At 41.4% G+C, this 72,089-nt stretch overlaps 2 protein-coding genes across 5 annotated transcripts in view; one reads left to right on the forward strand and one right to left on the reverse strand.

Moving 5' to 3' along the window:
• The window catches only part of cnstb (consortin, connexin sorting protein b), a 30,879-nt gene extending 21,210 nt beyond the window's left edge, over positions 1 to 9,669 (forward strand). For 2 of the 3 annotated variants that reach the window (XM_017409273.3, XM_037981603.1), the window contains exons 5-11: positions 1 to 37; positions 167 to 278; positions 777 to 798; positions 880 to 952; positions 2,370 to 2,629; positions 6,864 to 7,008; positions 7,112 to 9,669. The exon at positions 1 to 37 is cut by the window's left edge and continues 50 nt beyond it. In XM_017409273.3, coding sequence (XP_017264762.1) covers positions 1 to 37; positions 167 to 278; positions 777 to 798; positions 880 to 952; positions 2,370 to 2,629; positions 6,864 to 7,008; positions 7,112 to 7,320 — 858 coding nt within the window. In that variant the 3' untranslated portion in view covers positions 7,321 to 9,669. The remainder of the gene's footprint in view (positions 38 to 166; positions 279 to 776; positions 799 to 879; positions 953 to 2,369; positions 2,630 to 6,863; positions 7,009 to 7,111) is intronic. The other variant, XM_017409274.3, reaches the window with a different exon arrangement.
• A 19,794-nt stretch (positions 9,670 to 29,463) lies between these two features.
• snap25a (synaptosome associated protein 25a) lies at positions 29,464 to 56,771 on the reverse strand. Of its 2 annotated transcripts, none has more exons than XM_017409127.3 (7): positions 56,606 to 56,771; positions 54,102 to 54,143; positions 48,236 to 48,284; positions 43,029 to 43,146; positions 36,595 to 36,714; positions 33,107 to 33,251; positions 29,464 to 31,152 (listed from the first exon to the last, which is right to left on the reverse strand). In XM_017409127.3, the coding sequence occupies exons 1-7, from the start codon at positions 56,675 to 56,677 to the stop codon at positions 31,084 to 31,086; spliced, it is 615 nt and encodes a 204-aa protein (XP_017264616.1). In that variant the 5' UTR covers positions 56,678 to 56,771; the 3' UTR covers positions 29,464 to 31,083. The 2 variants fall into 2 exon arrangements, with proteins under 2 accessions (XP_017264616.1, XP_017264615.1); XM_017409126.3 differs by lacking the exon at positions 43,029 to 43,146 and adding an exon at positions 42,687 to 42,804 and having other exon boundaries at positions 56,606 to 56,769.
• Between the last annotated feature and the right edge of the window lie 15,318 nt (positions 56,772 to 72,089).

Consider the following 72,089-nt stretch of genomic DNA (forward strand, 5'->3'; position numbering starts at 1 on the left):
CTGCTCTCCAATCTCGCCGCCCTGCAGGAGAACTGGGGTACTGCATGCATCTGCTTTTTCCCTACACTTCAGCCTTTTATGAAAAACTTGAGCACAGTGTAATTTTGTGCCAAACTCACATAAAGGGAAGGGAGTGGATTCGTTTTATGTGCATCTGTGCCTCCAGAGAGCCAGTTAGGAGAGAAGGAGGACACTGAGAGCTGCTCGCCCGCGGAGACAGACGGAATCAGTCAGAAGCACATCGAGACGCTGAGCCACATCTGCAGAACGCATCGCAGGTAAGACTCACACTGCAACATTTTGTCTTTTTTATACCTAATCTCTGTGTGCAGAAACTAAAATCTCTCAAGGACGTTCTTAAGATTCCATCTACGTGTCAGACAGAAGCCTTTTAGGATCAATTCTTTGATATAATCAGCTGCTATCTGCCTCTCATGAACACAACAAGGAGTCACTCACAGGACTCTGATGTTGTACAAGGGTAAACTAAAGACTCATATTGTCGTAAATATGACTCTACTATTCCAATAGGGCAGAGAATAAACCCACAGCATATTAATTTCCGCTCGACTCAGGGACTGAGTCTAGTTCAGCATGCTGTCGCCACTCAGCTATGTTCTCCTGCAGCCACACATATTTCATGCAGGTGGATTGGATTTAGCGAAGGAGCAGATGTGCCCTTCTTTTGCACAGATATTCGATAACTTCAGTTAATTTACTCTGACCTCTCCGACTCTCTTTTGTCTCCACCTCTATTTCTCTGCGGCGTCTCTCAGGCCATCCGTCAGCGTGGATCGGGTAAGACCTGCACACCTTTCCGCTCCTTGTTGGTGTCAAACTATTTCTGTGGGATAAATTTGTTGATTGTGTTTCGTTCAGCAGGACAAACTGACTGCAGCTCTGAAAGACAATCAGACCAAGATCGAGAATCTGCAAGCCTCACATGATAACGGTAAAAGCACAGCTAGAAACCAAAGTAGCGCTGCTGGAACAGATTACAGATGCTCTTCCTCGTTAGTATTTACCCAAATTGGAAGAACTAATGAAACTAGAACATTTCTGAAGAAATACTGAAAGGTGCCAACGCATCTACGGCCATAATTTTATCAACTTTCTTCTCTGAAGCCTAACAGTGACTCGAGATGCAGTTTTAGAATATTCTAAGGAGAGCAGAAAGTAAGCCTCAGACAATCAGTCGATGTTAGAAAACTATGAGTTGTATCGAAAAACTCCTGGACTGTTGGTGGCAGAAGCATCTGGATGTCATAGGTGACCATATGTGTCTACAGTGTTCTGTGTAGGAGATATGATGTGATAAAAAGTCCCCTCACTTCTAGTTTTAAAGAGAAACTGCTGAGATAAGATACAATGGAAGTCAATGAGAGTTTGGATGGGAACTCTCTACACTCTGAGGTGATTTTAGAGACATCAGTAAGTCCTATAGCGGGTGGAAAAAGATTAACTGCCCACATTTTGATGTATAAACTGCATCAGAAGTATAAAGACTGTAAGGAGTTTGCAAAAGTTTTGACAGCTCAAAAGTTAGAGTACAATATCATTCCACTTTAGGTTGAACAATCTATGGTAAAATCTCCAAAAAACATCAAACTTAAACTAAGATTGTGTAAAAATATCAAAATGCCAGGTCAGTCGTGAAGTCCAACTGTCTGTTTGACAGCTGAGCTGTAGAGCTCTGAAGATGACTAGGTTTTCTCATGTGTTTTGTCCAAATTACACATTTTAAAGTATTTTTGTTTAGGTTTTTCTAAGCTACGGGAAGAGTACGGATGCCTCAAATTTATTTAGAATCCAACTTATCTGTGGAAACATTTTATATTTTTATTTTTTTATTTTGCTAAGAAATTGTTTATTTTTACAATCTTTGCACTTCTTACAGTTTAGTCATTAAAACGTTGGCAATTTGTCAGCTCATATTCTTGAAAAAAGGAAGTCTCAAATTATTATTGGGCTTTATTGAAGAAAGTTTATGAATGTTAGAATTTTAATCACTCTACTTTTAATCCTGCAGATTATCGAGGCAGCCACAAGCAGTCATGTATATGTAACACAATCATTTTTTTAGCTTGAAACTGTTAATGGAAGCATGATATTCATTTGTTCGTTTATTTTTATGAAAGACACATGTAGGTCCACTGTGACAAGAAAAACAAAAGAAAATACAGAAAAGAAAAGCCACAATATCACCAATTTACATAAGATACATGTATTTCGGCTCATTATTTAAACTATGATAAAATGGATTATTTGTGAAACAGTCTTTTATCAGCCCCTTTAAGTATCACAGATGTTACAGCTTCAGTGAAACAAATAAATGACATTTTTGTTTTTGTTTCCTTCACATTTTACAGCCAGCCAGCCCGAGGCGACACGCAGCGATGAAGAGGAAGGACAGAACCCGATCTCTGACTCTGGGTTTTCCTCCCAACGGACGAGCCACGAGGAGGAGCGGGAGGGACGAGAAGAGGCCTTCGAGGAAGGACAGGAAGTAGAGGAGGAGGAGGAGCATTGTGAGGAGACACCAGAGGACGAGGAGGTGAAGGTGGAGTGGCCAACAGGAGTACCGCAGGCCTCGGACAAAGATCTGGCCAAGCTGTCCCACGCAGAGGGGGTGAGAATACGCCGACAGCTGCTGAGTCATGCTGAAGAGGGCGAAGGGAAAGCCGCTGTCAGGGCTGTGGGCTGCCAAATTACACCTAAACAGAGTGATAGAAACGTCCTGCTCTGCAACCCCACAAAGCTTTACAATCTTATAAATCTCTCCTTCCTGGCTTTTCTTTTCTGCTTTCCTTCCATCCATCATTCTCCGCGTGGATGTCCAACACTTCCTTCCTCTCTCTAGTCTCTGCTTTAAAGAGGAAAAAAACTCAGATCAGTCCTACACCATGAACAGCCCTTTTCTTTGCACACGCCCATCGATCATCGTCTCCTTTCAACCATGTTCCACGGGTGTGGCCTCACCCTGCAGCGCTCCACCCTGCTAAATGTGCTGATTATTGAGCCTGGGCCAACATATGAAGTCTTGTGTGGGATGGGGGGTGGGGGCATTCCTGCACAGAGGAGAAATCAGAGCTATACCAAATAAATGACACAGGCTGAGGGCGTCACAATGACGGATTCAAGATCAGGACTATTAAGTAACTTGGTGGAAATCATGAAACACTGAGCTTACTAACAGCAGCCTAGCACTAAGACACGATTTGTTCCCATTTCTTTAGTAGCATTTATGAAATATATCAAAAATAACCCAGTTTGAGAGACAAAAAAAGTGGATTTTAGGTCCAACCTGGTGATTCCCAAAGAATAGATGACCAGCTAAAGGATATATCTCTCAGGGTCTCTATAAAAATAATCTTGACTGGATATATTCCTGTTTCTTAATCTTACTATTCATGAGCTGTAGGTAGTTTTTTAGGCCTGATTTCTGTTTCAATAGATTTTTCTTAAAGGACCCTATGCCAAGTAAGGATGGTCAGGACAGAAAAGGAATGACAGACCTTCCGAAAGCCTGGAGATCTGTTGATAAAGACCACTTTAAAGATTCTATATCTGGCTTTTTTTCCTCAGTAAAATGTACAGATCTGTAGAAATTAAAAGTTAACACGTAAAGCTGAATTTGGGTTTTGACTCATTTTGGCTTGGCAAAAATAGCTAAATCAAGGAAAAACTAAAAGGTCTAGCATTTCATGTAAAGCAGTGGTCTCCAATCCTGGTCCTCTGCCCTGCATGTTTTACTTGTTTCCCTCGAGGACCAGGATTGGAGACCCCTCATGTAAAGGAATGCATATCACCCTCCGCCTCATGTGCCAGAGTTTTACACTGAGATCACCTTTTTTATGAGAAAGAATGGAGTTTGAGGCATTTTGGTCAAACCTTCAAAATAAGGCCATATGCAATCTCACACATTATTTCAAGACTTTAGATGACTCTCAGCTACTACCACACCAAATTATAGCTCAGTGTCTGTGCAGTTGGCTGAGTTATGTCCATGTTTGTGTCCGTTAGGTTTGATTAGCTGTCGTTGCCATCTTGAATTGTTCATCATCACCTTTATTTGACCAGATAAAAACCCACTGAGGTCATGATCTCTTTTCCAAGGGTGACCTGACCCAGATCAAAACCATAAATCAAAACAATTAAAAATATAGGACAATGGGTAAAACAGGGAGAGATAAAAACATGCATGGTTAAAAACATAGGCTTCGTTTAAAGGTCTTACTAACACCATCTTTCAGGATTGAGCTAAAGGCTGTAAAAGAGATGAGGCCTGGCAGTTTTAGATCCGTCTGTAGGGTGCTCCACGCCGAGGGGCCAGAAACCGCTCTGAGCAAAAGCTACGCACTCATCCAGTGTGTAAGTCTGCGTGCGGTAAGAGAAGACCAGACATATTTAATGTGCAGCTCACAGTGATGAGTGAGGCGAACCTCAGCGCACTGTGGTAAACCGTGTCTAAGGACTGGAGCACTCATGAACAGCACAACCAGAGTCTAGTAAGGGCATAAAAGTAGCAGATACTAAGGTCTGCCTAACTCTGAGTGAAAAACAGGGTTTATTTCTACAATAAAAACCCAGCTTCAGCTTGAGTGGAAGTTATAGATGTTGTCTTTCTGAGATATTTTGCTAACAGACAGACAGGCACAGTCAGAAACATTATCAGCCACCTTTTACCTTTTGGTGGCAGCGATAAGAAAAACCTCCAAAAGATCTAAGGAAGCTGTTTGGTGGAGCTGTTGATGAGTTATTAGCTCGTGGGGATGATGAAAGCTGGTTCTAAGCTGAGCCACTGAGTCTGTTGCACATCTGTTAGGTTTATAAAAAGAAAGGGAGGACTGAACCAGAAAATGTCAAGCTACGCTGTTCCAGCTGTTTACGAGAGGCCTTTCAGCGCAGCAGCTCACTTGTCATTCAGCTGTCAGCCGAGCAATGCAGCGACCTCCAGGAAAAACCTGAGCGTCAAGACGCCGGCGTTAGTTTACGGCTTTTTATATTTGATTACTGTTGATGCTCAAAGGAACAGTGTGTGTTTTCAGAAGCTACGAGCTCTGACAGCCCACGAAGGTGTCGGGAATACAGACGAGTTCTTTTGCTGCAGAAGATTTTTTGTAGCTTCGTGCTTTTATATTTTATGATCCTCAGGAAAGCTGCTACCAGCGTTGGACCTGTTTTATTTATTGAAACACGTCTGCAGATTACTCATACCACGTCCTTTAATACAAACACAGAACAGCACAAGTTTCCTAAAAGCTTTAATTTGAGACAATATAAACCTAAATACAGGAGCTAATAATCACTTGGTATGTGAAGAAAAAAAGGAAAACGTGTCTTGTCTTTGAGGATTATGGTATGAACACAATAAATAAGATGTCTTGTCTTCTGCACAGCTCTAGTTTTAAAGCCACGTCACATTTTAGTGTCAGTACTTGTAGTGTTTTTCTTCTAAGTTCTTAAAATTTCTTTAACCTCCCACACATATTTCCAGTCCTAAAGTGTCTGCTTCCTATGAGATAAGGGGATTAACAATTTAAAAGGCTGCACCTAAAGTTTCACTCTCAGTTTTGACTGAGTCGCTGCAGCTCATAACAGTTTCCTCGGTCATATTTAATTCAATTCAATTCAGTTTTTTTATATAGCACCAAGTCACAACAAAAGTCGTCTCAGGGCACTGTACAAAAGCGTTCACATACATTATAAAAGCCAATTAATAAAAGTTATCTATCTAAGGAGGCCAGCAGATTGTGTTGAATCTTCCCAACCTGACAGCACGAAGGCGACAGTGGAAAGGGAAAAACTCCTTTTTAAGAGGAAGAAACCTCCAGCAGAACCAGAACCAGAACCAGGCTCAGGGCGAGCGGCCATCTGCTTGGACTGGCTGAGGTTTGAGAGGACGGGAAAGAGACACAACCAAACACAGAATGACTGGTCCAGGTGGAGTTTCTATAGGAAGAAAGACAAAGAAAATCATGTTAATGATAGAAATATTTACAAATACAAACACGGAGATTAGAGCAAGTAGAGACAGCAGCAGAGTGAGGAAATGTGGTCAGTTTGTCCTCCAGCAGTCTAAGCCTAAAGCAGCAGAACTAAGGGAGAGCTCAGGAAACCCAAGCCAACCCTAACTATAGGATTGATCAAACAGGAAAGTCTTAAGCCTCGTATTAAAGCAGACAGGGTGTCAGCCTCACAGTTAGAAACTGGAAGTTGCTTCCACCAGAACTGAAAGCTCTGCCTCCTGTTCTACTTTTAGAAACTCTAGGAACCACAAGTAAACCTGCAATCTGAGAGGGAAGTGCTCTGTTAGGAAAATATGGAACAAGAAGATCTTTAATATAAAATCTTATATAAAATCTTTAATTTTTCTGCATCATTTTGAGACAAGATGTTTCTAACTTTAGTGATATTACGTAAGTGGAGGAGAGAGGTCCTGGTAACATTTTTAATGTGGGGGTTAAAAGACATATCCTGATCAAAAATAACAGCAAGGTTCTTTACATTAGAACCGGAGGCCAAATTAATGCCATCCAAAGGAAATGAAAGGCTGCAGAGTTTGTTCCTAAGAGGCTCAGGTCCAAAAACCACAACCTCATTTAACCCTTCAATCCCCTAAAGGTTTCTCATTGTTTTGTTCTGGCGCTGCAGGGAGCAATAAACAAAGATCATCTGCAAATCGAGTTTGTAAAGATTTAATTGAATGGTGCTGCTCACCCACTGACCTCAGAGAGACTTTGAAATTTCCCTGAGAAACACACAACTGTAGACTTTAAACGGTAAAAATGGTTTTAACTTGGGTGGATTTAAGCTCTAAAAAAGCATTTTTTGCAGACTTTTCTCATCTCTGTCTCCTGTAGAACTCCTCCCCGGACGGTCTGGTGTCCATTCTGAAGAGGAGGCGAGCGTCTCTGGATGGACTGCCTCCCCCCAGCAGCATCTCCGACAAACAGATCTCTAAACGTAAAGTGCGCTTCAGTGAGCCCGAGGACGGCATAGAGCAAGGTGCCGAGCGACGAGAACCGATGATGGGACGTTTTTTAATGGGATCAAAGTGTTTTTGACTCTGCCGTGATGCTCCTAACGTTTGTCCATGTCCTCCCTGTAGACGAAGTGGGAGGAGACTCGTGTCTCATCCTGCTGCTGCTGTGCCTGGTGACCGTGGTGATCAGCGTCGGCGGGACCGCGCTCTACTGCACCCTGGTGGGGACCTACTCCAACATCTGCACCGACTTCTCTCACAACGTCGACTTCTACGTCTCAAACCTACGGGGGTTCTTCGAGGGGCTCGGGCAGTGGCTGCCTCTCCGGACATAGACCCTCCATCTGTGGACAGGGACAGAGACGTCGGTTACGGGTCAACGGGACGTAGATGGGACCTTCAGTCCTCAGAGTTTAGAGCTCTGCTTGACTTGTACAAAAACAAAAGAGTCTCTTTAAGACTTGGGCTGGACTCAGTGTGTAACTGAAGACGTGCTCAAAGAAACACCTAACAGTGAACGCTGCCACAATTTACGTCTTCATGTAAAGATATACACGTGTTGTAAAAATCCTGTAAAAAAATAACAGACCAAAAGCTTCTTTACAGCTGTCTCTGGTTCAGATACCACACATGACGGCTAATAACTCTCAGATACTGTATGTAGAATAAAGCAGAAGTAGTCCATCAGTCCTTGTTCCCAACAGACTTGTATTGTTCGTAAATGTTGATACGTTTGTGAGGTTTGTGGTAAAAGTTGTCTTTACAAACAATAAGGCTCATATTTGAGATTATTTTTTTAAAACATCAATTGACTCCAAGAACGATGTGATATATTCCTCTGTAAGCTTGAACCTTTCATTTCGTTTTGCTCAGTTTGAGTCTACCCATGCTTTTTCTGACCTGTGGTCGGGTTACAGAAGCGACAGGCCCTGGAGGGAAACCCAGAACATCCCTCTCTCCTGTGACACTCTCCAGCTCCTCCTGGAGGATCGTAAGGTGTTTTCATAACCAGAGAGGATAAATAATCCCTCCAGAAAGGTCTGGGTCTCCCCAAGGATGTTCTACTAATGGGACGTGCCCAGAAAGCCACTTGTATCCAGGATCTTGTTTATTAGTCATGATCTCATGACCACAGATTAGGGTTGAAATGTAGAGAGGTCAGTAAATCGAGAGCTTTGCTTTTAAGCTCAGCTCCTTCCACTCCACAACAGGCTGGAGGAACATCTTCATTACTAGAGACAAAGCCCTAATCTGTGGATCCATCTCCTGCTCCATCCTACCGTCACTCATGAACAAAACTCCCAGGGACCTGAAAGAGACTCATCCCCGACCCGAAGGGAAGCATTCCACCTTTGCCGGTTAAGAACCACGGCCTCGGACTTATAGGAGCTGACCCTCAACCCAACTGCTTCACACTCAGCTGCGAACCTCTAAAGGTCATGGCCCGAAGACGCCACCAGAACCACATCATCTGCAAAAAGCAGAGACCCTTAGATTCCCAAACCAAACATCCTTCTCTCCTCTCTACAACTGTGCCTCAAGATCCTGTCCATGGACAAGTTTAAGTCTCTGTCTGTAAAACAGAAGTTCGATGTTTCACATTTTTAAAAAACAAGAAGTCACCAAAACCTGAGTCCTTTGGATAAACTGACTCCAGCGGATCCTTATTCTGAAAGGGACAGTTTCAGACCTTTATGTTAACTCCTCTACAGATGGTCAGAATCTACATTACTCTCAAAATCTTAAAGTCAGTATCATTCGACTACGACTGTTGGAGATGCAAATTTTGCGAGAAACACACAGGCTTTTACTTGGAATGACACCGAATGACACGTTAGTGCAAACTTCTGGGGAAATTTGGGCCATTGTTAGCCTGGAGCTAGCATTAGGCATTGACAAAACAGTACAGCTCTAGGGCTTTAGAATTACAGAAACCAAACTGAGACGTGTTCCAGATTCCCACGACGACTCCATTGAGCGAAAACATGTCTCACAGATTTTCCCTACATGTTCAAAACTACAGTGACAAGAGAGCGAGGCCCCCCGACTCACGTGAGGAAACTGAAAAGCCCCGTGAACATTTTAAGACGTTATTAAAAATCCCTCAACCAGTGCAGTCCAGTGAGATACGGGCTTAACATGGGCAGTTCGGACAGAAGCGTCATGCTGCGAGTTGGCCCTAATGAAACCTGGCACCTCTTTTATGGTTTGCATGAATCCAGTTGTTGGTAGGAAATGACGCAGTCTCGGTGCGTCCATCATTATTATCAGTTTGAAGTAAAATGATCTGACATCGTCCACATACTCACTCTATGTTTACTCAATGTCACGTTCATTCCTCTGACAACCCAAAATGACCGTTCAGGATTTATGAGTAAATCATATTCCCCCCTTCGTTCACACAGTTATACTAAAAGAGAGAAGATGTGCTTCAGATCAGATTACAGAGTGTATTTTTCAGCCGACAACGATCAAAATGAATTATGACTCCACCCTCCATTAACTGTTTCTGCTTTTTTGTTTTCTGCTTGTGGAATCTAGACGTGTGCACAGTGACAGAGTCTTACCTTTGTGTCATCACCATGGCTGCTGTTTGTCCACAGGTTTTGTAAAATGCAGCCCACTTGTTTCAGTATTTATGTTTAAGTGTGTTTATCAGGACGAAAATAATTAAAAAATTGAAAAAGGAAGAAATTTATTGGGATTGGTCTGATTTCTTTTCGTTATTAATCAAGATGTGTTTACATCAGTCTGGTTTTTCTTTCTTTTTTGTTATTTATTTTGAGGTTGGGATTTAAATTTGACACGCATAAATATATATTTTTTTAAAAAGACAATAGAAACATATTTTCTTTAGTGTAATTCACAAGTTTGACTACAAGATGGCAGTGTAGACAAAATATTTAAAGTGTATTTCTGCTGTTTGGGGGTAGTCAGAGACTTAGTCATGTTGGAGAACTTTATAAAATGGTTCAATATCTCATAAACAGTTGCACAAAGAAGCAACAACATTTACATGTAACCTTTAAGATATTTTAGACACATTCCCAACATAATGTTTTTGAGCTTTAGTGAGGCTTCTTTGCTCCAGTTCCAACGGAAACTTTAGTGATCACAGTTTAATCACGACAGGTTCAGAATCAGAATGAAAGCTGCTGGTCGGACCAGTTAATTCTAACACAACCAAGAGTTTCCTTATCTTCCATAGATTCATTATCATTTTTTAACCACACAGTTTACCGCTTTGCTGTGAAGGGAGAGACAGAAAGTCCCAAACTGAGACTAGAAGCGCTCAGAGCGCAGACCTCCACAAAGGTGACAGGCTGATTAAAAAATAGTATGATCCAGATAAATAAATGACCTTGCTAGTTGTGTTTACCTTTCAGTAGGCCACTGAAACGTCTCTGAACTGGTTGTATTCTCTGATCTGTTTGGTGTAAAGACTGGATCCACTGATGACATTAAGTCATTTACCATATCAGTGTCTGAAATATTTGGTAAACAGTCAAAATTTGGACAAATTAAATAAATTTGTTATTTATTAAATGTTTTGACATGTAATTTGGTCCATCAATAAATTTTGAATATTATTTATAACAACCTGTCTTTATCCTATAACTACTTTGGAAATTAGCTATTTTTGTTGTTTCGTTTTTTATTCCTGGCATGTTACCTTTACTTTAAGTTGTTTGTTCTCTAAAATGGCAGGGCATATTTTCTAATGACATCACTAAAAACACACTTTATATAGTACGCTTGCCATAACAGACAGATAGGGACCATGGTCCGTGTTGTTGCTGGTTTGCGTCTGTTTTTCCTGACTCATCCACTCTACCTGAATTAAGGACAAACATTGAGGGTCAAGTGTTGCAGATGTAGCTCTTGATAAAACCCAATATATGGCAGGAAGCAGTGATGCTTCCCAACTGTGTGGGTGCCTTCCTAAAAGGGTTTCTTTTTCCTCCAGGCAACTGGACCTCTTTTTTTGCTTTTTGAAGACAAAAGTGCAAAACCTCTCAGCTGTAGGGAGCCACGTTATTTAGGCAAGCTGAACTCACAGGCAAATCGTTCTCCCTCTCGAGGGTGCTTGTTGGGCTGGTCTGTGTGAGAGACGTTTTGGTCACATATATGAAGCACAAATTGGTGTGAAACTTTCAAAACTGCATAGTATGCTCTGAACAGCTGAGACAGGAGACTCCCTCGCTAACAGATCACCTGAGGTCTGTGTTTAAAACGACTGGATGAAATGTAATAAAATCTTCAGGAAATAATTACTGGATGTCTCTCTACCACCGACTGACCTTTGGAGCCAATCCATTTCAAGCTAATCAACTTCAGCCAACAAAACAGTGGCTGTTTGGTGTGGTAGTAGCTGAGAGTCATTCCCAACACATACTCTAAGCGTTATATATTACAAAGTTGCATGAGATATTTTTAAGGTTTTACCAAAACGGCTCAAATGCTGTCAGTTCTCCACATCAGATGATCTTAGTCTGAAACTGATGAAAGGCGGTGGGTGATATGCATTCTTTCAAGGAATGGTGGAACTTTAATTCTTAGCCAGCTTCTGTCTGAGAGTCCAAAAGTAAAAATATAAGTGAGTATTAGCATATAAGTATAATTGAGCAGCACATATTTATGTGAAGAACAGTGCCATTAAACAAGTTGCTCAAGGTGAATTATGCCCATAATATCCTCTCCATTTACATCATCTACACATTTAAATGAAAATGAATGAAATTTACTTGAAAAATAAGGTTTTTTTTTATATGAAGTGCTGAAAAATAAGCTGAACTAAATCTATTTAAACAGTTTTTTAAATTCTTTTTCCATGTTTATGTTCATATTTACTTTGAGTCAGGGTTACCAAATGATGAAGAGTATGATTTTGTTAAATTAAGACAAATAACTTGGTGGTTTATCAGGTTTTAACAGGGAAAAAACAGGAATGACAGGGTGTCACGTGTGAAGAAAACCACACCAACAAAGTGTCCTGAAAAATAACAAGAAAGGAAGTACGGCCACCTTTAAAAGAAATAAATAAAAAAAAATAAAAACAGCTCTGAGCTTCACCATGTCCTGCGTTGGTCCTGCATGACTGAGATTATGCACCAACATACAAGTATCGATATCAAAGTTTTATCAAGTCATAAAACACGTTGGCTTTAAGGTGGAAGCTAAGACAGATGCTGATCTAAAATGTAAACGTGGCTGCTGTTGGAGAAACTAAATGTCAGGCAGAGAATTCCCGTTCCAAACCCATCAGATCCCAACATTAGCTGAGGAAGTCTGGCCAGGAGCCACTGCCTGTCGCTGGAGCCAAAGCCAGAAGGAGGTGAAGCTATTACTGAGGAATTACTGTCTAGCTAAAACCCTTAAGTTTGAGTTGTAGCTTTTTTATCGGACTGTAGGACTTGGCAGCCAAAAGACAAGAAAAAGGTAGGCATGGAGGGGATTTCTCAGCAAAATTCCACTACTTTTCACTGATGTGACGCCAAATATGGACAAGTATTTTAACAAAAGCAGTAGTTATAAAAATAAATGCAATGAACAGCGATGCAAAGGGCTCAAGGACAAACCAACTAACTGGTCAAACTGTTCTTCCAGAACATCAAGTCAGGAGCGTTAATTGATCGTCCAATAAATGTGAGTGTCTGTGGGGCAGCAGTGATTTGCCGGCTGCAGAGGGACTTATATCCTGTGTAATGTGATTTTAGTGGAGCTCAGAGCCTGACAGGCAGACCGAGACAGATTTAGAAGTCTGTCTGTGGACGAGACGAGCCTGAGTGCTGCAGTGCTGAGGCTGCAAACACAACTAGATGATTTCCCTTAGACTGATTTGTGGGTTGAATTTGTGTGTGTGTCCACTGTTCTTGGATGGAGCTGTATGTTGTCCCACCTGTGAACTCTGAACGTTAAAGCCAGCATCTCACTGGGCTGTGACAGCTGCTGACTAGTTGGGGAGCGGACTTGCAGAGGAGTCTCCGAAATGTCTCCAAACCATTGGGGATTTGGGTCTCAGTTTACCTGAAGTTCTTGCTGCTTGAATGCCGAACATGTTCACAAAATATGCAACTATTTCTCTCAGTAGGTTAAATCATAAAGATGGGGCGACTGCCAAAGGTGAGCACAGTGTGAGCAGAGTTGGACACTGAAATAATGAAATAATGTGCACATCTTAGAATACATTTTTGCAGGCCGTGTGCACAAAAATAGTGATTTTAAAAACTGGCCATGCAAAATGTGGCTGCACGGCCACACGTGTATTTGCAATTTCGAGTCACCAACTCATCTCTAAGAGTCGCAGCCCAGTGAGTTTCTGCATCGATCATCAGTTGGATAATAACAAAACAGATACAGTTATTCATTATTTACTGAAGTCAGATGATACTTGCTTCTGATCTGCAGATCTTCTAAAAGAGACATATTCACAATCTGATATATTTTCTAGGGTCGTAGTAAAACGTTTAACAAGCTTCAGTCGAAATTGAACAGGATTACTGAACTAACAGTGGCTGCTAGCTTCTCTCAGAATTAAACTCCATGTTTTTTTTTAACAAAAAATAAAACAGGTAGGGTCTTAATAGCTCAAAACCTCTCCCCAGAACTGATGTATTTTTAAAGCCAATATGGGCTTTTCAACCCTGATGTCTAAGTTCACTGGAGGGCGAAAAGCAGTTGAGTTTCTCATAAAGTGTGTTCAGCATCCAGGAGAAAACAAATCAGTTTCTCTGCTCTACCTGCTGAACTGGGTCAACTGTTTCAGCATCTGGGCCTGTTTTGATCAGAGCCTTAATCAGACTATCTCATCGTGTTGTTTAGATCGGTTTCCAGTTGCAGAGCGGAAATATGATGAGTCATGTGTAGTGATTTATCACGACTCCGTGCTCATTACTTATTTTGACATCTCATCTTCTCTTTGCCCTGCTTCACTGTCTTTTCTTTCCCCTTCAGTCTGCCCCTGACTGTTTCCTCTGTCCTCCTTTTTCTTTTCACTTCACTTCTATTTTCTTACCCCCCCTTTACGCCTCCACATCTTCTTTTATTCAGCTTTTATCCACTTCGTCTTTCATTCCTCCTCACTTGCTCCAGTAATCTTCTTCTTTTTATTTATTTCCCCAACATCTTTACTTTCCCTTTCTGCCATCTACGCACTTCCTCGCTCCCTCCCCCAGTTTTAGCACAGTGCCTCTTGTCAAAGTCAACGGGACTTTCTCAGTTTTTACCTTTTCTGTGAGCTTCTTGTCAATTTTATTGTCAAATTGAGTTAAACCACATCACAATCAAACAACCTGAAGGCCAGTTTTCTGTCTGCTACTAAACCTGAGTCCTAATCTGAAGCAGCAAAAACTTTAAGGTGGAAGGCAATGCAAAGCTTCACGTCTTATATAGAAGCAGAGAAATATATTGAATGTTTTATACACTTCATTGGACTGTATTTTAAACAGAAGCAAAGATGTTGCAAAGAATTGTTGCAGAAAATAAATTGATAATAATAAATGACACAATTCTTTCCAAAATTATTTCTATTTAAACATGTTTTACTTTAATGTACAACTAATATGTTCTGCCTATTCCACCAAAATAATGTTTTTACCCATTTATTTTTACTCATTATTTAATTTATTAGTTTTACAACCATTGAAACTTTTCAAAAAGCGCCATACTTTAAATTACAAGGGACAACCAGAACTAAGTTTCTCAAATATTCACTTCAAAAACCAAAACCCTCGACTGAAAGCCTTCGATCTGAACCTAAACATGATGTTGACAGTGGTCGTGTGAAACACAGAGGCTGAATCCACACAGCAGCTGTTTTATCACTGTGAAATTATTCTGAATTTATGGAGAAATACGCACAGATGGTTACCCTTTAAAGCCATAAATCTCTTTTCTGTTAACAATGTCAAATTTTGTGTGTTTTTGAAGGACAAACAAATTGAGTTTATTATTAACATCATTATAATCATGACTGTTGTTTTTATTTATTTATTTTTTATATACACAAATGCTGTAACACCAAGACCCCCCTACCTGGAACACACTCAGCAGTAAGCCCTTTGCTGTTCAATGATTAAATACAAGAATAAATACTGACGGCGCTGAGAAACCTTTTACCCATATGTTGTACTGTGAGTTAGTTCAGCCCCTGCATTTTTGTTAACAGGTTCGTATAGTTGTATGTATGTACACATCTAAGTTCTCCTGTTCTTTATTTATTTTAGTATGGAAGTAAATATGTGAAAAAGTTTTCTGTTACATTCTATCAAATTTTGTCAAATAACCGGAAAACATAAAGTGTGATCGTAGTAAGCCAGACTGAACCAGAAACTGTACACAATATATTTATGGACTGTGAGGCATGATGTTGTGGTGATTGTTTGTCAAACCAAACATCCTATTTTTCCTTGAAACTCAATCCACGAGCCACTGCTGCACTGTGGTGATGTTTTGTACGCAAGCAAAAGAAGTCCAACATCCAAAACTTGAAGGTTGCATTTTTTATGGTTTATTTTCTCCAGTTTGGCAAACACTTAACAAAGATCAGTCTTTTCAACTGTTTCCTGCTGCTTCTCCTGCTCTGGTAAAAAACCATAAGCCCCACCCTGTTGCATGCTGGTCCCACACCAGTCCCTATTCTTAAAGAACATGGCCTCATGGTTCTTCCTATCTAACTTACAAAACAAACAAAGTTAAGCAATTATTAACCTACCTGTGAATAAACCTAATAAACAATATAAATGTAAAAAAATATATAAAGTACACCAAAAACAAAAATTCTAACAAAATTCAAAGTAATAAAGATAAAAAATAAATAGCGCCAACAGAGATGAACAAAAAAACTTAGGAGCTGCGAATCAGCCACAATGTTAGCCACACAATAAAATATTTACCTGTGCAGGCAATTTTTAACATTAAAGACAAAATTACTACTTTTCTTTTTTTTCTTACACAAACTGTATAAATATATGCATGTAAATTTCTTTTTTCACACCCCAGTCCAGTAGGGGGCGCTGAAGCACCTTCCAGTTGGTTTTGTTCCCGCCATTAAACAATTAACAAATTAATAATAAGAAGAACGACGACGACCCACCACCACCTGAAGGAGCCCAGCCGAGCGCAGGTGGCACATTTTACCTGAAAACAAATAAATACATCTCAGAAGAGAAGAAGAATGGATCCCACTGAGTACGAACAACTAGTCGAGTATAAAGTCAGAGGAGAGTATCCACCAAACTTCAACAGGAGGCAGAAACAACTTCTTCGCAGAAAAGCTGCTCTGTATGAGGTTGAAGGTAAGAAAAGCATCATTTCAACTATTTCTTCTGTGTTTCTGTTCACCCTGACCCTGATAAAACCCTAAAAGCGGCTGCTTTTTATATAAATATATATACAGGGGGTTAGACAATGAAACTGAAACACCTGTCATTTTAGTGTGGGAGGTTTCAGGGCTAAATTGGACCAGCCTAGTGGACAATCTTCATTAATTGTACCAGTAGGAGCAGAGTGTGAAGGTTCAATTAGCAGGGAAAGAGCACAGTTTGGCTCAAAATATTGCAATGCACACAACATTATGGACAAATTGTAGGACAAATTGTTGGTGCACGTCTTGCTGGCGCATCTGTGACCAAGACAGCAAGTCTTTGTGACGTATCAAGAGCCACAGTGTCCAGGGTAATGTCAGCATAGCACCAAGAAGGACGAACCACATCCAACAGGATTAACTGTGGACGCAAGAGGAAGCTGTCTGACAGGGACGTTCCAGGTGTTTCAGTTTCATTGTCTAACCCCTGTATTTGTTCATTCTGGGGTGTTTTTATTCTGCAGGAGAGGAGCTGTTTTATTGGAGGTACAAAGACACGCCTCAAACCCATAAAACCAAAGTGATCAAGGGGGCTGAGGAGGCCAGAGCAACATTCACCGACCTGCACGCTGACCACACGGAGGCACACTGTGGCCAGAAGAAAACAAGAGAGGAGCTCTCCAAAACCTTTTACTGGCCAGCGATGTCAGAGGACATCAAGCAGTGGGTGTGTGAAAGGAACAGTTTAACATCTTTACCAGCTGACCGTATGGCTCAAATATGAGCTCTTAAAATGTACGATAATGTGTGTCTTCATCGCCAATTCGTGTTCGCAGGTCTCCCAGTGCTCGGGCTGTCAGGCCAGGAAACAGCAGGCAGAATACACATCTGTACAGGTAAGGTCAGGGTCCCACACTTTTTATTATGGGGTGCCAACGTCACCAGCACATTTTCATGAATTAGCTCGTTTTCAGTGTCAAATCCTGGTGAAGAATTTTCCACTTACTGTTTTGTTATTTAGCTCACTTTTCTTACATTTTGCACATTGATTTTTTGCTAAATGTTAAATATAGTTCTAAAAGTTTTATTTTCGATTTTAAACATTTAGGAATGTGTTGTCATCATTCTGTGACAGTTAAAATGAAGCGAAGAGTACTTTGCTTCCAATAAACTACCGTATTTTCCAGACTATAAGGCACACCTAAAAGCCTTCAATTTTCTTAAAAAACCACAGTGCGCCTTATAATCCGGAGTGCCTTATATATGTAAGAAATCGTAATGTTTTAGTACGACTTTGGTAAACTACAAAGCCACACCACTTGCAGCATTAAGGCTCAGTTATAGTCGTGCAGGGCTCCGTGCACGGATCTGAGCGAGCGGTGACAGGGGGCTGTTTTGTTTGGCTTAATGCGCCTTATAGTCCGGTGCGCCTTTATATATGACAAAAGTTCGAAAATGGACCATTCATTGACAGAGCGTCTTATAATCCAGTGCGCCTTATAGTGCAGAAAATACTGTGGCCTACTATTGCAACTACATTTAAAAGGCACTTTAAAAACAAACACAGCTGCAGCAAAGTACTGTACATGTCAAATTAAGGAACACTGAAAGAATACAATAGAGGATAAAAACACTTAAAACAACAAAATCAGAAAAAAAACACAATAAAACGAGAGCAAGTCTCAGGCTGTGCCAAAATCCAAGGAATAAAAAAAAAAAGTATTTGGATGAGTTTTAAACGTGGGCAGTGAAGGGGCTCGTCTGATCTGAAACAAAAGCTTGTTCTAACAAAAAGAAACACAAAGAGCTCTGAGCTTCTGTTTAGACCTCAGTGAAGGATAGGGCAAGACCATTTAAACTTTTAAAAACCAATAAAAGAATCTTAAAATGCACAGGCAGCCAGAGGAGGAGTGATGTGCTCCTTCCATTTTGGCTTCGGTCGCTGGTCCTGCACGCTCCCGGCATTCTGATGTTAACAGGAAGTGACGTGTTATCTTGTATTCCACACTACACAAACCCACAAAGAAGACACTCGACCGCAGAAACGGTGGGGAATCACTTTAGAAACAATAGATATTGGGTTAAAGTTGCGGTGTTTTGGACAAAGTTGCAAAAAGTTCCGATTTGCTTGATTTTGTGTTAATAGTTGCGATCGCAACATCACGAAATCCTGGAGGGTCTGATTTACCAAGACATGGAAAATAACAAAAACAAATTCCATCCCTTCCTTTTTTTGTTTGTTTGTTTGTTTTTTTTTGGGGGGGGAGAAACTATTGTAAATTAATCAGTGCTTGCAGAAACTAGCCAAAATGGTTTTTGTTTGAATAAATACTACATATAAATAATTAGTTGCTGCTGTTTCAGGTGTCCCGTCCTTTTGAGCTGGTGGGAATGGACCTGATCGAGAATTTACCCCAGACTGCAAAGGGACATCAGTACATTTGTGTGATCATGGATTATTTAACCAGGTGGGCTGAGGCGTACCCACTGAAGACCAATTCGGAGCAGGAAGTGGTTCAGTGCCTCATCAAATTTGTCTATCGGTTTTCAGCCCCAGAAATGGTTGCGACCAGCCAGAGGAGAGAGCTTGTCAACTCAGTAAGTAACGGAAAACTATTTTATTTCAAGTCTTTTTGGAGTAACAGCATTCTTATTTGTTTTTTTTTATTGGATTTTGAATGCAGATCAACAAAGAAGTCTGCAAAGCATTGAACATTGAAAGGAGCCTCTCCTTTTCCTCCCAACCTCAGATAAAAGGATTGGTGAACAAAATGAAAAGAACCATTCAGAGGTGACCACGTTGCAGTTTTCATATGTTTACATTTATTTTCACAGGGCCTTGGAAAACAGTGTTAATACCTTCATAAAGTTTTTCACATTTTGTCATGTTACAGCCACAAAATCCAAAGTATTTCACCGGGATGTCATGTGATGGACTGACACAAAGCAGTGCATAATTGTGAGGTGGAAAGAAAAAAATATGTGGTCAAATAAATGAGTCAGTACTTAGTAGAACCAGCTTTTACTACAGTCCTACCAGCTTTGCACATCTAGAGACTGAAATTTTTGCCCATTCTGCTTTGAAAAACAACTCGGCATTGATTGGAGAGAGCGTCTCTGAACGGCGGTTTCATCTGTCAGGATAAGTAGATGAAGTCAAGTGAAATTCATTTATATAGCACTTTTCTGCAACATGGCGATTCAAAGTGCTTTACAACACAGAAACAACCATCAGGTACAGAATCAAATACATTAATTCAAACATCATAAAAACATCATAATCAAATATAAAGATACAGAAGTAAAAACATAAATCATGTATAATCTAAATGAAATATAAGATAATCTAAATAAAATCATGATGAAGTTAAAGCTGAACTAAACAATTAGGAATCTAACAATATCTAAAATATGAGCTAAGATAAACTAAACTAAATTAAATTTACAGGAAGGCTAAATAAACTAACATAAACTGAAACATGGCTAACTAATAGTCTCAAAGGTGGGGGGTGGGGGGGGATTTGGACCCAAATGCAGGCAGACACAGAGGAGCTTTAAAAGTAAACCAATTTATTTTTAAGAAGAACAAAAACAAAAGGGCTGACGTGGCGGCAAAAACCTACAGACTGCAGGGGACAAGAGAAAGGCGACGCATGCAACAATGGGCCAGTGAGTGTGAGAAGTTGAGAACAGGGTTTTTTTAAGGACGGGGGGCTGATGAGGAAGTGGACACAGGTGAGGGTGGCTGAGGCAGACTGACATAAACACAAGGAGCAGACTACACAACACAAACAAATCACAAGAATTACAATAAATAAGAAAATAAAACCCAATACATAAGAACTTTATATAAACAAAACACATGGTTAACAAGAAATAAAACAACATACTGAAACGTGAAATAACAATAAGCCTAATACAAAAGGACTCAAACAAACAACAACTCAGAAATACTCGAATCCTAACATCACCACAGATTCTCAGTTGGATTTAGGTCTGGACAGCCTCCAACTGGTTTTCTTCCAGGATTGTTCTGTGTCTTCCCATCAACTCCGAGCAGCTTCCCTGTCCCTGCTGAAGGAAATAATCCCCGCAGCCTGATGTTGCCACCACCATGTTTCACAGTGGGGATGGTGTGTTCCGTGTTAGTTTCCCACCACAGGTAGCCTTTCACATGTAGGTCAGATGGTTCAGTTTTGATCTAATCTGAGCCGAGCAGCTTCTTCCACATGTTTGCTCTGTTCCTACATGGCTTGTGGCAAACTGCTGCCAGGACTTCTTCCCCTATTCCATAAAGGACAGATTAATGGAGGTCGACTAATAGTTGTCCTGTGGACAGATTGTCCCACCTGAGCTGTGGATCTCTGCAGCTCCTCCAGAGTTAACATGGGCTGCGTCTCAGATTAATGCTCTCCTTGCCCGTCCAGTTTAGGACGGTCACGTCTCAGTAGGTCTACAGTTGTGTCGCCCTCTTTCCATTTTCAGATGATGGATTAAACAAAGATCTAAGAGATGTTCAAAGTTTGACATATTCTTTTATAACATAACCTTCTCAGCAACTTTATTACTGATCTATTTGGTGTGTTCCTTGGTCTTCATGATGCTGTTTGTTTACTTGTTCTGTAACAAACCTCTGAGAACATTTATACTGAAAATAAATTACTTAGAGGTGGACTCTGTTTACTCATCAGGTGACTTCTGAAGGTTTCAGAGTAAAGGGGGCTGACTGCAAATGCACGCCACATTTTTCTGATTTTTATTTGTAAACAAATGTGGAAAACCACGGCTCATTTTCCTACCTTCCACTTCACGATTATGCACTACTTTTAATACAATAAAATACTTTGAAGTTTGAGGTCGTAACGTTACAAAATGTGGACATATTCAAGGGGCGTGGGTACATCGTCATGGCACTGAGTATTTAAAAACACGGAAATAGGAATTTAGTCGTGAATCTGATTCCCTTTTGTCGATCCTAACCCTCAGAGCACTGAGTAAAGTTGTGGGAAGCCGTCCTGACACCTGGGACGAGCACCTGGATGCCGTCATGTTTGGTCTGCGGACGAAAAAGCAAGCGAGCACCCAGTACTCGCCCTTCTACCTGATGTTTGGGAGAGAGGCTCTGCACCCTGAGGAGGTCCCAGAACACTACCCGGTTGGTCCAGATCTGTTCTGTCAGCTGATTGGTTTTCTACAGTATTTAGGGTCGTTCTTTGCCTGGAGAAGGCTGCTGTTCGTTGTTCCGGAAGCATCGTGTGTGTCGAGTTCCTGAAAACAAAACTTCAAAACAAAGAAGCTCATTCTGGTTTCTTATTTAAAGATAAACGCCACCGTGGAGGAAGTGATGGGACGGGACATGTCGGATTACGTCCTGCGAAGAGTAAAAGAAATGGAGACGCTGAGGGAGAGTGTTTCCAAAAAAACAAGAAAGATTAAAGTCCAGAAGAAAATAAAATGACAACGTGGTGCTGTAACCCTAACCGTGCAGCAGATGGGACATGGTCAGGGTGAAGTCACCGCAAAAGAAAAGGTTTGCAGAAGTTTTGTTCGGGAATAATCTGATTTTAGTTGGATTTGAATCTGGATCAAATCTGGATTGCATCTTAGTTCTGTTTTAGACGTGTTATGTTGTTGTAGAGTGGCCTGAGACGGCATGTTGTGAATAAAGTTTACCAAATTCAAAAAAAAAAAAAGTTAAAATTCTTCACATTATTTCTACAGATCAGTCAGAATGTAACAGGCTGACAACCTGAGTTTGTTGGAGACTAACTGTAGGCTCTGCTTTCTTCAATAAATACATTTTTCCACCTTCAGAGAAAGAGTAAGACTTATTATTTTAGAGTTCATAGTTAACCCTTTTCATTAAACTGCTGAAAGATTTAATTCTAACACTTCATCCTGAAAAAAAAATCCTGATTTATAAGCATTTCCAATCTAAAGAACTTCACATTTTACTTCCTTACCTGCTTTTCGTCAGATGTTGCTTTATTTATTTTTATATAAACACTAATTAATCTCACTCAAGATTATGAGCACCGGTTAGAAATCTAGAGGTGACGTATTTACAGTGAAGGAGGTACAGAGGCAGCGTCTCCTTAAAACTATTAAAAGAAAAGAAAACAGAAGGAAAATTCTGGACATATTACTGGAGCGCCGGAGTATCTGGGGGGATGTTTCCAGGTGGATGATATCGGTTGTTGGGATAATGTTACAAATCCTTAATGTTCCATTTATAGGATTGTTGGGAAAAATGAATGTAAATAACTTCTCTTTATTACAGGTGATTGTGGAGCTGTTTTAATCAGCCAAAACATGGATACGTTCAAAAAAGGTGAGACTGTTCAAACAAAACGTTAATTGGGAAGGAGAGCGAACCCTCTGCAGACGTTAGGAAGTATTTCTGCTCTGTCAGTCGGATTAATTAGACATGAATTCATGTCGGGCAGCTTGTAAACCTGCCGGAGGCCGGGTTTGATTTCATGAAGCCTGTCACCACGGTGACCAAACTGGTTTTTAACTGGCTCCAGCACCAGCCCTGATCAACCTCTTCAGGACCGATCCTGGTCCTGGAGGACCTCTATCCTGCAGGTTTTAGTTGTTTCTCTGCTGTGACACACCTGATTTGAATGACTGAGTGATTCGCAGGCTTCTGCAGAACTTACAGAGCACGTCAAAGAGCGGGGAGACAGGATAGTGGCCCTCTGGGACCAGGACTGGACACCACTGTGTTAGCTGTCTCTGTTCCTCCTCTCAGCCACCAGGTGTCAGCGTCTCCCCGACCAGACGGTTTATTACGTGTCGGTTCAGCCGCACATGACAGCAGAGGTCATTTCATGCCTTTGAGGATGCACAAACGGAGCCTGGCCTCAGAGAACACTGTAGCTGCATCAACGGAACCAGAGGAAACGGGCAGCGTGACGTGTCAGGGCAGCAGATGCCGCCGAAGTATAAATAGGAGGCGACGGTTGCAAAGAGCTGTGAGGCTGTCCTCGCTGAGGAGTTGTCCTCAGCTCCACCCGTCACTGTGATCAAGGCGATTCATCCTGCATGTGCTCACACAGACAAACAGGAAGCTGCTTTCAGCTCCAGTACAACCGGCTCCTTGTTTGCGGCGCGGTGATGCTGGGTGGGGATTGTGCGTTCCTACCTTTCTGTTCAAGAATGATACAGCAGGGGTGGGTGGATGGATGGGTGTGTGTGTGTGTGTGTGTGTGTGGTGGTGGGGGGGTGGGGGGGGGAAATGCAGTGGTTTCCCCTTGCGTAACGGCGAGCAGCCCCACCCCTCTGGACCGCCCCTGCACGACTGCAATCCGCCATCGTGATCTGAGAGGAGAAGTCCTCGTGCACATTTTAAATGGATCCTAAAGACAAGTTAGGTAGGGTTCATTCTGACAATCAGATGTTCAAAATAATTTCTTTTCTTTTTACAATCATGCGGCGACCCTCTTATAGGTTTAGGAAACGTGGGAGCGTCGAAAAAAGGAACATCCCAAACAGAATTAGAAAATAATGAATGTGAAAATATAGACAAATAAAATATGCAAGTCCCACTGATATCTACAGACAGGACCAGAACCTAGAAGTTGAAGCCACTAAGAATGAGAGCCCCCCTCTAGTGGCTGGCTGCAGTACTACATCTAAGCCCTGCCCCCTCTATGTAAAGGAATGGGTCATTTTCCCGACTGAACAAAAAGATTACACTTAAAATAGTCAGTTCAGGTGTTGATTTTTGTTGATTTGTGTAGTTCTTACCTCGCTCTTGTTTGTTCCAATATGCATTTTCTTTTAAAAATCTTGACTTTTAGGAAGTTATTTGAGGCTTACAGGAGGTGTGACGTTACCCTGACTGACCTGACGTCCTGTCAGTGAGTCAGGTCGGACTTCGACATCGATGGTTCAGCAGCTTCACGTCTTCATTGCGCAGACCGGGGCTCCAAAAACACATGTCAACGCCGCCAAATAACCTGACCCTTTCAGCTTCAGTTCTGAACAACGGGGCGGAAGGCGGAGACGCATCATCCAGCTTCAATAATGTCAACAAAAGTGAAAACACACGTGAGATGGTGATTAAAGTGTGCAATTTGATTAAATGTGTAAATGTTAGTGGCTGTGCACATCTGGGTGCTAACACTGCAGCTAGCTGCTAAAACAATCTAGTTATGTATCACTGCTAAGTCGATGTTGTTTTTTCTTTGGTTTTCCTTTAATGAGTCGTGTATTAATTTTCGTCACGTTGGCCATTTTGACAGATAATTATTTTAGAGTGTTTTTTAGTTTCAGAGCTGGTGTTGCGGAGAATGTCGCTTTAAAAACAGCACTTCACTGTCATCAGAAAGTGATTTTTATTGACAATGAGTGACACTGAACACCTTATGGACAAGTCTTTGGAGAGAAGGAAGTAAAGACTTTTTGTGTTTACTGAAAACAGTTTGGACTAGTTTTCTCAGTTTGACTTCCATTAAAAAGTTCTAAAACATACAAAGTTTGTGGCAACTTCTGTTGAAGGGGGAGGAAATGAAACATCAGAACCAGGGAAATCTTTTCTATCATCAAAGCAGAAACTTCAGCCCTCTGCACCAAGTTGATTTTCTGGATCTGTTTATGCACACATTCATGTATAACTGGCTCTTGAACGGCAACGTTTAGGATGGCGTGCCGTAAAGGAAGCAGAGGAGGGCAAAAATAATATGTTGGGCTGTTGCCTGGGGACAGAGGGAAGGCACATATATACACACACACATCTCACTGCAGCTGAAAGTTTTAATGAGCTAAAGTTGGTCTCAAGACCTCACAGGCAGAATGGCAACTTTTACAGCGGCAAAAAAAAAGAATACTGACATACATTTTTAGGTTATTCTGTAGTAAAAATGGAACTAATTAGCTCCACATACAGTGTGTAATGAAGGTAAGACGCCAGTGCACCCTCTGTCAACTCTGGGGTTTTATTATTAGGACATCATGATAAAATAGACCTTCAGATGAACAACACAACATATGATGGAGCATTAATTATTTAACAAACACAAAAGTCAGAATGGAGACAGTGCGTCACTCCTCCTGAACATAGGTCACTGTCACAAAACAGTTCTGCAAAATGGCTGCCTCTCACCACTCACTCATCCCCGAGCACTAACTGCGTTCTGCGCAGATGTTAGCTTTCAGAAATGAGACGAGTTTTGCGGAACATGGAGCTCTAAATGCATGATGGACGTTTCCCTCGTATGGTTTTTAAAACCTGACTAATTAAATCGGCGCAACTTCTGAATGGATCCCAGTCCTGGCTTGAAGTATTTTAGAATTTTGGCCCACTCTGATTTACAATATTGCTTTGATTCATTATTTGTCTTAATGTCCCTCAATAACAAGTCCACGTTTGTATCTTATTTATCATTTTCTGTGCTTAGAGTTTAGTTTACGTTTTCATTTAGTTTAGATGTTCATTTTAGTAATGGGACAGGAAATCAAAGAATTCCATTCCTCAGTGGAACCGTCGTGTTTTACTGTGTTTCTGACAAATTTATTAAATCTTTAATTGTTTTGGCCACCAAGTGTCGCTGTGGTGAGGAGTTCCGAACATTCCCAAGATTGAATCTTTTCCTGGAACAATTGTTCCAAATGAGTCGATCTCTCCAACAATCCATTTCTGCCATCACTAGTACATACCAGGCTGTATGATGTACTTCCACCTTTTCTCTTCGCGGGTCTCGGGCCGTCACGCCGCTCTCAGCTCAGGATGGGGATGATGTGGAGCCTCACCTGAACGAGCCTAAAATCTCCAAACTCTGAGGACATTTCGCACTGCTGCTTTTTCCTTCTCCTTGTCCTCATTGGGAAATGCAGTGGCTTGGCTTTTTCTCTGACAGCCTGACAGACCGGAGAAATTACTTGCAGCTTCTTCCTGAATATATCCTCAAACTCCCAGCAACCACCACTGCGCTGTACTCTGCTACATGTGTGACCAGCGGTCCGCACATGATGGTTCTGTACAAAAACATGTACCGTTACATCCCTACCATCCTCTAGTCTCCTTCCAAGTTACTTATAGCCAGACGAATAACTGATGAAGACAAAGAGAAAATGATTTGGTAATTCAGGTGGATCGAAACGCTCCGTTTCATTAAAACACAGAAGTTACAGTCAATATGTTTCTTCCAACAACAGGTTTCCTTCTTCCGGCTCCAGTGATCAAACCATCAGGTCTCGGTGTTGCTCCCTTCTTCATTCACGGGGGGGGGATCCCCTCTGATAACAGGTGTGTGTGCGTGCAGGTGCTCATTAACAGGATTCCGTGGCTTCAGGTCTATCATTAAACATGTGCCTCCTATAGAAAACAAAAGGTACAACGTGAGCAGCTGATGATGCGTTTTGTTTCTCATTGAGAAGCTGTGGCGTTAAGTTCCAAGAATAAAGAATCTTTTTTTAGCTGGAATGTATTTCACTGATTCTTTCACTTGGGGCTCAGTGGTTAGAGCAGTCATCCTCCAATGAGAGTCGGAGGTTTGACTCCACCAGTGTGCCACATGTTGAAGAGTCCCTGGGCAAGACACTGAACCCCTTACTCCCTCCGATGTGCCCCGTCGGTGTATGAATGTGATCTAAAGCCCTGATTAGACTCTATAGAATGATTAATTCAGATTAGCTTTGTAGAGATGTAGCAGAGAGCTGCATGATGAGGAAATGAGGGCACGGATTTTAAGTGGCTTGGTTGGCTAGAAAGGTGCTATATAAAACTTCTTTTTCTTTTGGCTGTTCCCTTTTCAGGGGTCTCCACAGCGAGTCATCCTCCTCCATCCAACTCTGTCTTCACTCCAACTCCCTCCATGTCCTCTCTAACTGCATCCATATGTCTCCTCTTTGTCTTTTTCCTGGCAGCTGCGTCTCTAACATCCTTCTACCAATATACCCACTGTCCCTCCTCTGCACATGCCCAAACCATCTCAGTCTGGCCTCTCTAACTTTATCTCCCAGTCCTTCAACCTGTGCTGTGCCTTTGATGACCTCATTCCTAATCCTGTCCATCCTCGTCCCTCCCAAGGAGAACCTCAGCATCTTCAGCTCTGCCACTTCTATTTACCATTTGTTGAAAGTGTAAGCTGCGGTAGGACCAGTTAGAACCAGTTCGTTCTGTGTCTGATGAAGTTTGTTGCGGAGATGTTACCGCTTCACTGCTTCCTGTTAACACATTACTAAAGTCGGTAAGCAAACTGACGAATTACAATAAACTTTCAGCGGTGTGTGTTTGTTAAAGACACTGGGGGGTTCCTGAAATAATATGGTGGACTCAAGAGTTTAAATGAGTCAAAACTGTCTTTTGTGGTGATTTATTACAAAAATGGCTGCAATGGACACGGGTTCATACAGAGTGGGAAGGTCTGATGAAGCTGTGACAAGATTATCAACAAGGCAGGAGATATTTATTCACTCTGCAGGTCGTAAACTGGACGCCGTTTAATCCGTGAGCCAATCAGCTTCTGAAATGGGCTCGTGGACAGTGCATGATGCCCACTGTCCTTGATGGTGACAAGGCTTCATCTGAATGGAACATCTAAAGTCACCTGATGTTTTGAGCAAAACATTGCTGACATAAAACAGGGACATGGTAAAAAGAAAAAGTGAAGTAAGTGATGTTTAATCTACCTATATATTATAACTAGCTAAATAGCTAGCTAGCTAGCATGTGAAAAGAATAATTTCTTCATGAACAGGTTCTTCATTACCTTGATATAACTTAATATCACAGAGGTAAGTCAATAAACCTTCTTTAACCATCCTGCCACAGGTGTGAAAGCAGCATGAAATCCTCAACATTCAGGATTCCATGGTTTCTATGGTTCCACCTTAAGGTGCATCATTTGGATGAACCTGATGTTTCTATGGTTCCACCTTAAGATGCATCATTTGGATGATAGTCATTTGAACACAAACAAAATTCTAATGCTGAGGAAAAGCTTTGTCACATATCACCTGATGATTCCTGCGACATTATTACTCCTACAGAGGATTGTTTTGCAACAAGACAAGATCTAAAGTCTCTCATTCACTGATTAAAGCCACAACAAACTTCCAACAGTGAAATGTGAGTCTGAAGAACTTTAAATATCTGCGCTGTTTTCTACATGTTTTACTGTAAAGTCTCTCATGACTCTTAGAGTTACCAGATAGTTTAAACACAAAAACATGAAAACTCTGATGGAATAAGACAGGGACCATATGGTACAGACAATAAAGTGAATTAAAGGTGATGTTTAGCCTTCCAAGATATTATACCTAGCTAAGAAGCTAATTAGATACCTAGCTAGCTTGTTATGTATCTGTCTAGTTGTTTATCTAGCTTGTAAGCTTGTGATTGTTTTGACCCAGAACTTTATTTTGTAAAAATGTCTCAGTAAATGAGCTGATTACATGAAAAATGTCCTTTATATTTCTGAGACAAAACACAGACAGATTTGAAACATTGCAGGACTTCAGCAAATCAGTCAAGAATATCAATATAATTAAAGGTGAAAAATGACAAAAAAAAAGTTTCCACTTTATTTATGTTGTGACATTTATAAAGCTAAACTGAAAATGTGACGTGTGTGTGTGTGTGTATGTATTGTCTTGTTTGCTCAGAATGCAAAAGCATAAAAAAGGTGAAAAAAAGGATGAAAGTATGAGGAAAAAAATGCATTTTTTTCTTATTGCTCATATGTAAACAGGAAGAGGTAGATGTTTTGTTTTCCTCCATAATGGTGCTTTAGCTGACACTGTCACCGTCTTCTGAAAATCTGATGCTCTTTGCTGCTGCTCCACTACTTAGTATTCATACCAGCTGCATTAAATATAACCCAGCACACCGTCTTCTGCGTCCATAAGACACCATTAACTGTTGTGTGCATCACGCAGGTACCTCATAGTGTTGGAGCTTCCTTCACTACATTTCCAAACCTTCAGTTTTAGTCCCACACACTAAAGTTCTGCACCTTATAGTATATTAATGGAACGCTATTTTTTCATTTCTACCGTTAAACCTTGAATTTCTACTGATTAGCTTTTCAGATAAAGTGTGGACATTATGTGAAGCGTCTACAAATGCCTAAAGGGGGAAAAGCTTTGTTGTTTTGAAAATGTCGACCTGGACTTTCGAGTGAGAGACAAGAAGCCTCTGAGCAATGAAAACAGACACAGGTGCGACTAAAGTTTATTACTTTTAATCAATTCAGCTAGCTACAAAATGTCCACCACTTCACACACTGACAGGATACAGAGAGGGAGTTGTTACTATGACATGCACTGAGGACATCAATCTCACAGTTTAAACTATTGTGCCATTCAGGTTTGGGGGGGATTTCGTTACTTTACTGGAACTACTCAACATTTTGGCGATTTGGTGTGCATAGCTCTAAAGTACAGAAGCAAAAAAAAAAAAAAAAAGAAAAAAGAAAAAAAAAAGAGGGGGAAAAAACTTTTTGTTTTTTTTGTTGTTGTTTTGTTTTAGAGTATTGTCTTCAGGAATCTCAGTATTTCTACCAATAACAAACCACACGGGGAAAAGAAACTTACAGATACAGTCTTCTTATAAAAGTAAGGTCTCTCAGAAATATGCATCTTTGCTTTACATTGCAAACTTTTATTTATTGAACTTTTTTTTTTTTTTCATAGCATCCAAAACCTATGATACAGTACACAACCAGTCTTCATCTCTCATCACATAATCAACAGCTTCAGCAATGAACTGCATAATTGTTTAGAAAACAGGTCATTTTTTATTCGTGGTTTTTGCAACACAACCCTAAGTCCTCTTTATTTTTTTCAACTTTATCTCACTTTTTAAAATTTTTTTTATTTTTATTATTATTATTATCATCCCTTTTGCATTATTGTACAACAAGATGGTCACAGTCGGTAAATATATTGAGACAGAAAGAGTGGCACTATTGCAAACTTGCAGGAGTATGGAACGATCAACTGTGTCCTAATACTGAGCATGCGTTTTGTCGATTTGCTACTGCCATGTCATCGTTTTTTATATATATTTTTCAGACAGGTTTTATTAATGAGACTAAAATCTACCATTTGTCATGCAGAGAACGCACAATTCACATCACTTGGAATGCAATGTCTAATACAGCTACAGAGAGTCTAGTTGCACATATTGTCTAAACGGGAACTCAGGGTGATTGCGAGAAAAGGAAAAAAAAAAACGGAACGACGACTGCCTTTTGATTGTGAGCGCTCGTTGCATTCTCTCTCAGCTGTAACCGCCCTTAGTCAACCCTTACCGCTGTTTTCTCAATCCACCGACACCCCTGCTGTTGTCGTGACAACACCCAAAAAAGGAGCATGACAGTAGCCTAAATGGAATGACACAGTTTTACAAAGACAATACTGATACTGGAAAGGAAAGAAAACAAAACAGCTTGTTTAGCATTCCTATTATATACTTGTCATCCAGAGCAGTGTTCTTTATATATCTATATATCTATATATCTATATATATATAGATATATATATAGATAAGAGAGATAAAGAGAATAAAAATTTCACAAGTGAGCTATAGAGCCATCAAGTCAGCACTATATACAACCTTTGGAAAGAATGATATACGGAGTATAAGAAATCATCTTTTTACGAGGACAATCATCTTGAAAAAGCTCGACAGACGACACAGAACAACATTTAAATCGGGGGACGGGGAGGTGATATGTGCATGTGTGCAAACCTAAAAGGTCAATACCATGATGAAAGCATGTCAGCGCCTGTCGATGTGTGTGGCGCGGGACGCCAGGAAGATCGTGCCGGCGGCTGGCGGCACTTAGCCACTGCCCAGCATCTTTGTGGCGCGCTGGTTGGCCTCGTCAATTCTAGTCTTGTTGGACTCAGCCTGGAGAAGAGGAGGGAAGTGGAAGGCACAAATGTAAGGGACTGAAAACAGAAAGGGAGAGTGTGGCAAAAGGCCCGTGCCTTACATTCACTTTGACTTTCACTGTTTTTCACTGCGAAGATATGAAATCTATGTAATTTACGTTACGGCACACAGACAACACTGTGATCTGCAGTGAGAGTAGGGAGCAGGTGGAAGGGAGCCTGAAGAAGTGGAGGTATGTTGTATGTAATGGGGACAGCTGCAGGAGTTAAAGGGAAGGTTTGCAGGACAGCAGTGAGACCTGTTATGATGTTGAGTTCGGAGGCGGTGCCTCTAAAAAACAGACAGGAAGAGCTGGAGGTGGAAGGGATGATAGTGTTAGGAATGTGTTTGGGAGTGACCAAAATGGACAGGATTTGAAATGAGTATATTTGGACATTTGGAGAGGAGAGAGGGTGGATATGTTGGACAAAGGATGTTGAATATGGAGCCATGAGGGAGGAGAAAAAGAGGAAGACTACAGAGGAGGTTCATGACTGTAGTGAAGGAGGGTATTCAGAGGGTTGGGGTGATGGAGGAGGATGCTGGGATAGGAGGGAGATGCTAAAGGGAGCAGCCAAAAGAAGAACAAATTCGAAAAAATGTTGGGAAATGAAAAATGTGTCTACAAATCCATACTTTTGTAACCTGCAGATAGTAGTTTTCTAGTTTCTATAAAAAATGCATTGAGATCTTTGCAAAAGATATCTTCTTTTTCTTTCTGTTCCCTTTTCAGAGGTCGCCACAGTAAGTTATCCTGCACCATCTAACTCTGTCTTCTGTGTCCTCTGTCCTCACTCCAACTCCCTCCATGTCCTCTCTAACAGCATCCAGATATCTCCTCTTTGTCTTTTTCCTTCATCCTTCCATCCTTCTACCAATATACCCACTGTCCCTCCTCTGCACATGTCCAAATCATCTCAGTCTGGCCTCTCTAACTTTATCTCCCAGTCCTTCAACCTGTGCTGGACCTCTGATGACCTCATTCCTAATCCTGTCCATCCTCGTCCCTCCCAAGGAGAACCTCAGCATCTTCAGCTCTGCCACTTCCTGTTCTGTCTCCTGTCTTTTTGTCTCCAAACCATACAACATGGCTGCTCTCACCACTGTCTTGTAAACCTTTCCTTAGATATATAACCACTGAAATATATATAAAAAAAGCTTTGCCGGTAACAATTACCCCATCCCTGCCATTTGAACTTCATGCAGGCAACTTTCAGGAAGGTTCGTTATGTTCTGATTTGAAGTACCCTGAGGTCATTTCGTCCAAAAAAAAAGACTGGAAAAAGAACTCTTCATACTTCCAGTGTGTGATGGTCCATCCCAGATGCTGGTGTAGATTCTCAGTCATCCAGAACATGGTAAATCCAAAAAAAAAGAAAAATAAACAAAAACAACTGGATTTCTATTCTGTAGCTGAAGACTTGAGAACTGAACTGAACTGAGAAAGTTCCTCGGATGAGAAGCAAAACGCCTTCAGCTACAAAATAAAAGTCCAGGTGTTTTGCGGGTTTTGCCTTTTTTTTGGGTCCATCCCAGATGTTTCAGAGTTCACATCTGGACGAGGTCAACACAAGACTCCATATTTGTTCAGTAAACTATTTAAGTGTACATGTTGCTCAGTATCGTGTGTGATGGTTTGTCTGTGTGGCTCCATCAGGTGTTGCTGTCATGTCTGAATGATTGGAGACAGGATTAGCCTTGAGGTTTTGCTCTTTACGCACAAAAGTTCCTCCAGATTATTTCAGTATTTTTGTTATAATGCACTGTTGAAAAATAAATATTTCAATTTCTCCCAAATGCTGACTAAGGAACATTTTTGTAATTGTTAACAAACTGCATCCAGGAGATCCTCTGCCCAGAATTACTCCCTAAAGATTCTCCAGTAACCTCTGAAGACCTTTCCTGCGTATAAACGTTTTCAGCCTAGTACCTTCTCCATGATCCTGTCGATCTGGCGGTTCTGGGTGTCGATCTCGTTCCCCATGTCCAGGGCCATGTGCCGCAGGTTCCCGATGATGCCTCCCACCTGCTCCAGGTTCTCGTCCATCTCATTTTCCCGGGCATCGTCTGTTACCCTGAACACAAGGTTAGATTTAAACACTGTGAGGTCTGCGGAGCATCAGGTCAGAGACAGCACACGTCTGCAGCACTCCGCTCGTATTTCACCTCTGATGCTCCGAGGGGCAGAGGCGGACCTCAGACTGGAGACCTGAACACATGAGTCTAGGGATGCGTTGCTGTCATTGTGTATTTTGTGTAGTTCAGTAATCTTTAATTCAAATATACAAATTCCCACTTCTGAGGGTACAGTTTATATATAAGATTGAATGAAAAAAAACTGACTGGCCACACATTTTGGCCAGCAGTGACCCAACAGTTTAAAATTGATCAAAATACCAGACCCCAGCATTAATTCAATTTACTCTCACAAAGTAAGTTAGGCACCCAGAATGAACGGTCCAGTTTGGGTGTAATTTGGTCCGAATGCAGGCTAGTGATCAGTAATATAAATGACTGAATTTATAAGGAGCTGGCATGTCTGCAGCAGCACCAGAGGCCATAAGTAGTGACAGCAGTGTTATCAGGCAGCTGCTGGTGTCCAACAGTCAGTCAAAACAGTGAGTGAAGGTCACCAGACACAGAGGATATCTCACAGACACATTAAACCAGTGGTTCTCAAACTGGGGGGCACTCAACCATTCCTTTTTTAAATTTTGGGCCTCAAAATTGTAACGTTTAGACGTTTCCACTCAAACTTGTTTTAGCGACGGAGTGGACAACAGTGTAGAGAGTGAGTCCACGCCTACACCTCAGCAGAAGTAATAAGGAGCAAAAACAGAAGAGTTCTATTTCTTTAAGGGAGGGAAAGTTTACTGTCTGGAAGAGGTGTCTCTGTAAATCTGAGCGGGACATTCAGTGTAAGGGCGAGCTCACACACCGGATTATTCACCACGTGCTCCAGTGTCTGACAACTCTGACAGCTGACAATATGAAGGCTAATAAAATTATTACTATTACTAATTGACACAGTTAAAAAATAAGTCCTGAATATCACAAAGCAGAAAAGTCACTTTCAGGAACAGCATCAGTTAAAAATAAAACATTAAAATGAAATCAGGTTGGAGAACCACTGCGTCAGACGGTGTCCCTAACACTTGATTTGACCGAGTCACACTCTGGATTTGCATGAAGTGGGTGGCAGATGTCACAGTGACCTGATGTTGGAACCAATGGGTACTTGTCATTAAGGTTTGGGTCACCCGAGACAGACCTCATCAAGGGAGGATCATTGTTGTGTGCCAGACACGACAGAACCCCATGACGTCTGCGCCTGACATTCAGACACTAGTACAGGACTCCTTACAACCCCGTGTCCTCTCATGCCGTGTTTTGAGGATTAGTTTCAGCCCAGCTATGAGTTTAATGTTCCATGTATAGGCTGCCATTAATGCTAGAGCAGAGACAGCTGTGGTTTGAGTGGTAAGTGAGAGACATGGATGAGTACTGTACTGTGTTCAGCAATCAAAACTTATTTTTGTTTAACCACAAATGACCATTGTGTGCACGTATGGTGACACCAAAGGGAAACACCATCCTGCCAATGCTATGGATAGACACACAGGGATATCGTCATGGTGTGGGGGTCCATATGGTATGTCTTCAAGTCATGTCTGGTAGTGATTTGGACATCCTGTGACATCCCGCATCCATGTCTTACCCCTCCTGAGACAGCGTTCTGCTATAGTCATCAAGAATATGCTTGTCCACACAACATGTGTGTCTGTTGTCTGCCTACGTCATGTTGAGGTCCTCCTGTGGCTAGCCAAGTGTCCTACTCTTTCTCCAATTTTTCTCCAGCTTGGGTAACTCTGACCCAGTGCAGACGCTTCGGCTCTTGAGGGCCAGCTACAACAGCTGTTGTGGTGATTTGGTTTTTCTGTGGGTTTTGTTTATGTTTTATTTTTATTTGGTTTGGGTTTTTGTTTTGTTTCTATTCTGTTGTATTTGCTTTTTGTTTGGTCTCATGTTCATGCTTTTGTATTCACTCCTCCCCAGTCACCCTTTTGCTGTTTCCTGGCCACGCCCATCTCCACCTGCCCATGATTGCTCCCATACACCTGAATCCACTTACCACAATTATCCTCTGCACTTTAAAACCCGGTCATTTCTCTCCATACCTCGCTGGTCCATTGTCTAAGGTTTGTCTAATGTTTGTCGTTTGTTTGCTTGTTGTTTTTGCCGTTACTTCCTGGTTCTGCTACTCCGTGCTTTGCTCAGTTTATGTTTTTGTTTTGCTGCCATGTCAGCTTTTGTTTTGTTCATTCTTTAGTTTAATAAATTACTTTCTTTTTAACATGAGTCTGCGCTCTGGGTTCGCTTTCGTCACTCCACATCATGACAGCTGTGGGCCGACTTGCTGCAGGAAAGGATGCAACAGCTGCATGACTCTGTTCTGCACCAAATCACTGCTTGTATCCAGGCTCCGGGGACAGCCACACCCTGCAAACATCAGACCAGCAGTGTGCCCAAACAGCATCTCCATTATTCAGTTGATCTGATATTAATGGCTGCACTACAGACACATGACCTTTCATCGTGTGCAGTTTCATTTCATTTCCATCACTCTGTCTGGGTGCTTAACATATTTTGTCAGTGAGTGCATTTGAAGCAATTTAAGGCAATTTTGAAAGACGGACCTTGGAAAGCTTGGGACTTTCAGGAGAAAGCATCCAACAGGTAAACAATGACTCTATGCTGTGTCCAGCATTCTTGTGTCAGAACAATGTTCCTAATCAACAAAGTGCACATAAAGAGGAAGGAACACTGACGGTGGAATAAGTTGTAGCACCTTTGTTTAATGTATCTGAGTTTGACAACTGCCTGCAACCAACAACACTTAATAATAGCTACTTTGTTACAGTCTGATGTCAGGGAAATATAAAAAGTATAACTATCTGACAAGTTAAGTATGAGAAAAAACAAGTTGGTTCAAAGTTTTTTTGCCGTTGGACTTTCCCTCCTAGCAATCTGACATCGCAAAAGGCTCTACTTGAATCAAAATTATGATTTTTTCCACTGAAATCTAATTATAAACCTAACGAGACAACCTTATTTGTAAAGCAAAACCACTGTATACAAAAACACACCTGGTTAAAGTCCGAAAACCGACTTTTTAAATCAACAGACGATATAACTTTGCAGTCAGATGTGAATTTTTGTCAGGAGAAAGGGATAAATGAAAGGCACATTTGAGCATTTTAAGGCTTTACTGCTCTAAGGTATCATCAGTTCACAGACCCTGATCCTAACATGGGTATTGTCAACCTAAAATGTCTTTTGACTCTCACAGTAAACCACTTTATCCAATGTCCACCTTATGTCACCTTCGAACCAACTTTGGGACCTCCGAGCTCTTACCTGCGGATGAAGCCTCCGCTGATGGCCATCTGTTCACGCTCATCCACCACGCGGGCGGGCTGGCTGGCCACCACGCCGTCCTGGTTGTTCCCCCAGGCCTTGCTAGCCCCGCTCTTCATTCTGGATGCCGGCAGCGGCGTCGAGGCGCGAGGAGAGACAGTTAGTCAACGGTCAGACGGAGCGAATCGTCATTCACCTCAACCAGACTGGCTTCCCATTACTGATAATATCTACAAGGAGGAGCCTCTGGGTTGAGGGTTTTTTACGACAGCAGGTTTAGATTTAGAAGTACGTGGCATGATCAGCTGGCACAAAGGTGTTAATTGGTGTCATGCATCCAGCACATAAATAAATGGAAGGGGACTAGACTAAGTCAAGCAAAGCATAGCAGGCATGGGTTTAGTAGGTACAGGCTCATTCTGTCGTAACACAATGTGTAAGATGTTATATTTATACCGATATAACATACTGCTCAGAATCAGGCAAACCTTGTATTTGCTCTAACATTTAACTCTTTGCTTTCCTTTTTTACAAATGGCTACTTTGGCATTGTCACAGTTCAAAATATCCCATCCCGTCCCCAAACAGAGAAGAGACAAGGCTTCGGCAGACACACAACACAGAGTACAGGACGGGCACATTCTGAGGACGGACGACGAGCAGTGCTGAGAACAAACTGATACAAAACGAAACGAAAACTGGAGGGAGTCAGTAGAGAAAACCACTGTGTTTACCTTTTCCCAGACCTCCTGTAACGCCCCACCCCCACGCTCACCATTACTTATATTATTAGAGCTGTTGTCACCTTTCCATTCAGGTTTGAAATTCTGTGAAATCAGGTGTGTTACCTGGCAGAGAGGCAGAGGTTTGAGGAATATGATCGGGATTTTGACAGCCGAGGATCATATCTGCCTCTGACCGGAACGGATCATGTGCTGAGAAGTACAGCAGTGCTAACACTGCCTGATCTTACTTAAAACAGGGCATGATAATAAATACGACATTTTATTTTCCTTAAGGTGCTTTTCACGGGACGGCAGGTTAAATCTCACAATACATTCCTATTTGTTTCTTTATCTACTCAGCACCTTTCTGTCCTGTTTTCTTTACGCTGGAAACAGTTTCAGTGGCTGGGTTTTGTCCAGCGCTGTGTGGATGGATTCTGGCTGTATCAGCATTGGTGATGGCTCAGCCTCCTACACTGCTTTTATTAATAGAAATGAACCGAGGCAAGGTTTTTGCTTAGCTCCCTGTCCCCGCTGACACACAACAGAATGGTAAACACACAGTTCCCACATCCGAATCCCTTCTTTATATCCGATTTCCTTTTTTTTTCTTTACAGCTTGATTTTGGTCTTGCTTGATATTTTCTTGCTCCTTTACCATCTTTTCCCCTCTCGCATTTACTCTCCCATTGTCTCTGAACGAACGTAATGTGCATCTCTCATTAGGTTTGCTGTTATTGGAGTAAGATAAACGAATTGGAGTCTATGAGTCCTGCTAATCTCGCCGTAAAACTTAATTCTTTCTCTCTAATTCTTCAAATGGCAGTACGTGCCAGACCATAAAGGAATTAAGAAACAAAAAGCCTGGAGTCAGCTAGTTCTGATAGACGCTACATATGCTGAAGGGATTAGGAAATACACTGAGCATCAAAGCTGCATCATTCAAACAAAGTAAATATATTTTTTTGTCATCAAATATCCTTCTGTTTGTGCAGTCACTTTGAGTCAGCGTCCCAGCAGGCCGCCATGCCGCTGATATGGCTGACCTATATGTGAGCGAGTTCCCTGTGGGAGAGGCGGCTTAGCGAGCAGTAATGTTCCGAGCAGCCAGCGCAGAATAAAGGCTAATTTAGCACAGAGCTCCGCAGGAAAGGTGGCACTGCAGAGAAACTGCAGCAGATCCGAAGAGGTGGTGGGGAGGCGAGGCAGCAGAGGGCTGCATCACTACACGGAGCCATGTAAAGACAAGGGCACCAAGCAGTGCATGCACAGTGGCATGATGTTCCCATTTCCACATCAAACTTGACTACAGCTTTGAAAATATGTGACTGCGCATGTGTCCTAACCCAGTTTCCTGCTCCCAGCGACACCATACATCTCTCCCTTGTTTGTCCCCCTCTTTTAAATCTGTCAGACTGTCACTTCTATCTTGTTGTGCTGTTTTCGGCGCATTCCTTCGAGCGATTGACAGTTTCGTTGTGCAACCTTCCTCCTTTCTCTTTTTTTTTTACTGTAAAATCATACCTCTGCCATCTGTTCTTTTAGAAGTAGAACCCTTTTATACTGATTTCAAAACCCCCAAAAACATTTGGATCATTTTAGCCTTTGGGAAATAAATATACTTTGTGACTCTCTGCTATTTATTCCCTTTTTGTCCATTGAGTTCCCTTAGAGGCATAGTTTGGATTTTTGAAAAGTGGGGCTACAGATATTTCACCTGCAGTAGATGAGAGTTAGAATGTTCTTTGGTTGGAGAATCAGAGAGAAATTCTCCCGAGGATGTCAGACTAACAGCTAGTCTAAAACAACTCAAACCTCAAAGACTTCATAGCAGCTCAAGCAAGCAGGATGCGTTACTTTTGCTTCAAATAGTTTAACAGAATAGATACGCTAACATGCTGTTATGCAACATGTGCATCCCAGTGAGTCACCAACACGACCAGTCGTCAGTGGAAGTTACCACAGGTGTCTGTAACAGACTATAGTTCAGTATGTGCCTCGGTTTTTGGGGGTCACGTTTTGTTACAGGTTCAATACAACCTGATAAAGAAACAATTTTTTTTACAAAAGGCAACAGAATTGAATAATGAGCCTTAATGTCAAAATGCAAAAAAAAAATAATTAAAAAATCAATCCTAGGTTCTCAGCTAGCTGAGTGCTAGTGTGCTGTTTGTACATTGGAGGTGCTTATCTATTACCTGGCAATGTATTTAGTGACATTAATAAGATGCCAACAGGTGTTTCAAAGCACACAAAATGTGACCCATTTGGCTTTCCATTCATCCATCTCTTGCTGGTACTCCTGCTCTCTCCACTGTTGCTGTCGATCACTTAGAGTGCCAAACTTCTCCAAACAGGCAAGTCTTCAAGCTCCTGAATTTCTTTGCATTTAGCTACTCTTGCTTTACTTTGGTTTAGCTTCATCTGATTCTACGTAGCGGACCTTGTGGTTCTGTATGAGAACCTGTATCATTACAACTAATGTTCATAAATAAATGTCAAATGCAAAAAGTGGTGCGGTATAAAGATTTACAGTAGAACATTCACTTTAACAATTGTAAAGTTTTGTTTGTGGTTTGAGTTGTTTAAATGGTTGAAATCCATCTAGAAGTAGTCTGACCAGCCATTAGCTTGACTTCTCTTCAAAGATTCATCCCTGATTCTCCAAACTGAGGTCATTTTAGAGCTTTCTACTGCAGGTAGATGCCTACTCCAGGGAACCTTAGAAATAAATATGAACTATTGTTTATTCTAGATCTGTAACTTCAAGGTAATGAAAAATGAGATTCCGTCGTTATGGTTATCAGTGACCGTCAACATCATTTTCATTGTTAACATCAGTATCATTTTATCATCATCATGTGCAGCATTGCTATTATGACTTGCATCATCATGCATGCATGAGCATTCCAAGGGTCATGCTCGCCAGTCATTCCACGTTATTGGCACTAAGTTGCTCAGAAATGGTGGGGAGGGAGGAGGTGTTCGGGGGGACAGAAAAAAAAGGTCTTGTTGCCTGCAAAAAAGGTGAGGATCTACTGGATGTTAAGAGCAGTGGTGTGGTGGTAGAGATCATGCAGATGAGGAGAAGTGTCAAACAGTCAAGGACCAGACTGCCCAAAGGCATTTTGGAACCAAGATAGCAAAGGTTTCCATCTCAAATAGACACATGGAAAAGATCTAAGTACCAAGATGCTTTGGGAGCCTCAGCCCTGCTCGTTTCTGGTCAAATTTAAGTGTTTTTAAAGTTGGTAGGACCAACAGTGGCAGTAGTATCATTGTAAAAGCCCCTCCATCCCACCACATGTGTCATACTGGAAAGATATGATCTATTGCTTCAAGTGGGACTTCTACAATGGATACACCTGCACTGAAAATACTCTTGTTATAAAGCTGCTTAGAGTTGTTAGATTGGAAAACAGGCACGTGGGGAAGAGCACTTAGTAAAAAGGTGTTAGAGGCACTTATTGATGAACCATGGCCTTGGCTGAGTGGAGGAGAGCTTAAAAACAGCATGTGAAGGACTTAATTTTTAGTATGGCTATATGAGATTTTAGTCACCTGTTGTCTCTGCACATCTTGACTTTGGGGGGGTGAGTTACACAGGTTGTACTCGGGATTATTTGTGGACCATCTCAAGGCCAATCTTACACGAACGGCTGACACTGATGGACAAGGGGACGCTCACCAGTTGTGCAGCTTTTTATTCTTGGGAACGGTTTATCTGGAGACTAATCCAGTGGAGAGGCTACATTAAGAATCCAAGGCTGCTGCATGTGCCCGCAGTCATTTCTGCTGTGTCTGCATCAAGGTCCTACATGATTTGCATTAAAGTCGAACTGAAAATCTGTATATAGTGTACACCCTAAAAATATATATTTTTCTTCATCAAAGACAAAATCATGGAAGAATTGTAAGAAAATCTTAGGTCGTGAGTAGAGATGTCCCAAGCCAAATATTGGATTGGAGTACAGATCAAGGCATTTTTCATTGATCGGTACTGGAGTAGCTGCCACACATTGCTCTCAATCTCTGTTGTTGACCTAGTTTTATGTAATCTGTGCACCAATATAGATGCTATATGGCAGCCGCAACAGGGCAGGCATTGTGATGTATCATTATAACATTTCTTAAGGGGAAAAATTTTAAAAAACAAACAGAGCAGTTTCGTAGCTACTTACAACGGGTACTGGGTGTATCTTGTGGCAGTAGGTGTAGAGCTACATTCAATACCATCAGTTTAATGAGACATTAAAAATCCAAACACTGGGCTGAGTACACCCAGTTCACCCTGCTAACTTTGAAAGTTAACCAACACACTTTAGAGAAAACTTTAAGGAGAAGAGACAAGTTTCCATGAGCCAGTGATGAGGTGAAAAGGATCACAGATCAGGTGACTGAATTCACCCCTCTGGATGACCAACCTATCATTGTGGTGTAAAAAATAGGTTTTCCTTGCCCAGCTAAGTCCTACACTCCCAACACTACATAACCAGTAACAAATGTTTACCTTTACCTGGCATATTGAGGAACAACTTCAGGACCACGAATACAGGTTTTCTTTACTGCTATGTAAAGCTACTGAAGCTACTGAAGAACGTCATGGCTTTGATTTTAATAACTTTAATGTACTTATGGTGTAATCTGCAAACCTGTGCTGGAATAAAAAGCAAAAAGGATGCAGATTAAGACTTCGTAAAGGCAGATATTTAATTTTAAAGGATTTGCATCAGTTTTGTTGACAAAAACAAATGAACTGGGACATCGGTGGTTTGTGATGGTTCAGTGTGATATGGATCACTACAGCTGATTTAGCTGCTCTCATAATCAAAGACAACCTATGACAAATAAAGCGCCTACAGACATCAGTTTTTATCCTCATCTTTTCTGCCTTTTTGTTGTGCAAATCTAATAATAAGTGTCAATGTCAGCACTTGTTTTCCATTCATGGTTGTACAGATATTTCTGTCAGATGTGTTTTGATGTACGCTACTCTGCTGCAGCAAGACGTTGTACATTGTGAGATGAGTTACTTTCAAGATTTATGAGTTTTTGAAATGGCACAGTGAGGGCTGGGCTTAGGATGCTAAAAAATATGTTGGCCTATTGAGCGAAAAAAATCTAGTTTCAGTTCGACTTTAAGTGAACTATTTTTTAACATGAGGGTGGGATCTGGAATTATTTAAAGAACGTCAGCTATCTGTGAAACAAAGAAACCCAGAACCATTGTTCAATTAGAGCTGGAGCAGAGCAGACTACTGGCTAATGACCATAGTGATGTCACTTCTTCCTCTGTTGCTTCTGATTTCTTAGATACTTAGTCGCATTTTTGAATGGCAGGCAGGCAGGCAGGCAAGCAGCACCTACTTGTTACATGGACAGGAGCAAAGACCACAGAATTTCCCTAGATCGTTCAAATTCTTTTCTGCATCCTTCATGTCCTTATTGATTTGGTCCATTCCCTCCTCGATGCGCTCCAGTTGCTCTGATTAAACACAAGTCATATATCCCCCACAGAACGAAGCACGGAAAGAGAGAGGAAGAAGAGGAGAGAAAGAGAAAGAGAGAGAGAGAGAAAGAAGACAAAGGAGAGAAGACAACAACTTCAGACACTCACTATGACGAAAGAAAGTAAAACGGAACGAAGAAGGAAAAACTGGACGCCACCACATATGTAAAGAACCTTCGGGGCACATTGTCAGTACCTACTTGTTACATGGACATATGAAAAGCCCACAGCATTTCCCTAAATCTTTTAAATTTTTCTCGGCTTCCTTCATGTCTTGGTTGATATGGTTCATGCCTTCTTCGACACGATCGAGTTGCTCTGGTCAGGACAAAGGGATGACAGTAGTGGAATGAATTTCATTGATTGACAGAAATATGAGAAATGATGAGCAGCAACTGAGGGGTGTGTTTGTGTAGTTGTGTGCATACTTGTCTACTAGGTCTGTAAGAAAAAGTCTCTGTGGATTGCACCAGTCCTGAGTAAGCTGGGTTACAATTATATGATAATTGGAATTTAGGCCAAGAATTGTAAGAAACCACCAAAAATCACTTTATAGCTAAAATCCTCTAACATCAAGAAAAACATGCGAATAAAGAAACAGATGATGCTACTTACAGCAGCTTGTTAGCCTAGCTAGTTAGCTGCCTCTGTCCAAAAAGAACAACTTTTACCTTTTAGTCTAAGTTTAGTCCTCTTATAATTGCTTTAAGTATTTTTTGTAAATGTAGGTGGAGCTGGCTGGCTTCTTGGGTTTGGACAGAGTGAGCCTGTGTTATGTAAGCTAAGCTAACCACCTGCACGTTGATGCTGCGCCCGGTTGATCTCAGAAGTCCAGGAATGATGCCCAGCCCAACCGAACCGTTTTCCAGTTGTAAGTCAGGAAATCAGTGGGATTCAAACTCAATATTGAGGCTAGCTACTATTAGCAATGCAGGCCGAAAACAACGGATTTCTCCGCATGTGTGCATTCAAACACCGTAGCAATATGTTCACTAGTAGAGGTTGGACAACACTATTTCTGCAACTGATTTAATGAGAAACAAACTAACAGAAGTAAAGTAAAAGTACTTTATTACTGCAGCTAGCACAGCTTTAAATACACGAGGCTGCCATGTTGGAGTTTGAAGTCAGGGCTATGAAGAACATCTGATTTTTCAGGTTGTAATTTGAACTTCAGGGGTCATTTCAGCTGATTTTCTGACTTGAAACTTGGAAATTCCAACTTGTAAAGACAAACACAAGAGTGCCAGCATCAAGGTGGTGTTTTTTTTCCTTTTAATTATTTGCAAAACAAACAAACAAGCTATACTGTGTGTGCTGCCAATAAACTGAAACTAAAAGAGTAAAAAAAATGAAATTCAAACTTATGTTTAAATTAAAAAATACGTTACTTATTCAAGGTCAGAGCTGGTTATAAAAGCATTTAATCAGCATCCATCATAAAAAGCTTTTTATATTTGGTTTCAATGGCAGGAATAAAAGTATTCAGTTACTACCACTTGTTCTGATGTTGATTGATTTACTCTCTGAGGATACTTGAGTTTAGAGTTTTCTTGTTCAGCTGAAATGTTTCTGAGTTGTAGTTTCTTCAGCCTGAGGACATTTGGTTATGAATAAGAACTGAGATTTTCTCCCTGATTCTCCAAACTGAGATCTGATTACTGGATACTGGTTGCTCATAAGTACGCTACATAACCCTACTTTAAAAGAATCGACAAATTTAAAGAAAAACTCCCATTCAGGGTGTGAATCAAAACACGAACATGGCGGACATTTCTTTAATTCTATTTAATTGGATTTACTGCCAACACGAAATGAGTAAAAAAATCTGCTAAAAAAAGTCCTAAAATCTGTCTGTAACCAGTTTTTCTTTTGAATTCTGGCTTCTTGTTAGTGAGTGTCGGAGCCTTTTTGTCATGCCTTGATGGTGTGTTAGTGACTCCTCCTCAACACAAAGTCATCTTAAATGTGACAGAAGTCAATAAGGTGCAAGCAGAGTGTGAAAGCATGTGGCACGGTTAAATATGGAGTGGATTCAGAAACTACTTTTACTGACTATTCAGGATTTGTTCATTCCCTGGTTGGCATGCATATCTGTTAATACATGAAGTATGTTTAGTGTTAGGGGGACAAAGGCACTGAGCTTCATGAATTAAAGACCAATTGTTAGGAGAAAAGGATCGGGCGGTACACGTTATCAGAAGCAAGCCAATATCGACATTGCCATCATCAATAGTTTGGATAAAAGTTTTCTGTCTGCATGAAAGTGTTTTAATGCTCAGGTCAGCTCCCAGCTCCAGCTGTTGTAGCTGCATTTGCTTGGAGGATACTTGACTAATTTTCGGATGGTTGCAGGAGAAACCTCTTTTGACACGCCCTTTTACCGTCAAAATTACCTGTTTGTAATGTTAGATTTTTCTGCGCAACCAGGGATTGTACAAACCTGTAAATGGGTTGAGAGACAAGTGGTTGAACATTTTGTCATTACCAGTTAAATCGATCGTTTCTTTTACCCACTTCTTTCCTTTCTAGACTTCTGATCTGGACTGAAGAGACCGATCAGCTGTTCTCAGACCTGTTTGAACATTCAGCCGTCTGTTACTATCAGACCAGCGAAGAGGGGATTGTTGATTGCTGTCATAAAGCTTTAAAATGTTTTTTCACCCCCAGAGTTACAGTTTTGTTCTGCAGTAGTCATGCAAAAAGTTACAATACAAACAGCTCAGAGAACAGCTTGGAAGTTAAAATGATATGTCAGCCATTTTGAACCAGGGTTCTGTGGAATTGTTATAAATAATTAATAGCTGTAGATAGATCTTTGAGCGACATCATTCTGGAGAAACAGAGTTTAAAACTTGAAAAGACTCACGAACTAACAGCCAGCCTGAACACAACCAGGACCAAAGTGGATAAAACAACTTCACTTTTCAAAAATTTCATAGCCATTTATGCAAATACTGTTTTATTATTCTAACAAGGTTGAGTTTGTTGAAATGTTTCATCCTTTATCCAAAAGACTTATTCAGTCTGAGGAGCTGTCTTATAAACGGCACCTTTGCACAGTGAGTCAACCAGCTGCTGGGGACTTCCACAACAAGTTGTTCACATCCAAAAGGTGGACCATCACCCTAACGACTGATCATTAGGACCCTGATAGACGTTTTGCTAAGCAGAGGGCTTAAATCTCCGGCATGCTCCATAAGACATCAACAAGTCGGTTTGCGGTCGCGTGGTTGCGATTCGTTTGTTTTCCCACACCTTTCATCGTCCACGAGACGCTCGGATTAGAACTCCCAGGAAGCTCCTCCCTCTTCCTGCAGCGTTAAAACGGGTTTCTTCCCGCCGGCTTCTCAACTCTCCAGTCCTTGTACAGATTTTTGCGCGTGGGGTGGGGTGCTCTACCGAAACTTGGCATGAGTTGTGTAAACAACGAACAACGTTGGCCCTGTGTTGTTGCTGTTTTTTAAACTTATGGGGATTCTCCTGAGACTTCAGGAAGAGAGGCGCAGTGGAAGAAATGCTCTGGATGCCCCGATTGTTGCACTGAGTAGGACAGCTGTTATCCACCGGAGATTTCAGGCTTTACAACACCTTCAGCTGGGGGACAGACGGCATAAATGTTGCAGGGTAAGCTAACGCTGTTGTTTATATTCCTACTGTTCGCTCTTTATGCTTGCATCTGGTCACACCCACGACCAATGAGTGAACAGGAGCTAAGCTTGCGCCGCCCATGAAGCAGAGCCGGCCCGGCTGGCCCGACTCCGAAGCAGGGACCAAAGAAGCAGGGCCGGTCTCGAAAAAATGCAGATGGAAACGCACGCAAAGCGAGCCGAGTAGAGTGGAGCCGGGACCTTTAGAGCCGGTGTAAAAGGGGCTAAAGTTCCTCTCTATCAAGGATGTGCACATCTTCATCCCTGAAAGAGAGACCACTGGCCTGCAGATGAGAGTAAACCGCAGTCGTGGCCTGATGATGTTGCTCTTCTATGCTGGGCCATCCTGCAGCTCCTCAGACTGAAGAAGTCTTTTGGATAAAAGACGAAACATTTCAAGGGAGAAGAAGCCGTCCAGAGGACTTGACTCAACCACCTGGATTATTGAGCATGCATCAGGACACTATTTTTAAACCTTTACATCAATCTCAGTTTTGCAATAAGTACGTGTGTTTAGATATTCTGTGGATATTTGCACACACAGAACAGCTGCAGCTAAAAGCTGTACCACTTCTCTTGTGCAACCTGAGGCACCTCCAGCAGGAGTTTCCCAATATTTCTGCCAGAATAAGTGTGAAGTGAGAAAATGAGAGCAGTGTGAAGTTTTAAATATTAGTGTTTAAAAAAAACTGCTACGAAACTTGGAAAACGGAATGTTTTAAGACGGCAAAATTAGCCTTGGAAGGGGGTCAGCTCGCCTTTATCAGCTTGGCAATAAGGTCCGAGTAGATCCACTTCTAAAGCTAATTCCTGCTCTGGAAGTGCTACAGCTAGCTGCTGCCACCTCTATTTTTGCCTGCAAACCCCCCAAAAATTCAATGTAAAAAACCAGTGTAATGTGACATTACACTGTAAGCTCTGTGAAGTAGCAGTCACATGATCTGCTGTGATATTTTAGAGATTAAAGTGGTTTGAAGGATTTAAGGTTTCCTCTTTGATCTTGGCTGCATTCTGACCAGTCATTAGCTCATCAGACTTCAACTCTGTTTCTCATTAACTGTGGATGTTCACAGACTTAGCTGCAGCAGGTAATATATATTAACTGTTTATAACTTTTACACAGAAGCCAACTTCAAACTGTCTGAACTATCCCTTTAAATTACTGACTGCAACATGAACAAACACTTCACTTGAACTGCAGTGCTGAGCTGTGGGGATCTATGTCCTGCAGTGGCTGGCTTTAAATAATCTCCAGGGGATTTGTCAGTGATTTGGCACTTTTTGAGATTTCACTTCTCGTCTGCCTTCGGTGAAACGAAACAAACGAACAGAAGATCAAATAAATTGGGGGGGGGAAGCTGGAGATAAATTAAAAGCAGTTAAGGAAATTGAAACGTAAACGGTTAGATGAAAAATACAAAAATAAAAAGTTAAAGGAAACAGAAAATAAATAAATAAATAAATCTCGCACCCTTCACCAATGCACTAAATTAAAGCAAACAAAAAAAAAATCAGAAAAGAAATTAGTCTAAAAAATGCATTTAAATGAAAAGAAGCAGAAGCATTTAAAACAAGTCATTTATCACCACATGTTTTGGTACTAATATATTAAATACTAACAATGCAATCTACAAATATAATCACTTGTGTTCATAATAAAATGTGAACATTTACTCTCATCATAAATATAGTACCAACTCTTGATTACAGCTTGGTCATGTGACATAAATCCAGCATCTCTCCTCCTGCAGACTTACCTCCCTGCTCGTCCAGCATAACCAAAGTCCTGATGCCGGCATCTTTGCTCTAATTCCCCAGAGACGGCCAGGTGGAGGCGACCAGACGGGAAATAAGACAAAATACAGTTTAGAAACGAGGCTGCGACGGACCAGGAAGTCTAGATAACCTTAAACATAAGCTGTTAGGATCATTTTCCCCCCTTTTTTTTCTCTGTGAAGTTGAAAAGAGTTACACACGTTTGAGTTTAGGTTAGTCAAGCTGCAGCAAAGGAAGTCTCAAATGATCCTAATGACAAACCTTTCTTTTAGAGATTTCTTCTTTTTTATATATAAAAATGCTTAAGCTGTCTCCCAGTGGGTTGGAAGTTTAAGTATACAACCTTTCTAAGGGTTGTTGTGATGCTGAAATGCAAACTTAGATGCTTTTCACTTAGCATTTCTGTATATTTTTGCTTATGTCTTTTCCATCTTGATGAATCTCTTTATTGCACTAAAACATCACTGTGACTGTAGGAATGATCAATGCCTGGTTCCCTTTCAGTCCCCTACATGTGTTGTACCTCGTTCCTCTCATTCAGGGAACAGTAGTTATATGCATAACATTACGTTTCTCTAAACATGAGTGGAACATGTCAGATTTTTTTTCACTTGGATGAGAGGATTTCTGCCCATTCTGAATCGCTCAAAGTGACAGTGGCCATAAGCTTCTTTCATTTGAACATAAAGGAGGTGATTGTTCCGTTGGAGACTGTTTCTCGTCTTCCCCTGAACGTAACATACATTCCTTAACGTCAGCAAAACGTACCCAAAGAGAAGCTAAACTCTTCAGGATTTGACGAACATTAACACTCAGGTAGCCTGCACTGTGCTACTCCAAACTCTGTTGAGAGAATTTTGAAAAATGCTAAAATACCCAGGCTACATCATTAGGTGGTGCTGATGCTGACACTACCTAATGATGTTGCTTAGCTGAGCCTGGCTTAGGGTTCGTTCAAACAGAAATGGCGCTTTAAGAGCACCGAAACAACATTTTTTTTTTAAAAACAGCTTCCACAATGAAAATGTCTTAGGAAGCCACTCCTGCCTTTTTGTGTAGACAGCCAAAATGCAACCTTTGGGAAACCTGGAAGCTCCAAGCGCACCAGATGTAAAAAAAAGAATAATAATAATGGCAGATTTCACGCTTGTGTGTCACTGAGTTACAGAAAAACCTCTGCATGTCGGATTACTTCAACTAGCAGACAGGACCGACTCACTCCGAAGAAGAAGGAGAAAGCTTCGGGCGTGATGTTTACACTTTGTACCCGGTGTGAAAGCTTTGTGAGCACGCTCCACGCCTTGTTTCCTGTTTTTGGTGTGTTTTCGTGGCATTTTACATCATTCTTGTTGTTTTCATGTGAATGAAGACACTTCCTAGGTAAAGCGTTGTGTTAATGAGGACTTTTTCTTAGCAACAAATAAAAAGTTAGTTTTTGAAAAATTGTGTTTTTGTGCGGACAAGATCTAAAGACACAAATACGTTTTTTAGTTTCTTCTCAGTTATTAACCTTTGTAGTGCAACAGATTGAGGATAAAACCAGCCAGGCATTAAAAAAACAGGTAGCAACTCTCCACTGTTGTTGTGATTCCCAGTTCAGAAAGCAAAATTGGCCATTCATACTTAAAATAGGCTCAGTTTGTCAAATCAACACAAATCCACCAAAACTTGAGATGTGAAGTGGAAAACCTCACTACTTTCTCCACAACAACTTAGTCTGCATGTACATAAAAGGTGCAAACATAGCAAGTGTGCGTTTTTTTTAAAAAATCGCCTGGAATGGTATAAGGCTAGGCCTCAGACTGAACACAGCGAGTCATTAAACATCAGTAAACCCTGCTGTTGCGGGGGGACCAGATCAGATTATTTGACTCCTTTCTCTTCAGCGTGCTGGCTGCTATTGATTAGAAGATGTGAAGGTCATTTGGCCATTAAACCCTGAGCTGTAAGCATGGAGATAGGCGCCAGGAGAACAACAAATATGAACAACGACAACAAGGGAGAGCACTGGTTTGAAACGAGAAACCAGTGGTTGTATTTCTTTCAAACCGGTTACATGGATTGCTATTTTAAAAGCATATCGCCATCATTGTAGTCCAACTAAAGGTCCGTAGGTAACATTTTTATTTGTTCTTATTCTTTCATTTAAGGCCTGCCTGACTGTGAATCATTGAGCAGCTGAGCCTGCAGGAGAAATGTTACCAGTGACCGATAGGTTGGATCTGCTACAAACTGCCACGCTGCTGGAAAAAGTCTGAGGAGGATCAGCAAAGTGTCACTTTCTTATATCCATCTGTCTCCTTTCGGCCTGGTGGAAATGCAGATCCAGTGTCATAGGAAGTGGCACCTGGCTCCACCTGATAAGATTACAGTGTGTCAGTGAACACACCCACGTACATTTGCACCATAACACCCAACCCTGCTTCGTCAGCGCTTCGCAAAGAAAGCCATTTTGATGTTTCAGACGTGAGAGAGTGTGATGCGTGTAGTTTCGCCGCTTGGCAAGCCTCTGTTTAAAACACGACAGAAACCTGGTGACAGTCAGCTGCCATCCCTCGAGGAGCCAGAGCTGTTCATCCTCTGAGAGGTCCTGATGGGCTTCCAGCTCATTTTAATTTTGCTTTTGGTTAGAATAGATGAGAATGAATTTATTGACTGCCAAAACAGAGATAAAATCATTAAGAACAAGAATCACTGACCATCAGTAAACTACATAAAAGTCTGTAAAAGTCAATTTAAAAGTCACAGTAAAATTCCAATAATTGTCTGATTTGAGCCTCCGCCTCTGCAATTTCCTATAGAAGCCACTGGTATCATCTCCAAGAAGAACCCGCATCTTGGCAAGGCCGCGTTACAAACACAGTGCCATCGCTTGAGAGAGTGTACCTCTAGAGTCAATTGGACTATGTAGGGTGTACTCGCTAAATATATATGCAGAAAAGTAACTTGAAGGTGACTGACTCTTAAAAGCTTCCCTCAGGATCCGCAGACAAGCGATGTGGATCAAGGACGGACCATGTCTGTGAACGCCCAATGACTGGTCTCAGAGAAACAAACCAAAGGTGATGCATTTCTCTGAGGAGGCAGAGCCTTCAGGTGGAGACCGGCGCTCTGCGTGGCGTAAAACGCACATCTAGAGGCCTTTATCCTCGCGTCTGCATGAAGGCGGTCATCGTTTGACAAGGCAACACCGAGGTACGTGATGTCGCTATCCACCTTCAGCTAAAGGACCACAAGGGTTTTTCAGCTAAAGAGCTCTTGCCGAAGACAGTGAAGCACTTTCAAAGGATTAAAGCGGACTTAGTTTAGGTTTAGGTTTTATTTTACGAAACAAATCTTATGAAAGGTAAAAGCTGTCTGTCAGTGTTATTAATCAAAAGTCTCGGGCAAGATTTCATGAAAAATGGTCATATTTGATGCATTTTTTTTGTTTTAAAAACAGCAAAATGAACCATTAATTGTGTTAAAAGAGTTGTCCTCAGAGTGCCCCTCTGATCTGAAAAAGACCAAATATTTAAAACTCTTTATACTTTTCCTTATAGTCCTTCCTTTTCAAAAGACCTATGTGGTAAAATACCAAGCTTAGCTGTCAGCAAAGCAGCTTCTTAGCTCTTAATCCTGTTTAGGAGCAACTCTCCATATCTTGAAATAGATTTTAGATATATTTGCGGGCAGCACACCTCTTCTAAATAAAAATCTCTCTTAATAATTCATGCTTTTCAACAAACTTGTAAGGGTAAGAAACTTTAGGTAAATTGCTAGCTTCTTGTTGGGTTAACTGTGATTCTTGTAAAGCTAAACTAAATGCTAAAGTTAGGCTAAAGTGACAAATTTCACAGAATAAAACTCTTTATATGTAGGGGAGAAAACCAGGTGCTTATCCTAACAGCTTGTGTTTTTGTAAAGCTAATATTATAAAGATTAGCTAAATCTCTATATCTGTAAGAAAATAAGCTATGCTTGCTTGAAAGAGCTAAAGTTGTATTAGTAAGGGCCAATTAATTATTAAAAAACAATAAAAAAAAGGAGTAGAGAACATGTTTATAATAATGCTAGAGAGATGAGCTCCCTAAGTGCAGCGTGATATTCAATTCCAGTAAATGTTTTATGAGCCGGGAAGGGATTTTTAAAAAAAATTTCTGTTAGTTATTTTGTTAACACAAGAAGCCTTGCCCACTTCCTTTGTTTTCTCCTGTGACTGTATTCCCATCAGAGGCTGACTGGTGTTATCTCTGTGACGTATTTCCAGACGATCGTGCTTTTTCCTTTCCCTCCGTCTTTCCATCCATCGATCGCCCCTAAAGGAGCGGTAAACCCTCTCCTCCTCCTGCAGCGAGTCTGTGCGAGGAGATGCCGGTGATCTGTGTGACCTTGAGTGGCACACTGAGTTCGTGTCATTTATTCCCGGCCGCCTGCGCCTCTTCGCTCGGGTCCTTCTCGCTTTCTTGCGTCTGTCTGCTCGTTGCTTCTCGGCGCATCAGTTTCACTTCTTGGCACGAGTGCCGCGGGAAGTAAATACAAATTTGCGGAGATTAGGGCCGTTTGTGTGCAGGCGCGTGTCTTTTGTCGCGCTGACGTCTCTTCATTTCCTGTAATGAGGCATCGCTCCGCTGACTCATTGTTTAGTCAGTGACAGCACTTAGAAACACAAACACTGAGAGCAGAACACTATTAAAGGTAAATATTGATTACAGGCGCACTGGTTTCATTTATCAGAAAGATGATAACCACCTACTTTAGTTGTGTCATCAGCAGATTATATTTAAAGGGGACTGAGGCTGAAGGGGTAAAGAATCGAATCCATGTTAGGAAAATCGCTTCAGAATAGGAATAATGGCCGACGTTCTGGAAAAGAGGTTTTATGGTTTTATAGATACACACAAGCACAGCCTGGCTTAACAGAGGACACTTCAGAACGCAAACAACAAAAACTGTAATCATGTGATCGGAAAACAACAGTTTGATAACTCTTCTAGATGAGCAGCACTCCCTGAAGGAATGCATATCACCCGCCACGCCGAATACCAAAGATCTCCTGACATGTGATAGTGGTGGAAAGGACTCTCAGCTACTACCACAACAAATTTGAGCTCAACATCTGTAAAAAATGACCGTTTTTGTATTTCCTACAGTTGCTTAGCTGCGGCAGCCATCTTGGCTCTAAAAGAGTCCGAACCAGTGATTACTTTCTTAGAGTTTATTTAAAATCCATCCATTGGTTCATTTTGCTAACAGACAAACGATCACACGCACACATATGCACGTGCAATTACATGATTCTCCGCCCCTTATTAAAATTAATCTTAGCGTGCTTTGATTTTCATGTGAAAAAAGGCAAAGAAAAGGAGAAATAGTGCAGTAAATTTGAAGACATCGTCGGTGTTTGCTTCAGCTCTTGTAAGCCAAGCGGCAGAAACATGAATGATGGCAGGAAGTTTAACGTGTTTAAAGAATATTTCCCACCATGTCCAGTGATTCCTTTTCACGCCCTCAGTGAATAAAAACCGGCAGTTGAAACACGGAGCAACATAACACACAGCCTCTACTGTTCTCGGTCTCTGATTTAACACAGACTGTTGTTTTTCTCTGATGCGTTCTTGTGTGTTGGGGAAGTGTATAAAAATAATGGGCGAAGCTGTAAAATAATCTGATTTCATCGCAGTGAAAACAAACAGCTTCCAGTTAAATTCCTAATACCAGAAAAAAGGCAGGACTAGTCCACCACTGTAGAAATCTGACATGTCACGAGTTTGTTTTGTTTGTATTTGACAGATTTTTGTTGTCGTTATAATAAACCTAATTAGGACTGACTTGAACGAGGAGCAATAAAAGTGTGGTTTCTCTTACCTCCTCCACCAGCTGGAGCATACGACGAGTGCTCTCCAGTGACTGTGGGGGAAAAGAAACGACAAGGTTAGCGTCGGCCCGGAACAAGAGACTGGCTTTAAACTGTTTCAGTCACCACGAAGAGAGGCACATCTTCCTCAGGGGACTGAGCCCCACCGCCACGAGTTTGTACGCTCGTTCATTTGAGCAGAAGTGTGCAAAGTGGAGTCAAACTGATCCATCAGCACCACGCAGAAACGATCAATATCAGGTGTTTATATTCCCAGCACTGAATATATCCAACCTGATGGCTGGGAAGGAACTGTTTACACATGATTTTGGATCATGCTCTCCAGTGATTTGTTCAAAAATGCTGCGTTAGAACTAAAAGTAACTACTCTCTTGTAATAAAGCCCCCCAACACCACCGCTGTGATCAGAGGATGTCTATTATTAGCTGGTGATGGCAGTTCAGCAGGGACGTGATGTTTCGTTCTTCTTTAACAACTCAGCTTTGTTTTGCTGTGTGAACTGCGAGCTGTTTGTCCAAACCAATGGAGGGGGGCTGAGTAAGCGGCGATATCTCACTCCGAGCAGTCGCCTCTGATCGAACTTGTCTCCTCTTTCCGCTTCCTCATTTTCAACCCTTTTATTTTTCCTTTTGACCCATTTTCTTATTTTTTTTCTACTTTTAGTTCAAATCAAACAAGCAGAATTTGCAGCTGCGGCAACGTCTTTCATATGAGCTGTCGTTGCTTCTGTACGGATCTAAAAGCTCCTTTAAGTCAGGGGCAAACACTGTTATTCCGCCATTTTGTGCATGCCCTTGGTTTATGCATGCATATGTGTGTGTGTGTGTGTGTTTAATATTCTGCTCAGCTGTGCCGCTCTGAGTCATATGTGAAGCTTGAGGGTTTCTGGGCTGATCTGCTCTGGGCCACGACACAGACTTTCTCTGTCTGTCTGACACACGCTTTCACAGAGATGATGAGTTTCTCCATAGAATCAGAAGATGATGTAACAGAACACTCCGAGGACGTTCTGCCGCGTGCGCCGCGGCTCAAAATACACACAAACACAGGAGGAGGTTGTGTCAAGTCCGAAGCAGGTGTGTTTTCTGTCACCTTCACACACGTATACACTATATTCAGCGCATCTGCTGCAAGTGGGTTTCTGTAAATAGGTTATGAACAAATGCTATCTTACCTGTTGTAGATAGCTTCTCAAATGTGAAAAGCTAACATCTAATATAAGTGGGTCCAGGACTAAATTAGGTTGCTGCCATTTTAAAACAACTCTAATCTGAAAAAACCCCCCAAATAATTCACTTTAATTATTTTCATAAATCTTTACACCACCATCAATTTTGCACCACACAGTGGTCGTTACACAAATTTTCTATTAATCTTTAAGTGCAGCAGCAGCTAGGTGTAGCACTTCCTGTGCAGCCTGTCGCATCTTCAGCAGGAATATTATAATATTTCTGCTGAAGAAAACAGTGTGAGGTGAAACTGACATGAATGTAAAGGTTTATAAAACAAATCCTAAAGATTAGAGGGGTTTTAAGATGGCAGCAGTCCACTTTAGAAGCCATTAAATGCTTGTCATTTTGGGTTTATCCACTTCCACAATTAATTTTTTTGTTCTAAAACATCTTTTATAGTGGTTCATTCAAACACTTATTTAAATCTACACACCACCATCAAGTTTGCATTGCAGTTATTTTGGCAGAAACTGTTCAAAGAGAACCTGATGATAATGTAAAGAGCTTAAAAACAGCATATGCGTGAACCGCTACGAAACTTTAAAGATTAGAGTTGGTTTAAGACTGCAGCAACCCACTTTGTTCTTAGCCCAGTTTGTAACAGCAGTTAGCTAACTGCTAGTACTCATGGGGTTAGCTAATGAGTTAGCTAACTCATTAGCTAACTCTAAAAGTACTAGCTTACTGCTAGCTTACTGCTAGTACTCATAGGGTTAACTAATGAGTTAGCAGTACTAGTCGTCAGTACTAGCTGTCCATTTTAGCAGTTAGCAGTTTTACTCTATTTAACCCTTGTTGGCCTAATTGTGGATTTGCTAAAACTAAGGTAAAAATGCTAAGTGGGTAATTTTACAGATTTAGAAAATGTTAGCTTTTAAAGAGCATAAGAGCATTTTTTTTTTTTACCAAGGATCAATTATTATTTAAAAATAACAAAAATGGGTGATGTATTTACAATAATGCTAGAGAGCAAGGCTACTGTTGTTGTGGAATTCATTATTTACCAATTGTAAAAATATAAAAAAGATTGGTGATATAATTTTAGTTGGTTTAAAGCAGCAGCAATCTACTTTAGTCTTGGCCCCACTTGGACTCGCCAGAAGCTCAGTAGTTTGGTCAGAATATAACTTTTTCCCCACACTGTGCTCTGTCTACAACAGGTAAGATTTGAGTTGTTCCGATCACTGGGGCTAAGTATGAATATGTGTGAGCTCGCCACTGGAAGACAAACAGCCGCGAGGAAGCAAGCGTGATGTTCTCACCTCATCGGCCAGCTGGTCGGCGCGTTGCTGCATATCTGACAGCTCATTGCGCATGTCCGCGTCATCTGCCATGGCTGCTGGATGTGGGGGGTGGAGAAGGTCTCCAAGAGGGAAGAGAAGATCCTAGTGGGAATCAGGGGGTGGGCTGGAAAGAGGACACAACAGGAAGCTTTCAGCAAAGACAGAAACCTTCACTTTTTTTTAAGTTTGAAACGATAACAAGGGTCACTTCAAATCACATCAAAGAGCAAACTTATAAACGTGACGTAAATCTGGCGATGTATTTGGACAAATTCTTAAAAGTCATTAAAAAAAAAAACCTGAGGAATCCAGTTGGAAGACGACAGCAGGTTAAGCTGCAGCAGGATTCTCTGTCAGATGTGGATTAAATGAGAAGCAAGCAGGCGACTGATGTTTGCAGAGGAAAGCCAGCATCAGTCAGAGAGTGGGATTTGGGGGATTAGCCACAGAGAGGAGTAAACCTGTTACTGCTGTAGCTGCTATCCTGTCTACACCTATCACAAGGCAGAGATGAAATGTTACCGGGTGTCGGCCCTAAAAACGATCATGAAACAACTCGTCACGAACCTGACGAGTTACATATTAGCTGTGAATCAAAAGAAGAAGAAAAAAACATGGATGCATGTTACCATTCAAGCACCATTTGCCAAATTACTAAACCACATCTGAGAATCAAGCAGACTTTATTTCCTTAGTTTTTTTATTATTAAAGTTTTAATGTGTATATGTGAGCTGCTGGAGCACTTAGTTAAGTCAAAAAATGCAGTAATTCCTGAAAGCTTATTGCTTTGGGGCGCTGTAGCTTGCAGCTCTGCTTCTAAAACTTATTGAGCCTCAATATCTTCTTTAATGTGACAACTCTCAGCTGCTATTCTGTTTGATTCTCACACACAAACAAGCTTTTTTTCAGCCATAAACTTAATTAATTTCTTCAACGCTACCCACCCAACATTACAAATTTAGCACAAACATAAACCAGATAAAATATTTTTCTATAAAACAGATTTACTTTTTGTAAAGTAATTATGTTAAGTTATAATAAACAGGCCATAATATGTACCTTAATTCTTAGTTAGCCTCCCGTACCTTTAGTTTAGTTTAGTCTATCTTTTCTATGTTACTTTTGCTCATTTATCTTATTTAGATTATCTTAGTTCATGTTTTAGTTTAGCTTTTTATACCCTAGTTTCCTAGATGTTTATTTTACTTTTGCTATTGTTGTGTGTGTTTTTACAAAGACTCTGTATTTTTGTGTTTTCATGATGTAAAGCACTTTGAATCACCTTGTTGCTGAAAAGTGCTATATAAATAAATTTGACTTGACTTGACTTGACCTAATGCAGTAATATCCATCCATCCATCTATCCATCCATCCATCCATCCATCCATCCATCCATCCATCCATCCATCCATCCATCCATCCATCCATCCATCCATCCATCCATCCATCCATCCATCCATCCATCCATCCATCCATCCATCCACAGGTCACAGAGGTAACACGTCCAGGAGACAAACTCAAATATTCCTCTCTCCAGCGACACTCTGCAGGTACCCCTGGTTAATCTCAAGATGTTTCCAGGTCACAGACGATATATGATCCCTCCAGCAACTTCTGGGTCTCCTCCCAGTGAGATGTGCCTGTAAAACCTCCAAAGGGAGGTGCCCAAGAGGCATACTAATCAAGCGCTCGAACCACCTCAACGGACTACTTTCAACATGGAGGAGAAGCGACTCCAGAAGACACCTCAGCTCACTTCTAAGGCTGAGCCTGGCCCTCTTGTATCCTGGCTCTTGTTCTTCTGGTCATGATCCATATTTCATAACGATAGATGAGGATTGGAATGATGGTGGACCATAAATCGCGACCTTTGTTTTTTGGTTCAACTCCTTTTTCGCAATGACAGACCAGAGTAATGTCCTCATTACCGCTGATGAAGTCCATCTCCAGCTCCATCCTGCTATCACTCATGAACAAGATCATCAGAGACTTAAACTCCTTTGTTTGAGACAAAAACTCACCCTCAACCCAAAGGGAACCTTCAACCTTTCTCTGGCTAAGAACCGTGGCCTCTGACTTAAAGGAACTGACTCTCATCTTGATCGAATCTCCCCAACGTTGGTTGAAGGTCATGGTTTAATGAGGTGGAGGGGTTGGAGTACCCCCATGACCGTGGAGTCTGTGTTGTCAGGTAGGGTCTTCCATGGCAAACTGGCTTAAGGGGAGGTTTCAAATTAAGAGCGATTTGAAGACCATGATGGATGACCACAGAGGACAAGAGGTCTCGTCTGGAATAGAGAAACCAGAGCAAGCTCCTGGAGCCAGGACCCTCGCCAATGAACGCCTGGGGGACGAGCTTTGGTTCCTGGGGCTCCACGGGTGCAGTGTGAGCTGGGCAGCAGGCAGGATCTGGGCTCTAGACATGGTGATTCCTGGTGTCATAAACCGACCAGTTACTATCCGTTTATACCAGCGGAAAAACAGACAAAATAAAATAATCAAAAACATGCTAAACTTCATGTCAATACTTTTCAGTTAAGTCTTTTAGGAGCAAAAGCGTGCGTATCATTTGGCACAGACGGGTTCGCCCACCTGGACGTGTCTCATTCTGGTGACTGAGTGAGCAGTCGGCCCGATTATTCTGCCTCGGAGGTCCTGCTGTACCTTCTGCGTTCGCTTCACCCACTCGCGTGGTCAGAAACGTTCACAACAACATCTGCTAGTCGGCATACTTGCAGCACATATGCAGAATTTGAAGCCATTTTTAAAAACTGCTAAATAAGCTTCGCACAGCACGTTGTGGTGTGAATCATAAAGCCCCCCCCTCCATGTACCACGCTGCTACTGAAGAGAGCCATCTGCATTCGTGTCTGTGGACGGACTCAGTCATGAATACGTCCCTCAGATCAACAGCTGCATCATAATGATTCAGCACGGCACTGTGCACATGCTCTTTTTATCACTGCTTCTTTCAGAGGCCAGCTTATTTAAATAATTTCTCTCATGTTGAGACCGAAATCTTTGTATTCATGCTTATTCCAGCTCTCCGCCGCTCTGGTTGCTCGCGTTTCTCCCTCTCTCTGTTTCATGTTGGGTTACATAAACCCCCAAGTGGTCCGAGCTGAACGGCTGGATCCAGCCAGATTCAGAAAACACAGAAGAAAGGGCGTCATCGCCTGCCTGAATCGTTATGTAACACGAACGCAGGCAATTAAGTTTTAACCGGCCGCACTGACCTTTTGCTTTACGTCTCATATAAAAGCTGCACATTTTGCATCTTAGTCACCCTCCACACCACCAGCTTCAGCTCCGGATCCCGTTTATCATCAAGGTTTCTCATTAACCACTGGAACATTTGAGTTTTGTGTTACTTCGGAGTTGCACTTGAGTGTGTTGGCATCTTTAAATGTATCCCTAATGTTTTTATAGCTTAGAAAATATCCATGATAATTAGTCCTGGCTGGAAATCTGTCATGTTTTTCTAGATTTCTGGCTAAAACTCTCTTACTTTTGTGAATTGAACAGAAGCTGATTTTAAATGGTTTCAGAGAGAAACTATTCCAAGAATCAAACTGGTGACCTGTAAGCCTTTAACCAGAAGGCTACTCTTCATTTCATCCATGAAATGCTTCCACCCAGAGGACGAATATTTGTCCTGAGATTGCCACCTGATTAAATACTTGCTGCTCCATCCCAGAGATGCTTCCTTTTTAATTACGAGCAGATAGTCTGTCTGCCAGCCGTTAGGTTTGTACAGTACATTTCTATTAATTCAAGAATCCTTAAAACATTTTAATTCCAACATGCAAAGCTCCCAACAACCAACCTCCATGTTATATCAAAGATCTTCTTGTTCCATATTTTCCTAACAGAGCACTTCCCTCTCAGACTGCAGGTTTACTTGTGGTTCCTGGAGTTTCTAAAAGTGGAACAGGAGGCAGAGCTTTCAGTTCTCAGCTCCTCTCTTGTGGAACCAACTTCCAGTTTCTGTCTGTGAGGCTGACACCCTGTCTGCTTTTTATACGCGGCTTAAGACTTTCCTTTTTGATCAATCCTATAGTTAGGGTTGGCTTGGGTTTCCTGAGCTCTCCCTTCATTATGCTGCTATAGTCTCAGACTGCTGGAGGACAAACTGACCACATTTCCTCACTCTGCTGCTGTCTTTACTTGCTCTACTCTCCATGTTTGTAAATGTAATTGTTGCTGTCATTGACCTTGTGTTCAGTGATTCTCTTCCCATAGAAACTACGCGTGAACAAACCCTTCTGAGTTTGTTTGTGTCTCTTTCATGCTGGGCGAGCCAGATAGTCGCTCATCCTGGTTCTGCTTCAGATTTCTTCCTGTTAAAAGTGAGTTCTTCCTCTCTAGTGTCACCTACTGCCCCGTGCTTGCTCAGGATATGAAATTGCACTGAAATGAAGATTTGATGCAATTTACTGGTTTTCTTTAGATAGACAACCATTCAATAAATGCCATTATATAATAAACTAAGTGTGACCATACTGTGTTATAATTTGATTTCTTTTGAATGTATTTAATTGGATTTGAATGTTTTGAACTTGTACCTTTTTTGAATAGTGTGACTTTTGCAACGAACTGGCAGAACATGAAATGTAACGGTTGAGTGAAGAATGCAGACTCATCTTAAGTTAACAAAACTAGTTTATTTATAAAGAAGGGAAACAAAAGCTGACGAGGCAGCAACCAAAACAAAAACTTACATGTGAACACGAGGAGCAAGACCAGACTGTGACATGAACGAGAACCATAACAAGCAGCAGAGAGAACTAAATACAATGAACCAAAGAGCAATGGAAGCAAAAGATCAGATTATACAGGCTGAGACTGATGAAGAAGTGGACACAGGTAATTGATTAGTAACTAGGGACAGGTGTAGATGGGCGTGGCAGGCTCAGTGGAGAACTACTGAACTGAGGGCAGGAAACACATGAGAAAAGACAGTGATAACATGAAAACAAATACAGAAAAATAACTCAAACTCCAATCATGACATGAAAGGTGGAAAGGTTATGAACATTTATTGTTTTACTTGAAGATAGCTTTTCAAATGACCTGAGTTTGGAAAAACAGTTTACATATGATTGGATTGCCGAACTGAAGGCGAGTTAAAGTGTTGCTGCCATGTTGTTCTAAAACAGCTCTAATCCCAAAGGTTTACCAAACATTTATTGCCATTTTATGAACCTTTACACTGCTGTCAGTTTCACATTACACGGGCATCTTAACAGACATACCGTGAGTTTCCTGCTGTAGCTGCTACAGCTAGCAGCTGCTGCTATTTGTGCTTGCAAATAACCGTAGAATTCAATGTAATTAACTGTATAATGCAAAACTGATCGCAATCTAAAGGTTTATAAAACAGCATTTGCATGAATCGCTTTAAAATTGGAATTGTTTTAAAATGGCAATGATCCACTTTGGTCTTGGACCGCCTTGAACTAGCCATTCGCTCCTCAATCCAATTAAAATTAAACTCTTTTTGCCCAAACTGAGGTTGTTCCAAAAACAATCAACAAATTAGATAATAATTGTTCACAGCATTTCCACAAAACCACAACTCAAATGACCTGAACTTTAAGAGAGGCTTCAGGTATTATTGACATATCTCACGAGAGAAGTATTCATAAAATAGACAAAAAGACAGGAGACAGAACAGGAAGTGGCAGAGCTGTAGATGTCGAGGTTCTCCTTGGGAGGGACGAGGATGGACAGGATTAGGAATGAGGTCATCAGAGGTACAGCACAGGTTGAAGGACTGGGAGATAAAGTTAGAGGCCAGACTGAGATGATTTGGACGTGCAGAGGAGGGACAGTGGGTATATTGGTAGAAGGATGTTAGAGATGCAGCTGCCAGGAAAGAGACTAAGAGGAGACATATGGATGCAGTTAGAGAGGACATGGAGGGAGTTGGAGTGAGGACAGAGGACAGAGTTAGATGGAGGAGGATGACTCGCTGAAAAGGAAAACAGCTGAAAGAAAAAGAAGTATTCATAAAATAATGTTTTCAACAGAACTGAATCTCCCAATCATATGTAATGTTTGATCTTTGCTTCCAAAGCCACGTGCTTCTTTTATCTGTTAGTTCAAGAAATGCTTTAGGGGCCTTTATGTAACCAACGTTGAGTTCCCATCTTCATTTCTGCCTCAAAACCCCTTTATTCACTTCAGTAAGACACGAGATTCGGTGTCTGCCACGTTCATCTCCAAAGCTGATCTACGAGCGAACGAATCCACCTCTGTGTGACTGCTGCCCCGAGCTGACACACACCTACACGTCCTCTGGCCCACAGTTTCCGTCCCCCTGTCATCAGATGTTACACTCAGGCTGACATTTATGGCGGGAAACGGTGAGCAGCCTGACCTTCTCCCTCCGCCACCCCGAACTGAACGGGAAGACAAGAAGGAACGGCAAATACAAAAAAAGAAAAAATCTGAGAGGAAGAATAAGTAAAAAAAAAATCATGCTCTGGGGTGATTAAATGTGTACGGCTCTAAATACACACACCTGTCCTCACAGTGCCTTTTATGGGCGGGTAGACAAACCTCCATCCTTTTTTATTTCAAGGTCTGCGGCAGAGAGAGAGGGCTGCTGATTAAAGCAGCATCGTTTTATTTCCAGCACTAAAGGGAGGTGATGAGAAACACGACGGGCTGCAGTTATCGCAGGTTTCAAGGCAAACAGCGAAGCCGGGCAGAGGACCAAACATTTATTATCGGTATTTCGAAGAACTCCTTTGACAATAAGAACAACTGGAGCATTTCTGATAAAAATCTCGAAGGTGAAAATATAACATTTATCAACCGTCTTCTCTGAAGCCCAATAATAATTCAGGACTTCCTTGTCTTGTAATCTAACCCGACAGAATGTTGATGTTTTAATGTATGCATCTTAAAGAAGAGAACCAAGATCCAAAGAAACGTTAAAGCTGCTGACAGTGGATCATTGGGGTCACCATGGTAACCACCCACAAGTGTCTGTCACTGCCTGACAGCACTCTTGATAAGACAGGCAGACAGGAACACATAGTAGAAGGCAAACAAACAAGCAAATGTTTACTGTGTGAAAAAGTTGTTTTGGAAAACTTCATGAGCCGTTAGAGTCAGAAGCATCTAGACGTCACCTAAGTCGATTTAATGTGTCTGCAGTGTCTTAAGTCCAACTTCCTTTTTCGTACATTCTCTAAAGTTGCAGGAGGAGCAAGAATCGTGATGAATCAAATAAATAATGGCTGAACAGTAATAAGGTTGCTTGCATTGGTACTTAAAAAAAAAAGCTAATACGTGCATTTTTCAGTGTTTCTGCAGCACAGAATGACTTTAATAAAAGTGCGCTAAAATGATTGTGTTTCTTGCTCTCTGTCCCCCCATCACTGTTTGCTCCCTCCAGAGCAACACTTCAGTGTAATCACTGCTGAAACAATAAAGGAAAGACATGAGGAGGGCCCTCCCTCCAGTCCCCACACGGTCCACCTCAGAGACATTTCACAGCCAGTCCAATCTCGCTCGCTCTGCCAGCTGCTCTGCCTCAAACGACTCAATCCGTCTCCTCCTGTGTTTGCTTTTTCTTCATCTTTAAACTTGTTTAATCACCAAAACACAAAATATCAATAAGTACTGAAGAGAATATCACATACAAGTCACAAACTATCTGTAAGTCAACACCAAATGATCATCTTAATAATGCAATTAATCACAAAATGTAAACAGATCTTTTAAAGTCTTAATTTCATCTCAGATATGTGAATAAGGAAACACTTCATCTTACAATAATTCAATGTTAGATGAGTTAGATTTGAGTGTGTGTGTGTGTGTGTGTATTGGCTGCCATTTTGTGTGCTCTCCAGTATCAGCTGCAGACTCCTCCGGTCTGTTTCCCTGCTCCATCTCTTGTGGATGCAAAGAGGTGACAAAGTGAGTGGATTTTTGAGACGTCGCTAGAGGGGCGATTATTAAAGCCCGTCATTTTCTGCTCGCCTGCACAAACTCGAGGCATGATGACGTTGTCAGGTTCATATTGAGATTAACGCAGAGTTTATGCTTCAGTAAGCTGATTTAAAGATCATGTCCAGGCCTGCTAGTTAGCCAGTTCAGAGCTGAGAGTTTAATGTGAACTGCTCTCATTAAAAGAAAACTTTTTGGCGCCATAAAACAACTTAAATGTTAGAACAACATTTAAATGTAACTTAAATAGTTAGATAGTTAAATAGTTAGAACAAAGCACGACTTATCGAAGATTATTGTGACAAAAACATAAAAGTGTAATAAATAAAGTCAAGTTTTGTTTAAAAGAACATATTTTAACACCATTTGGCTGCAGAAGAAACAATTATTTTGACTACAAATGCTAAAGTTTGAAACTTCTGTCACACCAGGTTTTAGGTCAGTGACTGTAAAATGAATAGAGTTTGAACCATTTTTGTGTTTTGAGCATTTTGGTGGTTGTCCCTTTTGCGGAGGTCGCCACACCGAGTGAACTGGCACCAAAGATTTAGCAAACTGTTTTACTCTGATACAAGACCGCAGCGCTGACCACCGAGCCCCCTGGTCGCCTGCCTTTTGGGAGCGGGCAATATTTAAGGTCGCAGTGCTGGTCCAGAAACCGCAGCCGGCCTGAGCTGTGATGTAACTTACATCTGAAAGCACAAAGGACACGACAGCCCGGAGCTCTGACGCCACAGAGGAGCATCGAGCTCTGCAGCAGCATACTAGTGGCCTGCTCTACAGAGGAAACCATGCATTATTGACCCGAGAAGTCCAAAAAAAAAAAAAAATCATCACTTATTCATCTGTTCCCACTATTAGCGGCCACAGGCCTCAAACGTAGTGCTGCAGAGTGGATGGTTGAAAGGGTATAATTGTTAAAACCCTCAGCTTCACACAGAAAACAACAGCTAAAAGCACCTTTGAGGTTATTTTACGATTGTAATGTGCTGCAGGGCTCAATACAGTCAGAATACTGTGTGTTTGGAGATTTAAACTGCAGGGTTTTACGCCTCAAAAACAGCCACAAATATTGTTTAGTATTTCACCTGCTTTTTTTTAAAATCAACCTAAACCAAACTTGGTCTTATAAATAGCATGTAATTTATACAGTATGTAATATTTAGGACTTTTAATGTGTCCACACTCACCTTTAGTGATAACACGTGAAACTAATATGAAATATTCACTGATTACTACAGTGAAATTAAAGCCACTTTCTGGTTTTAGAAATTACTGACGTGCAGGATCTTATCTCTCAAGTGGTTATGTCTTGTAACATAACCACTGTTTGTCAGGAATAAACAGGGTTCTGTAAGATACGACATAAACAGCATCCGCAACCACGACGTCAAGACTGAAGAGATCAACGCTTCGTGCCGAAAAACAAAAGCAATTTATTCAAGTGCTAAAAAGGCTCAAAGAGCTTTTACTCTATTATTGCTTTATTATTGCCTGCTGTGACTATTCTTTCATGACAATTAAATAAAACAAAAACAAACATTTATTTTTTTATGTCAGCTTAGATTGAGCTGAGTCTTCTGCCACAGGACATAACAGCTAATTTGGCTAACAGCTAATATTCCGGCTAAAACTGTCTAATAATTACACTTTGATTGCTTTTTCTTTATAAGTACACGACTAATAATGTCTGTTTAATCTCTCCCAATATAAAAACACAGATGCTATTTATTTAGGAACAAGCCCTGATGGTGAAAAGAGGGCAACAAGTTCTCTGCCAACATAAATGACCTGTCAGAGCGTTCCAATGAAACCTGTCCCCCTGGTTGGGAGTAGAATATAAAAACACTTGGTTAGAGTTATGAATAACACACAGGGTTAGGTTTAAATTGTATAAAATTGCAGTTTAGGTTCAGAAAGCTTGACAAGGTTAGGAGTTAGTTCATGTGTTGTAGGACAAGCCAAAAACGAAGATTGGGACCGACTGGTGCCGAGACAATTACGAGTCGTTTAAAGTCGTTTAAACCGTTTCTACTCTAACAAGCCCACGATACAACACAAATGTTTATTATTATCAAGTGCATCTAGTTGGAGTTAAAGGTGTGTTATTGCGTGCATGAGGATCTAATAAATGGGGGAAACAATGCTAAAGTCGTATGTTTCAAAGGGAAGATTACTTTTGAGACCAAGCTTCTGAATATAAAATGATATACAGCGTATGAATAATAAAACTGTAGCTATAGGTTTTGGTAATCCCTGTGAAAACTATAACCACTGGGAAGGTGAATAATGTCATGTTCCTCACATTCAAATGTGATCTGTATCAGTGTATCCTACAAGGCACGTTATATAACACAAATGTAGATTCTACTGGACATATTCTACTCTTTCCCTGGGTGGTTTGTTAACCGGTTTCTGTTGGAAGTTAAACAGATGATATATCTTGCCGTTTGCCAACTTCACTGCGCTTTGAGGCTGTTAACTAGAGAAATGACCCGTTTCATCCTCATCCCTGCTGCGGGGGGTGCCTTTGTTTGACCAGCTTCGAAGGACGGAGGACGCCTTTCACATTTGGCGTTGTTAACGACGCTGTTGAGTTTCCAGGCTGGAACGATTAGACAGCACACAGCTTCGATGAGTTTCATAAACAGGACGTGGGCGCACAAGCTTGAAGTTATTCTCGATTTGCTCTAATCCACACAGGGTCAGAACTGTCCACACAAGTTGAAATAAACACAAACACGCTCGCTGATGTTTGCTGCCTTAAGCTGCACCTGGAACAAGCTTCTGGTACAACTCTGAATGGATACTTGACCACTCTTCTTGGTGGAGTTTGTTGAGTTTATTTAAAATGGTTGGGTTTCTTGCATGGACATGCTTGGGACAGAGGTCAGGGGCTTTGAGAAGACCATTCCAGAAGCTTATTGTTGTCCTGATTTATCCAAATTTATCAGAAATCAGGTTTAATGTGTCCTGTTGGAACAACCACTTGTGCCCAAATCTAGATGCTGATTTGAGGTCAAGTTGAAGAATTTAGACCTCCTTCATTATTCTGTCCACTTTGTTCAATACACCAGTACCACAGCATGATGCTACCACCTCCATGCTTAACAGTTAGTCCAGTTTTCTTAGATATAAAAGCCTCTTGACTCCTCCAAACAAAGTTCTTACCATTGTGGTCAAACAGCTCAATCTTTGTCTTGTCTGACCAGAGTATTTTCCTCCAGAAGACATTTGGCTCATCCATGTGGGCAGCTGCTAGTTTCTGTAGGGCTTGGAGGTGTCGCTTTTGAAGCAGGAACAGCAGGAATTGTTCTACAATGATGTAAAACTCAGTAACACTGATGTTCCAGCAGTTTCCGGTTCACAGCAGACTTGAGTTCTGGTGGTTCGTGGGTTGTTCCTGCACATCCAAACCAGTTCCTACTCCTCCCTGGGTCTTCACTGAGATCCTTGAGTTTTCCTAATGTTCGTAGTATTGGTCAGACAATCAGTCCAGTGAATGCTGTCCCACAAATCCTGTTTATGCTGACAAAAAGAAAGGTGCAGTCAATCGTAATCACTAATGAGAAGTTCATAGACTTTGGTCTTGTCAAGGTAAAACACTTTCTAGAACCTTCAGCCCAACTAATTTAAAGATTTAGGTAGATGGATTTATATATTTGAGCTTTGCTGCCTAATTATCAGCCTGTGTGGATTAGAGAAAACCCAGAATAAATTCAAACTTGTGCACCTAATTCTTGTTTTTTAAAATCACTGACGTTGTACGCTGTAAAATCATTCCACCCTGGAAAAAGCCTACAATGATTGGATGTAAACGTCTGACTGCAGCTGTATATAATCATTGCATGTACTGCCTCTTGAAAGTAATGCCCCAGCTTTATTGGCTGATGGGGAACAGACGGTTTGAGGGTGAAGAGAGGGAACTTGATGATTTGAATCTGACCATCATCAGCTCCTCTTTACTGATGCTGAGCTGCTCAACTCCAAACAAACAGAGCAGAACGGATCAGTGATGCAGAGATCCTAACAAAAATATGCTACGAATGAAAATGAGACTTAAATAAGGTCCTAGTGGCACACCAAACCCACGTCTGTGCACCACCGAAGCCCTTCATTCATGAGCTCAATCAATGGCTGAGGAGGCTGGCTCACCCTCAGTCACATTTATTACCATGTGGATGTTCCAGATGACAGAGGGTTATGGACTAATGAGACTTTCACAACCAAAACATGACAAGGAGGATTAAGTCGTCAGTAAAGCTGAGAAGAGGAAACAGAATCGGTGCAGTCAGTGCAAAGGAACGAATAAAGAACAGCGCCATCGTCCACACAACCCTCTGCAGCTCGTGTCGAGCAAGATGCAAAGCCTCTCCCGTTTTACGGCCTAATAAACGTGGAAGCAGCGAGATGGGAAGGCTTTCAGTGTGAAAAACAACAAAAAAGACGCAGCAGATGTCCGTTTTTATAGCTGCGTGTTTGATGGAATCCCAGGCAGCAACTGTTTAAGCCAGCAGCGGAGCGCGAAGGCAGAATTCCTCATGTTTTTTGTGATTCTGCAGCGAGGCATCAAGCTGTCACGTCCCGGTCCACATGGATGCTTTCTTCATCGCTCTTCTGGTCACGGCCTTGGAAGCCTCGGGATGCAAGATAAAAAAAAAACAATATTGCAATCTGATTTTAAAGCTCCCAGAAAGAATCAACGTTCTCCTGGCGTTGATATTATTGATCAACAGGATGAATTTAATTACAAGTAAAGGTCCTTGGAAATCCTCAACACAGGCCTTGGTGGACCAGGCTGCCATTTCAAAGCTTTCAGAAGAATATATAACCCAAACATCACCCAGCAGCACATTTAAAACTAAAACACTAAAAAATACCAAAATAAATCCTGAAAGGTGTCAACGCAGCTGGCCAACAGGAATCTGAATTTTCCTTTTGTAATAATCTGACAAAAACTATGTCTGAACTGTAGAAGACCTGGGATGTGAACCAAGAATAGAAGAAATGTGAAAGGTGCTCCTTCTCACCATGGTAACCCTGCGCCTCTCACTCCCTGACAGCACTCTCAATAAGACAGAAACACAGAGAAGAAACTCAGAGAGTCCCCTCCGGTTCTGAAGAACGAATCCCGAGTTCAGACACAGTGGATGTCAATGAGAGTTTGGATGTGAAGTTAGTGGAACATCATCCCTCATAAAAGCAGTCAACTCAACTTTCTGTGCCTTCAAACAGGGCTGACTTTTCTCTCCTGTTTCACCAAATCTCCACTGTTGTGTGCGAGGAAACTTCAATTACAGCATACTGTTTTTGACTGATTGATTTTTTTTTATAAAGCTGTGAAATAAATATCAAGACGGAAACACAAGATTAATGACAGAACAGTAGCAAGGGCGAGTCAATGCTTTAATACTGGCACCTTTAATTCCATGTCCGTTCCTTTTGTTTGAAAATAGATTAGACATGATGACAGTTTTTCAAATGATCAAAACTAATGACTGAGTTTGATATTTAATCAAACTTATTCTATACTATCCCAGCATCCTCCTCTGCCACACCGACCCTCTGAGCCATGAACCTTCTCCGTGGTCGTCCTCTTTTCCTCATTCCCTGACAGCTCCATGCTCAACCCCCTTCGTCCAACATGTCCACTGTCCCTCCTCTGCGCATGTCCAAACCATCCCAGCCTTGCCTCTCGAAATGTTCCCACCAAGCTGCTCGAGTATTAGTCGACTTACTCATTTTTGTGCCGGAGAGGATGAAGAAACGGGACACACTTTCTTTATATAAGCAGCTTCTGAGTGTGACCAAATTCATATGACGATGAAAAGTCCGCGTCAAACACTCCATGCTGTTCACTGCCCTGGATTTAAAAACAAGACGAGCTGGTGTGCAACAACATCATCAGAAGGTGAAGCAGAATCCTCCACCTGAGCTCCTGACGCTGTGTAACGAACAGGGTGTGTTCACGTTGACCCAGGCAGACGGCTTACTGACGCCATCTTACACCGACGTGGCGTAGATGTGCTTTTATTGTGAAACTGGAAGCTTTAGATGGACCGTTTCCATTTTATTGACAGGCGTAAAGGTGTGGCAGGTCCTGTGGTGGAAACGAGAAGGCTGGAGGCAGAAATCGGGCAGCTTGGATCCCATTTTATGTATCTGCACACAGAAACGACTGCGGTCCTTCCGTGGATAAATGGCAGCAGCTGCCTCGATAAGTGAAGTGATATTCATGACGTGTTTTCACAAAGAGTGCATGTACTTGCCTTTAAATCATTTGGCAGTTAGCCTCCTTTGCTCCTTTTTATTTTTTTGTTTAATTCAACGTCTCTCTAATAACTTTCATTCTCTCTTGCTCTCTTATTAATCAAAAGAATCCCAATCTAGAGCAGGAGGGAGGACAGATGGCAAAATGATGACAGAGCCTGACAGCACAGAGAAAGGTGGCTTCAAAGGACAAAATATGCCAAAATACAGACTTTGGAGTTAATATTAACTTGCTGCATCTGTCATCTCTCTTCTGAAACGAGATGCAAGTTAGGGAAGATAATCGTCAGAAGTAAATTTAGAAACGTCATGCGTCTGTAAGGACCGGCAGGCAACTGTGAAGAATGTAAACAACCTTCTTATATTGACCTCGTCTCTGTCCTGCTTAAAACTCTGATGAATTTTAAAAACACACACACACACACACACACACACAATAGAAACATTTGAATAAGATGGTTTGATTTAAGATCGACACTAGGACGAGGCGCTCCCGTTCTGTCTGCACGCCGCTGCAGCCCCCGGAGGCCTCGGGGGAGTGGCCATTTTGTTTTTCTTGTTTTTGTTTACTGTACACGCAGAGTGTCTCAGAACACGAGCCGCGGTCCCACGGGAGCTGACGGGCCACAAAAAAACGCTGCTGTCCCACCGGCTGCTGTTTATTCTCACGAAGCTCCCACCTGCAGAAAACTGGAGACGCTTCTTCATTTTCTCCCAGAATAACCTTAAACTCCATGCTTTTTTTCTGCAAAACTGCTGTTTTTATTCTCCCTCAACATGATTATTTAAATAAACTTAATAGAGTATCATTTTTAAAACTGGATTTTAGAGGATTCCAATGGATACAGATCATAAAAACAGCAGCTTGGCCTTTCTGCAGGGTAAACAAATAGATTAAGCATTTATTTGTGGGTGCACTTGCAAAGCATAAGCTATATTTTGTTCACTTTACCTGGAAGAAATGTTGGTCATTGTTAAATTAAACCACTGCCAGTAAAACAAGCTCACAATCTAATTTATGCGCCAAACCTGTGGGGCCGGAGGGCTGGTGGGGAAACAAAACACAGGACTTCCATCCTGCACCAGTAGTGTCTGCTGCCAATAAATGAGCCCCATGTGATGCTCTGCAGAGTGCAAACCTTACTTCTGATTTCGCCTTCTGATTTCTTGCTCTGTGGCCGAGCACCTGCTGTCATTTTGAACATGGATGTGTTTCGTGTTAATCGGGAG

This window comes from Kryptolebias marmoratus, linkage group LG19, assembly GCF_001649575.2.
Source record: "Kryptolebias marmoratus isolate JLee-2015 linkage group LG19, ASM164957v2, whole genome shotgun sequence".
NCBI classification, from domain to species: Eukaryota; Metazoa; Chordata; class Actinopteri; order Cyprinodontiformes; family Rivulidae; genus Kryptolebias; species Kryptolebias marmoratus.

Excerpts from the sequence above, each read along its gene's own strand:
- snap25a (XM_017409127.3), bottom strand. The coding sequence starts at position 56,677 with ATGGCAGATGACGCGGACATGCGCAATGAGCTGTCAGATATGCAGCAA. Across the intron at positions 43,147-48,235 it reads TATGCTGGACGAGCAGGGAG|AGCAACTCGATCGTGTCGAA; the intron begins GTAAGTCTGCAG and ends TGTCCTGACCAG. Across the intron at positions 36,715-43,028 it reads TTCATATGTCCATGTAACAA|AATGAAGAGCGGGGCTAGCA; the intron begins GTAGGTACTGAC and ends GCCGGCATCCAG.